Below are 70,077 nucleotides of genomic sequence, written 5' to 3'. Positions count from 1 at the left end.
TGGGAAACTCTTTGTCAAGCAAGCTCCTTTAAATCCAGTTATTTCCACTTTGTTCTTTTCTGTTCTTTCCAGATATTTTCTTCTCTTGGGGCATCTCATGGACGTCACATCCCTAGCTGCCAATACTAATTCTTGTGTCCATGCATGGGTTTCTTTCTCTTTTTCTCCTTTTCCCAGCTCCAACTTTAATAAGCCTCCCGGGCTTTCTTTGAGGATTTCATCCGTAACTGCAGATAAACCCTTGTGTACTCTGATGCTGATTAAAAAGCCAAATGACCTTGTTTTTAAGACTGAACAAAGAGCTCCTGAAGCTCTTTGGAGATGGGTACGTGACACACATCTGAACTCAAACCTGGAGTACCGAAAAAGTAAATAAATTTTTAACATTTTTTCTGCCTTCATTAACAAATTTTTCTGAGCCTGTTGTAATATTTATGTTCCTTCCTGTATTTACTGAGTTAAAAAGGTGTTCTGTAAATGTTTTCATTAAAGGTGGTATGTTTCTTTTCCATTTTCCTCCCAAAGCTCTGGTTGCTGTACATAGAAAACAAGTTCTCTCACATACTTGGAGAATATTTATAGTGTTTTCCTTTGTTTTCTCATTCTGTTTAAAAGCCTTGGCTGGAGCTCTGGAGACTTACTATGTTGAAAAAACTTGGGATCACCCAAAATGAAACTTGAAATGTCATGGTACAAACCTGGTCCTCCAATGTCAGAAAGCTTGCAAGCAAGAATATATGCCATGTTCTGAGGCAACCCTATGTAACACAAATGCTTCCCAAAATCATGTTACTGCATTCCAGCACAGCCCCTTGAGAGAGCTGGGCAATGGTGAGACCTTCCTGGAAACAGCTGGGTAAAAAAAAAAAAGTCAGGGAAAATGGGTGGTAACCATGCACAGATCTTAACTGCTCCTACACACATTCTCCAGGGATAGGGAATGTCTTTTTATTACATGGATTTACAGTGCTTAGCACAGCAAAGCTTTGAGCCCTGCTAAGGTTTTTTGGACATTTTGAGAATGCCAGTGAAAACTGTGCTATTTAACCAATGGTTATTGTAGTTCTTTTGAGGATTTGTTTTATTCCCAGAGGTTTTATTTTTATCCACATTCCTCAGCTACATATTAGTGTGACTGTCACTGTCATTGTCATGCCATGACTAGTACTCACTGCATTCTGAACTACTTTGTTTTTGGATTCTGAGTGTGGCACTCACCTCTAATCACATGCAAATGTCCGTATCTGAGCTAGGCACCGTAAGTTTTTTCCCTTGTCTGTGGAGGATTAACCAATGCAGCCGTGACCAGGGCATGATTCATATCATGCTGAAGCATATGCCTGTATTTGGTTAGATGAATGCATCCTTCAACTGTGGTGGTTTTATTGACTAGATTCCCCTTGGCAGCCGTGCTATGGGTATGTAAAGTTAGCAGAGATGAATCCCATCTTTAGAGACCTCTACTGTGCTGCCTGTATAACAATGTAGAAAGATGATGTATAGATGGTGCCTAACCCATTCTAATCAGAGGACTGGGTGCTTCAGGGGCTGTCCCTGGCCTAGTGAAGGGGCTCCTTTATGTTTTCCCTATCCTGTGAATCTGTTGTAACTGGGCCCACAGAGTCTGCCACATCTGGAGCAAAGCATGAACTCCAGATAATAATCTTTCTCCCTGTTCCCCTCTGCCACATCTTCCCTCCTCACCCTGCCCTGTCCTGCTCTTCCCTTTGGCTTATCTCTGCTGCTGTTCTCAGCACTGTGCTTGTGCCTATGCTGCTTCGTACCCAGTCTGATAGTTTTTCACTGGTTTCACGGTTATTTCACTCCATGTTTTTCACTAGTGTCTTTCTAACTACAAGGGCAATAGAAGAAAGAGATATTCCACCCTCATTTTTTAAAACAGCTTGGGATGTAAGATAGCTGCACTGGGCCAGCCCCAGGGCTCACACACCCTCTGCTATGTTTCTGATAGCTGCCTGTAGTGGATGTTGGGGAAAGACGAAGGGCAAGCAATGGTGGCACTTCCAGTCTGAAGATGTCTGGCTCAAAGGCCTTCTAAATCAGAGATATTATCTTTGGATTGAAATCCATGAACTCTCACATATAAAGGCAGTATCGTGGCAGCAGGTCTGAGGCTGACATGTCTAATCCTTCCTCTATCCCCCTCACTCTCAACTGGGCATTGCTGGCTTTGGTATTGTTTTGTAAACAGGGGTTTTACTTACAGGAACCACCTCAATTACTTCTGATTTTTTTAGATGAAATAATAATTAAATTCACCTTAGTTATGAACTCCAAAGACATTGGCTATAGTCAGAGAGTGAGAAACAGTTAATGAAAGCATTGTCATCAGGGGTGATAAGGGCCTTGTGGGAGACCTGTGGTAGGAGAGCTGGTGCATCTTAGTGACGGTACTGAGTCAGTGAGTTTGTTGCTTGCACTAAAGATTGCCTCTGATTTGATATTCAGTCATCTAGGACACAGACCTGCTGAGATAACTAGGCTCTGAAGATTCTTGTGGCTTAGGAAGACCACTGTAAGGTGCAGTCCAGCCAGAAGTCTTCTCTAGCTGACAGAGTACACCCTCTGGTATTGTAAAATACAGGATGATGGTAAGCAGTGATGTGACACCAGTGCTGGGAGGAGCAGTGACCAACTTTCCAAAATGGCACAGAAATAGGGGAGACAGTGAAAAAAGCTGATGGAGAAGATGTCCTGGAGAAGGAAAGGTGAGACACCTGTTTTACAAAAGGGATAGTGTATGCTTACTGATAGCAAGCTCTGACCCTACAGCACTGCAGTGATAGGTAAAAGCACTTAGAGAACAGCTATCCTGACTGAGTACCCTGTTAAGAAGAATAAACTTGAATTTAAATTTCAACAGCATTAGTGATAGCCTAAAGCCAAACCCCTCTGAAGCTAATCCAGGGGTCTGCTTTTCTGCCTAACTCAATCTGGGAATGACACTGAGTGGTCAGTCCCCTGGTGGAATGGGAAATAAATTATGTTGCTATGGCTTCTTGTACCCGCTGCGTTTCTAATGTACCACCCTTAATTTAGTCTCTTTTATGCTGTTATACAAGAACATGGCAAATACTTTGTTACTTGCTCATTTATTTCTTTATGGAAACATCTTGTCTAAAGGTGATGTGGTCTGTGTAAAATACTCATCGTCCCTGCAGTGATTTCTGGACTAGCACATAGGTGGCATGTCTGCACTTCATAGCTCAGATGTGCTGCAGCTAGCTCCAGTTAGAGCTGGAATATCTGAACAGTGCTGTGCTGAGGTAGCAGTCTGGATCTAGAGGACAGTACAGCGGTTTCACTAGTGATGACATTTCACTGGAGAGACAATCAGCTGGCCAGGCTTCTGTGCCGAGGTGTTAGGCTGTTTCCCAATCCAGAGCCATTTTTGGCGGCCATTAACTGCAACCTTTGCACCAGACTCTGTTGTAGGATGCAAGTATGCTCTGTTGCCTGTTTCTGTACCAAGGAGATCTGTGATATAACAGACAACATGACAAATATTAACCCAACAGAGGTTATTTTTGTCTGTCTGTTGCAAGATAGCTGCACCCAGATTAGGACAATCTGAGTAGCTCTCATGACGCTTAATAAGTCAAGAAGATCCAGGGCTGGTTGGGTTAATCAGCAAAGCAGATCTATAATGCAGAAAACAAACAGTTCAATAATGTTTCTGCTTCCAAGATGAAAGCAAAGCCTCTTGACTCAGAAATAACAACAGCTTAGCTCAAGTAGCAGTACAGAGGTGACAAAACCACTGCACTACCTGTAAGTTATCTGGCATGGATGCTGCTGAGAAAATTGGTGCAGCAGCAAAAATTCTGCATGGGCTGCAAAATGCTGCTGAGAAGCTACACGTAATCACCATAGTTTCATGTTTCAGTTAGTTGAAACACTTAGAGTCCAGAAAGTTGTATGTATGAAGCAGGTTCCTGCTCTTAAGGGTGGGTGCATGGACTTTTCTAGACCGCCTCCAACCTTGGATGATGTCTTTTATCTTTTTCCAGTATGCTTCAAAAATTTTTCTACTATAGTGTGTGTTTCTGCCCATCAAATTGAAGTGTAGTGGCAAATATCTTGTTTGCCTTGGTTGTTCTTCATGGACCCTTCAGAAGTAGTTCATGGATCCCTGGGGACTATAGACCACAGGCTGAAAATCATTTGATAGTTCTCTTTCCTGGTGCTTTACAAATTCCTGGGACACAATATCTCTTTCAGCAGAAAAAACAGGATGATGCATCCACAAATACATTCATAGCTTATTTGAGACAGAAGGCATGTTTTTTTTAGGTCAGGACAGTATGGTGTGCATGGCAAGAAGAACCTAATTGAGAACAAAAGCCCTAAGTGATGTTCAGTGTATGATAATGAATTATTTTCTTCATTTCTTTTTGCATTCATAACTGGGAAGTGAGGTGAGAATTATGTGAGCATGTAGGGTGGAAAACACTCCTTAGACTTACCCTGCTGTGGCTAGTTTTATTTTTTGTGTTGACTCGGTGTAAGGAACAGTCTGTGGCTGTTTCTTTTCTTCTTCAATTGCATTTTTAACTTTTGGCAAAGTGTCACAGACTTGAAGATGCTTATTTTTATAGATTTTAGGAAACAAAATAAATAAAACCAAGCTATTTCTATCTCTGTGCTTGTATCATTCAAAGTCATAACTATGCCTTTCACTGGTTAAAACAGGACCCACGAGCTGTTTTTCTGCAGCTGTGGGGAGCTTGCATAGTACTTGATAGTGCTGAAGGTACAATATATTTTCCCCCAGCCTGTCTTTGCTTCCAGTAAGAGAAAGTTCTTACTTATGGGACAGCTGCCAAAAGATAAAACTCATGTTATAAAGCTGCCTTTTTTTTTTCAAGAAAGTCTGTACTAGTGGCTGCTATTTCCGAGAACAGAAATCACTGCTTCCATGTAGGAAGAATTTACCCTGAGATACACACAAATCATTGTGTGTGTATCCTGGACCCCTCTGTGCTGTTCTTGGCCCCAGACACTATAATATTGCTCCTCTCTCACATGGTGGTGTGGGTTGTGGGAGGCAGCCAGCTCCCTACGCTCTGCATTCAGATGTCAGGTATTACCAATCCCATGGTCCCTCTTCTCTCAACTTCTGAAAACTCTTAATGTTTCTATGGATGAGGAATGTCCCAGTGTTTCAGTGCCAGTAACGAGAAGCTCTGTTTGAGGATGTAGCCTCCTACCACCTTGTAAGCCAACCGTTGCCCAGCTGCTGTTGGGTAGTTCTGGCAGTGCATTTTGGAAGGCAAAAGCTACTCCAGCTCTCCTTTCCCCACTTTCAGCTGGACTTACAGGGCAACAAGTAAGTGGATAATTTCTGGAATATGGCAAAGGGCAGTGGGATGGACAGTGGTGCTGTGTCAGGAGGGTCTTCCCTTGGCACAGCCTCATTCAGAGTGATTTTGCACAAAGACTTGAGAAGCATGGGCTGTTAGGGCAGAGGTTTTAGGGCGTTGTTTTTATAATCTTTTAGAGAATGCCATAGACATAAAAGGAACTTTTTGATATTTCTAGATCTAAAAAGTCCAATAAAAACTGAAGTTGGAAAACATACTGAAGTCACCCTTATTTTCTGTATTTATAGCTCCAGTTCTCACAATACACCACAGACGTTACTGTCTAACCATACAGGTCTGTGTCCTCAATAAGGACATCTCTGTATTAAGGAAATTACCCTTGAGTTTGGCATGGCCAGAAGCTGAGTGCCCAACACTGTGTTCAAAGGGGGAGCAGGGCACAGCGACCCTTGGATGAATAACAGGCAGAACCACTACAAGCACGTGAGGAGCCCCAAGAGAACAGGACATGTTTGCAGCCACTGTTGTCATTCTCTAAAAGGAGCTTATAGGAGGCAGTTATGTACAGGGGTTGGGGATCAAGAATTGATCCCCACACCTGCAACCTTGCAACTTCCAGCACTGGAACAAAAGCAATACCAGGTCAGTTCCACCCTGACAGCCTTGCTTCTGTAGCTGGACTTTGCCTGAGGCAATAGAGATGTCCTGGCTATCATCTTGTTAATTAAACTTGATCTGCTACAAATACTCTCATTTGCTACAAAAAAAAAAAAAAAATCTTTACTGTGAGAGTGGTGAGGCACTGGCACAAGCTGCTAAAGGAAGTTGTGAATGCTCTATCCCTGGTAGTGTTCAAAGCCAGATTGGACAGGGCTTTGGGTGACATGGTCTAGTATGAGGTGTCCCTGCCCATGACAGTGGGGTTGGAACTAGATGATCTTCAGGTCCTTTCCAACCCTAACTGTTCTATGATTCTATAACATAAATTGTTAACATACCCCTGTTTTGATCCCCATAGGCATCTGCAGTCCTCCCTCTGATTCTGCTTTGTTAAGTGTGTACCCTGCCTGCTGAATGCACTTACCCCCTTCAAACATCCATCACCCAGTTTCTGTTCTAGGTATGTCTTGTCAGCCTTTCTGAGGCAGTAGTTCTCCACCATAGCCTTGCTTTGAGTAACCCCCAAAATGTAATATCCTAGGTTAAGCTACCAGTGAGCACGAGGCAGCGTCTTCTGGTTTGCCATAGATGGCTAAAATGCTAAACCTAGAAAATCCCTTGTCTTAGCTAAAATGTTCCTTCTTTCTAGTTACTTCATGAAGGCTAAGAACTTTACATCCCTTTCCTTAGTATAGCCATTCCCACTGTTTCAACAAGCTTAACTACCAACTCTTGTAGAAGCCCAAGGCTGATACAGTGAACAGTGATGCCTCAAAAACCAAATGCGGAGAAAGACTGCTTGCTGGAAGAAAGCACAGTTCCTCAAAACATGGCACACAAGAGCACCTGAGCTTCTCCTAAGGAGCTGGAAAGCTGGTCTTTTGACTAGTTGCAGTAAGTGCATGATGAATTATGGGAGCAAGGTAAATTTTCAGCAGCAGATGTTCTAGTCTGTGTATAGGGGAAGGCTGTGAAGTGTTTTTTTCTGTCTTGAAACTACTGGGAGAATGCAATTTAAAGATCATTTTATCTGCCTACAGGAACTTTACTAACTCCAATAACTTCTACTAACCTCCACCATGTCCTATCTGAATTCCTGAAATGCTGCTCTTAAGTAACACTGACTTAAATGAAAAACCAGCCTCCCACTGTCACTTATTACAGTTTTGTAAGGATATTTAAAGGCTACCTGAAAACTTTTCAAGTGGTCCTGCACAAGAACTGCCTGAACTACAGATATTAGCCACAGCATATCTATCCTCTATCCTGTCACACAGTCTTGGTTTAAAGATCTACAGGGCACACATCATGTGCAATGTTGTTTCTGAGGTCCATTATTTCCTCTGTCAGAAATGAGCAATGTGGTTCTTATCTGAATTGTCAAACTGTTTCCAGCTACCAGATCTGACTTTGTTGCTTAGAAGAAAGATTCATCTTCTAACAAAAGTGCATTCACATGGAGACATTTCTCGGTCTCATCAAATGGCCTTTTCACTATCTCTTTAGCAAACCAAACAGGGATTATGGATCCCTCATGGAACTTAATGAAGTCATTTCAGGTTATGGAGTACTGCTCAGCAGCTGAGCAGCAACAATGAGTTGTGCTTGTGCCCTGAGCTTGCTACCAGCAGAAAGAATACATGCAAGCATAAGCCACTGTGGCTTGTATTTTAGTTGACCATTGGCATAGTCAAACATGTCATCTTCTCTAACCCAGTCAATGAGCAGTAGCATTTAAAGCTGTGGCAACCCCCTTGCTTTGGATGTGTCTGAAGCTTGAGCTAATTTACCCCCTCTGTGCACATTCAGTGTTTCACTGCAAAGCTCAAGGGGCTGAAGGGGCTATAGAGACAGATTTCTCTTCTTGGTTGTAGGTAATGTCAAAGTGAATACACATGAAGGACATTGAATGGCTTTTGCACTGCTGTGTAGCTCCCAGCCACAATTCCAGTCTGAAAGCAGGCCACCTGGGTCCACCTGGGACCTTTATCTGGGTCTTAGAGAGGAATTCCAGGTGTTCCCCACAGTGTGACTTTTCTCAGTCCTTCAAAAGAGGTGATGTGAAATTTTCTCTGTAATTAAATTATTATAACTAGCAGCAATTTCCCCTGCTTGCAATTTAGTTCATATTAAACTTATCTCTATCATTTTTGCTTGCATGAACTTGTGAATCTTGTTTTTAATTGACTAATTTAGATAGATTGAGAGATACGGTTCTTCTGAGAGTAGGCACCCGAGGGCTCCAAACTTCTCCTTTTGAATTACTGTATCAACCCAGGGCCAGGGCAGTGAGGGTAAGGAAATATTCTTTCCTGCAGGGTTCATCGAGAGCATCTTGGGATCAGAGTAGCTAATTATTCAGGTTAAACACTGCTTGAAGTGCTTGTGGTTGCAGATTTTAGATCAGATTTTTATATACATAGAAAAGCTACGTGTTAAAAGGATGTAAACAAAATAGCACTATGAGACTCCTGGCTTTAAGTCAAGGAATTAAGTTGTGTGCCTTAGTGCCATAGGATATTATTGTACTAAAGAGCTTATTAAGATTAAAAATGGGATTAGGCATTGCCATGAATGAATGCAAAGATTTTACACGGCTGGGATAAAGCTGCAAAGGTTTTTTTTGCCTTTCAGAGAAATGCTCCAAGACTGGAGCTAAGAAATAAAATTATATATCACAAGGTGCATCTTGTATCTTCCAAAGTGGAGAAATCTGGCACTAAAGGCAGGATGCAGAACTGAAATCTCACTGTTTTTTTTCCAAGAAGCAGATCTTGCTGATCAGTGAAATGAAAATGTCTTATGTGCTTCCACGCTCTTTATTTTGAGATTTAGATTTTTGCTGGGTTTTTTATATTTATTTTTCCAAATGAGCTTTTGGTTGCAGTTGCTCCCTTAGCTCCTAGAGAATCAGCAAAGGACACCCAGCACTGCAGTAAAAAAGCCAGGAGAGGACAGGAGAGGAGAGCAGAGGAGTCTCTATTTGGTTGGTTGGTTTTGTTTGTTTTCTGTTTCCACAGAAAAATATTAACTCCTAACAGGTAACACGGATCAGGGGTGAAAGCTCAGCTAAGATGCTTTTCTTCCATCATATGAAGGTGTTCCTATTTCTTCACTGGTTTGTTTGTGTCTTGTTATCAGAAGCTTACAGATGGCTGCTAAACAGCCATCTGTGTATTTGATATTTTAATGACTGAGCATAAATTTCATATGAAAAACAAACTTATTTTCTATACATCATTACTGCATAGCTTGAGAGAAAGGAGCGATGGCAATGGCCCAGCTCAACTGTCCTGCCTCCTACAGGAGCTATGCCTGATCCATACCAGATGTTCCCTTCAGGGGATTCTTTGATGTCTTTGCTTTCTACAGTCCAGTCACAAGCATCCTAAGTAATACAGACTTTCCATTTCCCATGGGACAAGAGGCCAGCTTTCCCAAGGAAGGCATTTGATAGGACTTCTTGATAACAACTACTTAAAATTTTGATGCATTGGTATGTTCAAATAGATTTTCTTTGCTCCATCTTAACCTAATACTTGTCCTCCTTTGTTATCTGTAATCTATAGACACCTCCAGATGGGAATCACACCACCACCTGGCTATTTCAGGGGGCTGTGTTTGCTGGAGTAAATTCCCTGCTGCCTGTGGAGTCCTTACTCCTCCTTTCTTGATTTTTCTATTGTATGTTTCTTTCCTCTTCTGCCCCCTTTTACACTAGCTCAAAATGTGTAACAATTTATCATCCCCTATCCTCAGAATGCCTAGAACTGAACACAGCTTTCTGAAGGGGGATGCAACAGTGTTAAGTTCCTCTCCAGTTTCGCATAATGTAGCTCATTGTGGTATGTCCTGGGTTCAGCAGTAGCAGTCATTTCTCTCCTTCTTAGTAGCTGATGCAGTGTTGTGTTTTTGACTTTCAGCCTGGGAACAGCACTGATAACATCGATGTTTTTAGTTGTTGCTCAGTAATGTTTAGTCTGGCCAAGGACTTTGTGAGTCTCATGCTCTGCCAGGGAGGAGGGGAAGCTGGGAGGAAGCAGAGACAGGACACCTGACCCAAACTAACCAAGGAGGTATCCCATATCACAGCACATCATGCCCACTATATAAACTGGGGGCAGTTACCCGGAAGGGGGAGATCACTGCTCAGGTCGGACGGGGTATCAGTCAGCTGGTGGTGAGCGGTTGTATTCTCTTCCCTTGTTATTTCCCTTATCATTATTATTACTGGTGGTAGCAGTAGTGATTTGTGTTATACCTTAGTTACTGGACTGATCTTATCTCAACCCATGGGAGTTACATTCTTTCGATTCTCCTCCCCATCCCTTCAGGAGCCGGGGGGGAGGGGGAAGGGGGGGAGTGAGAGAGAGACTGCTTGGTTCTGATTTACAGTTGGGCTTAAACCACAACATGGTACTATTTTTGTATACACAGCTTTAGTCTTAGTGCTTCATTTGCTGACCATATTTCATCCCAATTTTATTGCCCACTTGCTTTCCCCTTGTTCTTGGTGGTGCTTACCAGCTCTCCTCTCAGCTTCAGATTTGTATTTGAAAGGACTGTTTCCTGATGCCTCCATCTGTGCGTTCCTCATCCCAACTGTCTATATGTGACCTGGCCATGTACTGACATTTTCAAGACTCTGCTGCATCTCTGCTGTTCCCTGATTGTCAGTAAAGTTTAGAATCCACAGGCTGGAGTAACAAACTGGCTTGGAGATAGGGATTATTATAATTCATTAGCTCCCAGTGATGTACTTAAAAAGTGCCTAGTATGGAAAGACCTTGATCCAGTAAGAGTTTCTGTTAGCACTGCAGTTGCTGAAGCCAGACCTAGCACTACTTGTTGTTCCCTGCTGTTATTTTTCTTCCTTTACTTTCAGACCTGCAGCTAGCTTCCCTGATGTAGACAGATGCAAGCTTACTATGCCCATGCCAGCAGCTGCCTGGATGTTAAGGTGGCTGTCCTGTGTACAGGTTTGAGCTGACTTATATCTGGTTAGCTTGTAAGACAAAGCAGGTGAGCTCTGGCAGTCAGCTCACAGAGCAGGGGCTTCGTCACATTGCTGCTCTCCATGCTCCTGAAGGAATCTTTCCTTCCTATGCACTTTTTCTGTTCTCACCACTGTCTTGACCAAGCTCTCAGGGTACCAAAAACTTTCTTCACTGCCAGTGCCTCCCTGACCAAAGACATACTCTTCACAAGGTAACGATGTAGTTCATCTGTTTGTGTCCTATCTATGGTCTGCCCAGACACTGGGACAGCCTGGTGTATGTTATATATGTGCTGGTGTTCAGTATTCTCAGCGACTTCATTTATAGCCTCAGGATGTGAGAGGCCCTTAGAAAGATGCCAGAGTTGAGAAAGTGTTTGAAAATGCCTGGACAATAAGCCTTCATACTGAAAGTGTCTGTTTTACCCACCAGGAACAGAAAGGGCCAAAAATTTCACCACAGTTATGCTAAACTTCAAAAAGGGGAACCATGTAGAAAATGAGAGCACTTGAAGCTAGAAGTTGCAACTGACTCAGTTAAATCATTATGTGCTCCCAGCACAAAGGTTTCATCCTTCCCGCTCCCTACAGGTGGATTGCAGTCAGTGTGGGGAAGCCTGGGAGCCATAAGTGCTCACTGCCTTGGACAGTCAGGACAACCTCTGGAGGTGCAGGAGCCTGACATCAGGCTGAGCCCAGCTTTAACAACCCTGGCAGAACTATGGGGACTGGGAATAAGATTTCAAAGTTAAGCAGTCCAATATGAGGAAATTTCAGAACTGATCACATTTATAAGCGTGTGATACTATTTTTAATTTTAATTGCATAATCTTCTGTTCTTTATTTTTCCCAATCTGTCTAGATTTACACCACAGGGTGCTGTGGTGATGCTGAAACAGACTGCTGGATGGAATAACCTGTTCACCCTGAGTTGATGCTCAACACATCATTCCTATGAGGCATTGCATAAATACTCTCAAAATACATACTCATTGTTCCTCAGATCTCCAAGCGGAGGTCTTGGATCTTACTGTCTGAGTGAGATCAGACTCAGAGAGAGTGAGACTCACTAATAAGTGCTCATAACTGCAACCACAACCAACAACAGATGTATTTTAAACACCAAGACATAATGTTATGCACTCTGAAAAATCAGGTACTGGAGACTTAAAGGTGATGAATACTCTAGACATTAAGTTTTCTAACTCTCAAAATATCATTTATAAAATAGAAAAATGTTCCACAAAACACAGTGGTATTGTCAGAGTACTTTTGGTAGCCAATACCATATCAGACTGGAAAATACTGTAGTGGCGTGGTACTGAGTGATGTGTTGATTTGAAAACTGCTGGAGGATGGGAATCTTGCACTGAGCATCTTCAGATCTCCTGACGAATCCATCTTGCACTGACAATTTTTTTTTATCTTAATTGAGTTTTCTGAAGTGATTTAGATATACTAAGGGAGGAAAAGCAAGACAAATGCTTCCCACTTTTCCCAAGGTCCATTCTTCTTTTCTTGCCAAGATTCAGGTTTATTTAACTTTCTCAGTAGATCCAGAAACTGAGGTTGGTGAGAATGAGACTCATCTCTGAGGTCACTCTTGCTGTGATACAGAATTTTACAGGGATCAGCTAAACCCTTCCTTAAGGTTGGTGCTATTAGGTGGCAGTAACCATGTGAAAAGAAGTTTCTCGGGTTTTCAAAGTGCTGTTTGGATGGGATTTATAAAAAGGGCCCAGAAAGACACTTGCCTAACTCATATTTGTATCTCGTATCAGAAGGCAGTTAAACCTGACCAAATTGAAACCCCTATGTACATTTATAAAGAAACAAAAGGGGATGAGTCTTAGCAGCTCTAAGTGGTATTCACATCTCAGTCATTCTTTGCTATAGGGTAGAAAAATGCCAGCACTCAATTATCTAAAGAGTCCCAGAAGACATAACTGACCAAAAGTTTTCAGCCCTAAGGAAATCATGTGCACCATGCCTGGGAGAAAACACCAGTCATTACTCAGGAAAAAACTGCTTCTCAGGTGATATCACAGTCAGTCTTTATTGCCCATTGTTTGCAGATAGCTAGCTGATTTTCTTTCACGAGGATTGAGTGGTGAGTGGCTTTCCAAGCTTTCCTCAGGAAAAGATTTTAGAATGAAAAGCTAAGTCATCTGCCTTTCTCCGGATATATTTTGTAGGCAAGTCAAACTACATTCTTATGATTTTAAAAATATTTTTATTCATTTTTATGACTTTTGACTTATTTTTATAGTAAAAGAATAAAGAATAACATATTACAATGTATATAGACTGAAGTCCTTCAACAAGCTAGTTTAACACATTTACTTTCTTGCATCATAACTATCTCACAATGTTTGAGAATGGAAGTTTCAGGGGTTATAGCTAATTAGAAAAAAAATCAGAACCTCAGACAAAACAAGTATGAGGATGTATTAAGACTCTTCTTCCAAGCCTTGAAACTCCTTACAAGTAAAGGAAGGAATGTAATCCCTATTAATGTATAGAAATCAGTTTTAAAATAACTAACAAGCTGTGTTGACTCAAAACATCTTCTAATACAAGTCATCAGGCAGTCATGAGAACTGGGGTATGTGTATATTCTTATTATACTCCTCTAGGAAGGAGAATGGAGTAGTTCTCTGATGGGAGCTGGGGTTATGACAATCAGATGTGGAATTTCATCAGTACCCTCACATTTGCTGAAATGTTTCAGTCCCTGGACTAAGGAGAACTTTGCTTTTATCCCAGTGTTTTCTGACAGAGGATCTCACCACCTTTGAACTGCTTTCCCAAGGCCTGGGATGAAACGGAAGCAAAAGGGCTAATTCAAAGTTTGTCTTCTTGATCTCTTGCTTTAAAAAGCTTAAAAAAGAGGAAACTCAATAATAATAGAGGCAGCCAGCTTACAGGATCCAAAACTGGATCCAGTTGTGTCTTTCCGCAGATAAAAGAAGACAGACTGAAAGGTGGAATAAGGATCACATGCTACAGGATGATGTAATGTGAGGGAAAGCATACAAACATTGACATAGGAACATTCACATTTAAGCACAGAAGCAGAAGGCTAGCACAGGAACTTGTAAAAAAAGATGAAATTAGTCCTCTGCAGTAAAAGCTAAATAAACTGTCATTTACATAAAGAACACTTAGGGAAAGAAGAAAAGCCTTAAAAGGTGCGAAAGGTGGGAGAAATTAGGAGTAAGTGGGGAGGACACACTGCCTTTGCCCAAAGAAGTAGCTGTGGGCTGCAATTAGCTAAATGGTACATGACTCCTGCTCTGTGATTATGTTGCGGTTCTGAACCACTCATTGGTTTACTCCTGTTTCTAATGGCAGGAGTGCTGAATAATAAAAACTGTACTCTGGACTGCCAACAGGCATTTCCTTTAGCTTTTGGTGCTGAAGCTATACTTTAAACAAAAAACATTAGCTTTTATTTCTGGAATAACACTAATAGATAACTATAGCACAACCATGGGTTTATAGCAATGCTTTATGCATGGGGATCTATCTTTTAGGTAGGCTTTGCTCTCCTGTTTGCAGCCACTCCTTGCTCCCATAAACATCTTTGGCATAGGAAAGATAAGCTGGGGGAGGCATTTCTTATGCAATGAAGATCATCAAGTTCAAACCAATGATAAAAAATGCCACCTCCTCTTCTAAATATTATGTAGCTGCAACAGAGCTTGCTCCTTGCCTTCAAACAAAACAAAAGCCCTTCCTTAATGCCAGGGCAGCAGGAAATCTCGGTGCCTTCACTGAGCGTTTAAGTGCTTATGAGTGCCTCACCACTCACCAGCACTCAGGCTGTTGGAGACCAGGAGACACAAATCGATAGGGTTAAGTGGATTCGCTCTGTGCTTGCCTGCATATACACATCCTAATTTCCCCCTGCCTCCCCACCTGCTCTGCTGTTATCTCTCTCAAGGGAACTACTATTTGCCAGCTTGTCCAGACAAGTTCCAGAGCTTAAAGTTGCCAAGGGCTGAAAAGTGACTCATCAAAGTATGTATGGGCATCAGGCCACTGCAAGTGTCACACATGGGTGCCCCATCAAAGGACAGGAAACACAGTGTCATTTGGAGCACTGCTTCTTTGGAGTTGTGACTACAAAGGAATGAGGAATAGGATTAATTCATTTAGCTATTGATCTCAGACACACACATTTTCATTTAACATTATTAGGACAGAATGGCTCATAACTGCAGGCAGTACAGCAGAGACATCTACATTTCCCTTTGCTCATGAGGTAAATCTTAGCAGCCAATTCCTTATAATGAACCCCTGAGGAAGGTTTTCCTATGGAAAAATAGCCTAATGATTGGACTGGTGACTCTACTTCTGTTCTCTACAAGTATACTCTCAGCAAATAATTGGTGGCCCAGATAACATGGGGATATAGCCAGGTAAATTCTATATAGAAAACTCTCAGGGAGGGAAGGAAACAAACAGAACAGGCTTGATATAATTAGGTCTGGATATACATGCACACCCATGTACACAGTATCTCAGCTGATAGGGGAAAAGTTCAAATACAGCCTCCCTGTATCTCCATAAACATAAAGAGCTACAACACTGGGAGAAGACAGATTATGGTACAGGGAGGCATTAAGACATTTTTCAGTAGTTTCATCACATGGAGCATGAGGTCTGTTCAGGGACCTGAATAACTTCTCTGCCAAATTAATCTGCAAAGGACTTTCTCATAACTAGCTCTTACAAAATCCCTCTGCCCGTGAGTAAGTGAATGTAAGGGCCAAAAATAAGTTTCAAAGGTGATGAAGACCATGCTGGGATTGGTGGGGTCACCAGGTGACACCATTACAGATGCTGGCACCTTAGATGATCCCAAACTGGGCCAGCTCATGCAGTTCCAGATGGCTGAAAGCTTCCCATGGGCAAATCACTGTAATATCTGCAAAAGAGAGAGAATGAGAAATGGGTTCTGGTCACTGCATTTCTTGGATTTCTTTCTCATTAAGGGAAGGCTGACTTACTTGGGAAACATTAAGAAGAAGACAACTCCATTTGAAGCTTAAATGAGCAGATGAGCTCTCCAAGTTTTGTACTACCTACTAGACTGTATCTACATACAGGATACAGAACAACCGTATCTTCTCCTGCGTAAGTTTTCTCTGCGAGCAAAATCAAACCAGCATTTCCTATAGTCTCTTTAGTGACTGTGCAGACTGGTATAGAAATTCATTCTGATTATGTGGTTTCAACTGTTCTTACTAACTGTAGCAAAACTGTGATCTCCTTGAAGACACATGCAATCTTAAATCAGATGCTGAATAATTTGGTCTACAACATTCAGGATCTGCAGCTCTTTGGTAGTTGCAGTTGTTATTGATACCTAAGAAGTTCTGACTGGATACATCCCATCCTGTGCATGTTTCTCAATCCCATACAGGTGCATAAAATTCTTAAAATTAGAATTCTGGTGATAACACAAACACTTAACCAGCTGGAATTTAGTTCCTGTGATTTTTGGTATTAATAGCTTAGCATTTGTCATTTCTTTGAGAACCTCATTCTGCTGCAATTCTAAGCCAGAGTATTAGCAGAAAACAAACAAGCACATTTGCAGCCAAATGAAAGTATTCAGAAATTGAAGCATGCCTAAATAGCCTTTCTGTCTTGGAGTGTATCTAAACATAAGTATGACTGTGGCAGCTTGTGGTGGAAGTACCAGCCTTCTCTCCTGATCCTGAGAACTGCAGAGAGGCCAGGGAGACAGAGAGGCCATCCCAGAGAGTCCTCTCCTGTGTTGAAACATGACTGCACAGGCCTTCAAGCAAGGCATGACAACAACATACCACGGGGCTTACCTGTGCCAAGTCCCTCCATGCCTGGGATGTCATCTCCAAACCTAGAGAAGAAAAGAGAGGGTGAAGAGTTGAGTTTGGGCCAACAGCACCCAGGAAAGGGGAGCAGCCCTGCACATGCAGCCAGGGAAGGAGAATTGTGGGTGGGCAGCAGATGAAGAGAAGCAGCTTCAGGCAGGAGAGCTGATGGCACCAGGGGCAGGGGGAAGCCTCCTGGCTCCTTGCCCAAGGGAAGATGCTACAACAGAAACCTTAGCAATGGGGAGCCACCTACTAGCATGGCTTCTTTTCTTTTGAAAATGCTCTTACCCTTTTACTCCTTTTTTAGGCGGCTTACTCTTGAATTGCCTTGTCTGCCTCTGCTTGAACTTGGGAGGCCCCTTGCGTGGTGTGGTGGGACCAGTTGGAGCATCTCCAGTGTTGAGGTTGGTGGTTGGGTTCTCACTCATTTCTGGGATGCTGTGTGTGCCAGGCACGTGCCTCTCTCAGATGCCTCTGGCTGCAAGATAACAGCAAGGACTGATGCAACATTTTGCTTAGCATTTCTACATATCAGTAGTCAGGTCACAGACTTATGAAAAATACAATTGTGACAGGATTAAAGATAAAGATGTTAAACATAAAGAAATATTGTAATGCATTCAAAGTAAGTAGGATAGCACTGCCTTTCATTTGGCATACTAGAATTAATCTGCCAAACAAAAGACACTTGAGCTAAGGACAAAAAGACACTTTGACCCAAAGTGCAATAACTTGCAGAGTCATGGAGAGTCACACCTTCTTTTGTCTCAGACATAGCTGGACTTTTGGAGACGGGTCGCTGCAGTAGCTTTCCCCACAGTTTGGGTGAAATAGGAAGGTTAATGACAATGTAGATTGTTTTCTAATAAGTCTTGAAACAGCAGTGCTGATGTTTTTACTTATTGGTTAAGGACGTGACTACTAGGAGCTACAAAGACACACTTATTTCTGAGAGAAATATCCTATACTTAGGAATCATCATGATATACTTCACTTGTGCCTAAGCACAAGTACCTTTTACACACTGAATGCTAAGTTAGATGGGCCCTTAGTCTGGGTGGAACTTCAATTAAGGTCTCATATTTGTCAATACCAAACTTATGGGAAATAGCACAGGATCTTTGAAAGATGGTAAAGAAGGCTAAGGCAAAGTGTTGGAGATTGTCTTTTAGACAGAATGTAATTTCTCAGGATTTAGGAGAGTAAAGCCTGCAACCTTCCCCAGGGTATGTTCATTTTGGTATTTTTGAGCATTACATTACATGTGTTGACCTCTTCTGCACCACACTGCACATGAGCCAAACTCCACTTCACAAGGGCTAAGTAGTTATCAGGGAGCAATTCTTGTGCAGGAGACATCTCTCTGGCCTCAGAGAGCAGAACTGCTGCACTCAGAGCCCTTTGCTTCCTTCCCAGATTGCACAGCAATAACTCTCACCAGCCCTTCGTCAGATTTCATGCTTATTAGTATGCTAGAATGGTCTGAGCAAGTGCATTTATGGACAAAAATAAATGCCGTTTTTTTTCTCCTCTCCTTGAAGTCACATTCTTCTTCCCCATGACCATTACTTAACTCCTATCTCCAGGTGTTTGTCCCTGTGCAGCCAGGCTGATGGAATCACCGATGGAATTAACTTCAGGATCTGGTACTAAGGGCTAATCATATTATGTCACCATAGTGCTCTGGCCTAATCCCCAACATCACATGCAGTGACACTCCAGACTTTTAAACTCAGAACTATAAATGCCATCAAAGATGTTTTGGTTTGTGGGTAATTCTGGTTTTCTTCTTTCCTTAGTCTGAAGACAGTTTGTGTCTTTGACTGCCCTGAAATATCCAAAGTGCCCAAAAGCAAAGCCTGAGATGAGAGGAGAAAGACATCCAATCAATCCTGTGTCACTTCCACATCAGTGCAAGACAAAGAATTGTTTCTGTGTCTGTGGCAGTCTGGGAATACTTCACCCCTGACATCTTTCCATCTGTGCTGACAGTGGCATGGATCCTAATGAGAGCACCTAAAGGCATTTTAGTTCTCCTGTCACTTGCGGTCAGGCTCCTTTCTCAGCTGTAATACCCCTTAGCAGGAAACTGGATGGGTTCCAGCGGCCCCAAATGGAGCAGCAGATGGTTGTGTCTGCAGCTGAAGTACGCACAGATGCTATTCCCCCGCCTGTAACACAGCACTTCCTAAGCACATACTGTGCCCACAAACACAGATCAACTCAGATTGTAGAAGTTACTTATTTAGCTGCCATCTCTGCAGCCCTGTATTTACAGCTTTATCCTCACAACACAGTGGCAGGACAGGCAAACACTGTTACCTTCATCTTTTACAAAACAGAAATGAGGTGCAGTCATTGGCATGACCTGGACTGCACTGCTGGAAGGAGTGACATAATCTTTTGACTCACAGATTTAGGACCATACTGAGAGGTGAAGGCAGTTTGGCTCCAAAATGAAGAGAGAATTTGATGTTCACTTTTATTCAGGACCAGTGAGGGATTCAGATGTTACTGCTCTACAACAAAATGCTGCTCCATGATGTGTCTGCTAATGCCCCAAAGTATAACATTATGCTTCTGCCTCAGGTGCAGTTCTCATCAACGGGGTGTCTGTTGCAGGGCTAGACACCCCTCCTGAACTATGAGAAACACACATCCATTTCTAAGCCCCATGCTCATCTGACATTACAAGATACGTGGTACCCCTCTCAAGGGCTACTTGCAAAAGTACAACAGAAGAAGCAAACCAGCTAACAGATTTCCAACCCTTTAGTCTGGCATCCAAAACTTGTAAAATACATCTGAGTTCCATCTCCACGTGAGTTCCTGCCCTGCTTCACCAACCCTTGCTGTTTGCCAGCATGGTACCTTAACCACAAAAAGTCTTTCAGAATCAGCTCCTCTTAGTTCCTTGAGACCATGCTTTGTCTCTGGCCTTTATTTAATAGAGAAATAGCTAACAGAAAGACTCAGTCGTTGGAGTTTCCTTTTCCCCCAGTCTGAGGTAGCTGTATCCACCTACCAGCTACTCAATAACCCAGGATTTTGTAGGAAAAGGTAGGATTTGGTAGGAAAATCTGCCCAAATCACACTTCACCTTCTCTCTCACCTGTAGGAATTCAAGAAAGAGCACTCAAGGAAACTAAAAGGGACAATTCTAACTTTTTCCTTAACAAGCTCCCTCTACCTATTCTCTCCACACATCACCAAAAGAAATGGCAAAGGACGGAAAGCAGCCTTAATGCCACATAACAGCCTCTGTCAGAGGGCAGAAATCAAGCTGCCCTCCCACCATTGATCTGGTTGGATTCATACGCAAGCCATCACACACAAGTGTGTCTCCATTCATGCTGGAGAGGGCCTTGTCCCACAGCACAAGACCTGTCCCAGTTCCCACAACTCAGGAACTAGTAGCCCCTGCACACAGTCAGACATGGGGTGGCAGACACCCAAGATCACGGATGTGGAAGAAACAAAACAGCAGCTCCCCAGGGGAATTTACCAGCGTTTCACCGCCCCATACCTGGGTATTTGGATAGTCCTTGGTACCACACCAAGCAGATGGCTTGACAAAGGTCTGACGAGACTGAGCCTCCTTCTCTAGATCTCTGCAAGTGCTATGCTGCCTTCTCCCAGCGCTTCCTGGGCTGCCAGAGCCCTTCTGTTGCTGCAGGCACTGGGATGTAGCTCCCGGGTGAGAGCTGATGGCTGTGAAATCAAAGGCTGTTGAGGAGCAAGATGTTCTTCCACGCACTTCCTCTGCCCCCTCCTCTGACAAGGTATTACCAGATTTCCCCTGACAGCATTTCTGCTCATTCCAGGGTTTAATCCTGTGGTTATAAGCTTTGCTTGCGTCCAAATGCTAATTATACCTAATACATGGTAATAGGCTTATCTCAGTTGCGTCAGATATCCCACCTCTGGGTTGCTGGCCAGGTTAATCATCCTTCTTTTAGTTTTCTTTGAACTCAAAGGGGCTTGAATACTTACTGGCAAATGCTGACTCTTTAATCTGCCCTCTCCTTAGTCTCTGATTCTCTGTGGAAAATTTCTGTGACAGATAATGCAGATGCCTCACTTGATCTTCTTCAGACAGATTCAGTGTTGGAACTCATCTTCCCCTGTCTGAAACCTTCAAAAATATAGACTCCTTCATGTGTCTTTGTGGTGCCTTAGGGGTGTCCCACACAGAACCCCCATGGCCCTCCATGCAGAGATACACTGGGAGTAGACAGCAACCAGGAAGAAATACCCTTGTTTTCACATCCCTTTTGATGGGGTTCTTGCATTCTTAGCTCTTGACTTCATGAGAGCCACCAGCATCACCCTTGCAACCAGGCTTTCACCAGGGAGTATTGTATCTGGTGCAAGATGCCTGTGAGGAGTATCACAACTCCAGTTTCAGTTGCTTGAGTGGGGTAATCATAGCAATGCAAAAAGCCCATCAGTTCATCCTGCTCTGTTCTTGTATTTTACACAGGATCTCAGGCCCTTCATTCTAGCAGGCAGAGACCCATTTGAAGTAGAACTATATTCCCACAACTGTTTCCCAGATGGAGACCATTGGATAGACTATGCCAGTTTAAAGAAGACATTCAGTAACTCTGGAAGTACAGCATCACATGGTATAAACTCCTCACCAATGTACCCTGCACATACTGCTGGGCACTGGGGCAGGAGACGTCATCTGTCTGTCCTGACTGCTCCTCAGGAGCCTCACCAGCGCTGATCACACACAGGCTCATCTAGCCAAGGGCACAAGCCAAGGGGGTGCCAGGGAGCCCCAACTAAGGGATGCCTGGCATGAGAAAACAAGCAGCCCCATGGAGGGCAGAGGCTGCTCGCACAGCCAGGGAGCTTTGAGACAAACCACTGCTGCAGCACTTGTCCTAATGTTAGAGGAAACAGAAAACAAACACCCAACAACCACATCTCCTTCTCTTAGCTACTGGGTCCGTTCATACCCTCCAAGCACAGACAACCAAATTTCTCCCCCATGGGGTTTTATCAGGACTTTTCTCTCCTCTGGGTTTCGAAGTCAGTTCCTCCTTCATCCCCCTGCCACCCTCATTATTGCTTTGAGCTCCTGGGAAACACACTTACAGTGCCAAGGGCTCCTCTTGCAAATCATTCAACTCCAGTCCTCCAGCCTGTGTAGAAAGTGTCTCAAGATGTCCTGTCTCCTCTAGATATACCCTGCCACCAGGTGACACCCGGGTGTCAGTCGTAGGCGGGTGCCCACATGGCCGGGGGGGGACGACGGACACGTGTTGAGAGCACTCTGTGATCCTGGCACTCTGCAGGTACAGCCCCAAGGAGGTCTGGTGAAGCAGCAGAGCCTCAGTACTGTCCTGAGGGGCAAAGTGCTCCTTTCTGCCCAAAGAGGTTGTGGCTTCCCTGAAGCTCCTGATGGGAGATGTCTGGAGAAGCAAAGAGGAATAAGGAAATCACCTGCCCTTTAAGAGATGCTTCTGTTTGTGAAGATACACATGGCTGCACATGCAGGGGAGGAGGAGTTGGTCCTAATCACCTCAGATCCCTCCCCTGTGTTGGTGAATGCATGGAGAGGCTTTCAGCAAACTTCTCAGCAGTGTCGTGGGGTTCAAGATTCATCTTACAGAGTGGTGCATGCAGTCAGCCTAGTGCATGAGGGCTGAGTCCACTCAAGAGAATCATAGGGAACGCTGCTGAGATGCCGCGCAGGAACCTGGTGAATATTTAACTGCACCCAGCAGATGGGATGGCAGGGGAAAAAGTGGGAATGTTTGTCTTGCATGTGGGTGGCCAGCCAGCAGTGTGGCCTGTCACCTCTGAGAACAGAGGGACTGGATTTAGGGTAACAGATAGGTCACATCTGGGTGCTAGGAAGGGTAGAGCTGGTACCTCAGCCTAAACTGCAACCCAACAAATCTCCATGCATGGTAATGCACACTTCTTTACCAGCTTTTTTGTAATTCCAATGCATTTTACAAGCCTGTTATGACAGATCAGCCCAGGAGATTGGTGTCAGAGATGTGGAAAAAGTAGGCAGAATCCAAGGTGAAAAAAGAAGGTCCAGGGTCCTGCTAGAAGGTGCTGGAAGGCCATCTTCATCCTCAGCTGGGCCAGCACCTCAGTCATGGACTGTAGCTGTCTGGCTGGAGGCATAACCAGAGGGTTAACAATCCTCTGGGATCCATTGGCTGTGGTTAAGCACCAGTCACTAAACCTTGTTGAGCATCCAGCTCACAACATGAGATCAGGGCTGGCAGCACCAAAAATGGACCCAGAAAACAGAGCTGTGCTAGGAACAGTAGAGCAATGCAGGAGCAGAAGGAAACCAAGGTAGGGGTTTCTGTAGTGATGGACGGGCTTTGTCTTTGGGTAACGATGGAGGAGGGGATTTTGGAGAAGCCATGACAGCCAGGGGTGTGACTGCATGTGACCAAGAAGGGACAGTCTCTGACATGACAGACCCTGGCAGCAGGGACCAGCCCAGCAGTGCTCTGATGCTGAGCAAAAGCCCACAGCTAAGGCCTCTGGCTTTTCAGACTGCTGAAGTTAGACAAGATAAATCCTTCAGAAAGACTCTTAACTTACATTTAAAAAATCGATAAGGTCCTAGCTCTTGAGTGGACACAGAGAAGCTGGGATGTAAATCCTAGGTACAGCCAAAGGGCTTTCAATCTAGCAGAGAAGCAGCAAACACACTTAACGTTCCCACGTGTTTTGAGGACGATCACACAGCTTTCACAGGCTTGTGTGTTAATTTCTGGGCGCAGGAAGGAGGATGGGGGCAGCATCGTGTGGGCGTTGTCTCTTCCCTGTGATGACTGGAGCCTGTATACAAATACATGGAGATTGATGGCACTCGGCAGCTCCTGACAGCAGGAGTGATTACAGTGGGCAGGGACCTGCTTGTGTGGCTAAAAAGAGGTGCAGCCTGCTGGCAGCAGACTCCACTCCCATCCCGGCTGCTCATTCCCATGCCTCCATCTGCTGCAGACAGGTTTCCTGGGGCTCTCCCTCCTCTTCTGCCTTCTCCTCTATAGGTAAAGGAAATCAGCTCTACAGCCCCCTACTCCTCTTCTCTGAACCTTAAATACATATATACTGTTTGTTTTCAAAACACCCCGTTTATTTTCCTGTTTTCCAGATGAAATCTGGCTCATTTCTCTTTCACAAAAGTGGACATGTGGGAATAAAATTTCCATGGTGTCACATGAAACTATTTTTTGGCCACTGACAAAGCATGTCAGAAACTCCTAAAGGGCCATACTTATCATGGTTTTTCTTACCTCCTGTGATTATCAGGCCATTCTCTCCTCTCTTTCCCTTTCTCCCTTCCCCTGACAAAGCTTGTGGCATTTGCTGTGTGGGAATGTGTGTTCTTCTGTCCAAGGATAGACTACCTGATCCCTGTCCCTCCCTGCACCTCCCAGCTTCTTCCTCCCCTGGCCCCAGGAAAGCCAGCTCCAGACTTTTGGGTTGCATCAGTTGCCACCCGATCCAGACCAGAGCTGCAGCAGAAGCCATGGGTTCCAAGCGGTAGCAGGAGTGCAGTCCCTGTGGCTCCAAAAGAAAACCCATGAGCTTCATTACCTTTGTCCAGATTATTCTCTATTCCAAGGAATCACTTAAAAAACATTGCCAAGGTTTCTGACCCTATTTATGAGCTGCTGTAGCCATGGTAACTGCACGTAACCAGAAATAGCAGCTCACTTGAATGACAAAGAAAACATAAGTTTACAAGACAGTGACTTTTCCAGGGGCTGGCTGAGCTCATGCAACTGTGGGAGGAAATCCCAGCCGAGGCGTGGTCTCAGGGATGCAGCATATGAGAGCTGTGGCTAGCATGGGCCACAATAACTCTTTAGAAATATATCTCCACAAGCTTGTGCCAGGTGCTCGGAAGACTTTGTGCCTTATTGGTAGAGCTTTATCACTTGCCACACAGATATACCTGACCAGAAATGAGCAGGGACTTTCCAAGGCATCTGCAGTTAAACCTCAGTTTTCCTCCTCCAGGCAGGCAGCCTTATGAAGTGCCTCTGTATCCCTGACAAGAGAAGGACAGTGGTAGGACCTGGATTTGGAATGAGACTGTCTATTGGTCTTGTAGAAAGTCAGTGAGGTTGTCATGTCAACAGCATTTTGGTGAGAAACCCAGCATATCGAGGTGCCTGCAAAAGAAGATACGCATGCTGTAACTCTCTACCAATGCCCATCATTTTCCTAAGCTGTCTGTCATTTGTGTTAGTGGAAAAAAAAAATAGAGATGTAGAGGATTGGGCTTTGCCTGGTGCAGATATTTATCTATCTGAGTACATGCAAATCAGTCCATCAAAGATGCCACCAAAGCAGGCATCTTAGTGGAGAGTTTTATCATTCTTCCTCCAGGAAATCATGCATCACTGTTCTGGGGTTAGGATTAAGCATCTGTAGCAGCCTGCAATAAACTGGGTGTGCTGACTTCGGGAATCTGTGCCTGCTGCTGGCTAAAACAGTTATGTTGGGTGTCTCCAAGCCCAGCTTGCAAAAGAGCCTGGTCTCAATTCTCATTTTCACTCATGCCCTGGAGGCTACTTTGTCAATGATGCAGAGATTACAGAGGCTGAGGTCTGTTTTTCTGCTGCCAGGGTTCTACAGAAAGATTCCATGGTCATTCTGGAGAAAAGAGTCTTTTGAGGAAACACCAGTCAAACCATAAGGTTTAGCTGATCTATCAGCAATCACCCTGTCTGTGTTAGAAACTGGGGACATGACTAGGCAGCACTGGGGACATGACTAAGTCTGCAAGCCAAGGTCATTGTCAAGGCTCTTGAGGAAAAATCAAGATCCTGATTTTCTCATTCAGCCAAGGATACTTGATTTTGCATGTCAGATCATTACAGGCCCCAGGCTTTCAGGCACCAACACTTTATGACATGCTGGGGCTTTTTACAGCAATTGATAAAAAAAACCATGTAGCCTGTCATACACTTCATTAGTTACCAGAGAGTTACATTTTCTTCTGAGTAGTGAGTCTGGCCTTTCTTGGAACAGATAATCAAGTTTTACCATCTAAACACTCACAAGACTGCTACATTGGTATGATTTTGTTAACTTACATGAACTTTTCCCTTATTGGCATAAATAAAAGGAAAACCAGAATTATCTTTTCCATTTTTAGATGGCACTTTTCACCCACAGATCTCAAAACACAAAGCTAAATTTTCATCAACCCTATTTGTAAATATGGAAGCTGATGAACAGGAAGTTCATAGACCTGCAGATGAGACCCAGACATCTGCTGTGGGGACTGATGTGCTTGGCCATGCAGCGCAAAAAGCTCAGTACTTTGTAACTGCTTTGTGATTCATTGTTTAAGAGCATCCCCCTGCTCATTGCAGAGTTATCCCATGAGAAAGCAATAACATTAACAAACGTCCTTTCCATGCACTACTTTGCTGAATGTAAGCACCAGGGTGTTGGCAGGGCTGCAATGAGATTGAGTTGTTAGATCATTTTAAAAAACTCCCTTTCTTTCATGTTTTCACTCTGCCCAGAATAAAAATATCGGTTTGGATTTCTTTTTTTCTTTGTAAGGTTATTTCCCCCCCCTGAATGACATGAACAGAACAAGCTCAACATTAATATACTGAACCATACTTAACATTTTTCTCTTTTTTTATCAAACCCAAGTAGTTAATCTTGTTATCTATGTGACTGCCAGAAAGCAGAACATGTAGTTGCTCTTAAAAATGTACCTGAGTAACAGTTTGCACAGTATTGTCTCAAGGGTCTTCCTTAGATTTTTCTTTTTCCATAATTAATTCCTTCTCTATGAATTATATGCCACATACCTGTGAACAGTGATTAAATGACCCACTAGCACTCACTAAAATGATCACACATTGAACTAAACAGAGAAATAATAATGCTTTGTTAAAAAAAAATAAATAAAGAGACTGTGAGAATGTGTTTTTATTTGAATGGAAATCAGATAATTCCAGAGCTTTATTCCTTTTAAAATAGAGAAGCAAATGATTCAGTGTCACTGGGCTAAGAAGAAGAAACTGTACACAAGTCAGCTCCAGATGTCTTCTTTCCTGACAGCTCCTTTTCTCATCTCTTTTCTGAACGATCAATTTTTTCTCCTTAGCAACTAGCAGCTCAATAAAGAAAGGCTCTTCTAAAACAGTTTGGTAGAATGTTTCTTCTTAAGGGGACACATCTCTTCCTATGGCTTTCATACCATACTCTTCTTTCCTCCTCCTAGCAGATAAAAGCACTGCTGTACAATCTCATTCAGTTCAGCTCTTTGCCACCATTATTATGATTTTTTTCATGTGACATCTGAGGCTTTCAAACAGAAATGATTGCTTCTGGGGAGCATCATGCACTCTCCTTGGGAGCATTCAACTAATGGGTAGAGGAGGCAGCTCTTCCTGCTCCATTATCTTGTCTCTTGGGTGGCTGCTCACCTCTCACATACATGGATGCTAAATGCTCCAGCTGCCATGTGATAGTAGATCCCTGGTGGAAATAACTGTGGAAGGGGAAAAGCCAGGGGATGAAAATATGAATCATTTGCACCCCATCCCCCACCCCCCCTTTTCTCCTTATATTGATCAGGTGTATTGCTAGGTAATACACCTAGTTCTGCTCTCCCCTCAGATCTTGCTAATGTGTAGAGTTTTGTGTTTTAATGTGTGTAATTTTTTATGGCCTTTCACTGGCAGATCCCAACCTTTCTTTTAATTTAGATTCTCTACAGTCCTGCTTTCCAGAGAAGGTACACACGTCTATAAAGTGAATTAGAGTCTCTTACTGGGAGGCCCATAAGGATATTTCTATGCCAAGAATCTGGAACTGTAGGCTGCTTCTTGGTCCCAGTCAAGCATCATAAACACATCATAGAGTAAGTGAAGTGTTTAGTAGCTATCACTGCAGGCTGGTCATGCATGTATGGCACAGAGGATGTTCTGACAGTTTCATATATACAAAGATTCGTTTGTGGTGTCCATAGCTAATGGCATACTTTGCCTGTAGTGGTGAAAGTTATTTCTAGAGAAAAATTAATATAAAGGAAGAGGAGAGAGAGGAAAAAGAGGGGAAACTTTCTCCAGTGGACATCTGGGGAAGACAATGATGGGGTCCCATAGGAGCATACTCCTCTGTGGGCTCTCTCCAGTGCAGCATGGGATGACAATGAAAATGGTGAGGGTGATGATTTCTTGCTGTGCTTTTCTTTAGTATTACATATTTTCATCAGGGCACATTTAAACTCCCTATTGGTTACTCCTGGTTGTGATTCTATTAGCTCTGGGAAGAAAATGCTCATCGTGTGCAAATGTTGCACATTCATTACTTGTTAAGCTTCTGTGAATACATATTATTGGATAATATTTATTGAGAATTTAAATAGCTGTTAGCTGCTTTGTTGAACATGGCATTTGGTTTTCTCTTTTATATACGAAAGTCTACAAAACAAGAGATAAAGAAGCAGAGGGAGGAGAGGCAATTGTCACACTGGTGCTTTCCACTAGAATCCACTACAATAACACTGTGGGGGTTTGCAGAGGCAGGGCTGTGACAGCAATAATATGGGAACAGCACAAGTGCAATAAAGGAAAACTGTTGCCACAGAGACGCTGATAATTACTGCCTCATGGCTTCAGAGAGAGCTTTTGTAGCTGCAAGCAGCATGCCCTGAGCATTGCTAAGGCAAAAGCACCAGGGCACATAAGAGCTAGCAGGAGCCTGGACACAGCCTGGCAGGGAGTCATGAATTCCAGTATAAAATCAAGGTGTCTGTTAAGAGAGTGTTTAGCACAGGCAAGGCAGGGTGCAGCTGGCAAGAGAGATTTTCTAAGGCCAACAGGGGAGAAGAGGATTGCATAGCTCTCCTAATTTAGTCTCAGCTTCAGCTCTGGCTGTTTTGAAGAAAAGTCACAGCACCAGGAGGAGTGTTTGAATAAATACCTCCTAACACCCTGCCTGATGATCAGCTTAGAACTGAGATTTGATTACACTTGCTGAGATTTGACCTTACATAACCACCTGTTTTCTGAGAGGTCCTAAAATAATCCAGTCCTTTTTCAAATCCAGCTTCTGTGGGTGACTTCTCCAGGACCTGGAGATGTCAGCTCCCACCAAAATATCCACTGAGGGGTGGAGACCAAAAGCTGCTTTCTTCCTTGCTAGGCTTTGGTCTGCAGGGGTGAGGCAGAGAAGATACCACTGCTACCCAGTAGCAGGGACCTTCTTCCCCTCACCAAGCCAGGTCCCCTCACTCTCCCCCTTTTACCAGCTTAGTTCTCCTTCTCCCTTACTGGAATGCTCTGTCCACCCTCAGTCTCAGGCTAGTCTCTGGAGGAAAACGGCTCTGTTTTACCCCTACTCTCTCATCCCCAGCCAAATCAGGGTTTTTTTCCCTCTTCTTGCAGTTTCCCTTGCTCCCCCAGAGGAATCGAGTCATCCAGCAGTGACACGTGAAGTCTTTGCACACCTTCAGGCTGGGATGAGATTTATGAGATAAGCACGTTAACTGGTCTGAAAGCTGCTTAGGCAAGCATTAAATCTCCAATCTTCTCTCCATCTTTCAGGAAATCTCTTCTGGAGGAGATGGAGAGATGGAGCACACAGTCATGTTGACTGGAGTCAGCTATTTGTCCAGCTGAGAGCTCTCAAGTCCTGTGGCCAGGTGGTTTGAAGGGATTGCCATGGGATTGGGCAGTAGGAAACCCAGATAAACCCTTACCAGGGGCTCTGTGGCTGCACCCTGAAGTACTTTCCTCCCCCTTGCTCTCCATGCTGAATATTGGCCTCTTTGTCTGGCACTGTGTCTAGTGCCCATTCCTTTCCTCTATTCTTACCCTATCATCTGCACACTCCTTTGCAGCACTTTAGGAGGGGAGAGTAGCACGGAGTAGGAAGAAGACAAGCACAACATGTGTTAGGCACATCAGGATCAACCTTAGGACGCTTCCTTTAAAAAACAAATCCTGGGACACCTTCTGCCTGCATCTTATTTGTGTGGAATGAATTCATGCCTCATTGCCTGTAACCCCTGTTTATCCTGCTTAAGTGGGAGGGGGAGGAGGCAGTGCTGGGTTTATCAAGGAGTTGGGTGGCACTTGGTGGTGCAGTGAATACCCCCTCATGGCAGAGAAAGGCCTTGCATCTGACCTGTCACCTTCCACCATGCTCATCACCTTGTGACTGCCTCAGGCCTGGATTACCTCCTCCCATCTCTGGAGGAGAAAGGATCTCTTCAGGTAGCGAGGGACACCATCTGGGGACACCCACCTGGAGATGCTTATGACTGAAACTGATGCTTACCTTGCAGCAGCTGTTGACATGAATTTGCTGCATCATGATGTTTTCTTCCCAGCGTACCACTAGTCTTCCTGGAGACTGCAAAAAGCTTGAGGGACAGCGACAGGATTCAGCAGTGTTACCAAAGTTAGTAACACTGTGTACTGAGTTCAGCGCAAATTCAAATAGGGAGCTCCAAACCACTTTACAAGAGCAGTACTAAAAAAATATAACACTATTGGGCCTCTTACAATTACAAAAATGGATTCCCTGCCTGGACTGAAATCTCTTTTTATTTTTCCCCTCAGAACTTCCAGCCTGGGAAATTTCAGCTCCAAATTAGACAATTTTGGAAACTAAGAGTAGATGAAAGTAAAGGATTCTAATAGGTGAGGATTTCCTGAATTAGTCACTCCTGAAGGCCATAAAATAGCTCCTTTCCTGAAATGCAACCACCTTTTCTGCAGAAGATGGAGGTGACATTTAGCAGCACGCAGCAACAATGTACCACCAGTCTAAAAAATTCAAACCCAGAAACGCTGGACAGCTTATGGGAGCAATCCAAACTCAAACAGAGAAAAAAAATATTAAAAAATGACATGCCTAATTTTTTTTAAATCTTAAAATTTTTAAGAAAGCTCATGATTTGTTGGGTCTAATAAAGTGCTATAGAAAGTGTATGACTGTTGAGAATAAAGGCTGCATAGTTGAAGAATATATATTTAAAAATTTGCATAAGCTTTTGGCTATTTACTTGAAAGAAGTTTAGACACTTAACAGCTGATACATATTAATGTGATCAATTAATTGTACAACCAACTGTGATCAGTTAGGTCAAAGTAAGTAAGTCCTAATCATAATATTTTAAGTAGAAAATGTTTTTTTTTTTCCAACTAAGAACATATTTGAAATATTACAGTTTCATTTACAATAAAGTTGGTACGCTCTAGCTGTTGTCCTTGCCTCCTTCTGCTATAGACAGAAGAATTGGCTGGGGCTGGACAATGTTTGCCAAGAGATGATCTTCATTGCATGGCATCAGTTTGTCAGAGATTAAATACTCAGTGGCAGGGATTTGCTTTCAGTAATATTCTTCTCCAACATGGTTCAAAACCTGCCTTTCTTCCAGCAGATCAGTAATGTGGTTCCCCAGCAGGATGTTGGATATTCTGACCCAAAGGATGTTGCCTGGCTTCTAAGCTCTCATCTGCTTGACATGGTGCATACCCAATGTATGCAGCTCCTTCTCACCCCTCTTACAAATAGGAAGATGAAGTACAGAGCAATGACATGATTTGTCCAGGATTACATACCAGCTAATTTCTAATCTAGGAGTAAAATCTGTTTCTCCTGTGTGATCAGCAGACATGCTGATACAGGCTGAGTGTATGTACTCTATAGTGGCACATAGCTATACATCCCTATACCTTCATGCATATTTGTGGATATACTGGTCTTGATGTATGCTCACACACATTTAGAAATAGTATGCAAATAGCTACACAAAGGCACAGGCAGTCTGGTATTTATAGAATCATATAATCAACCAGGTTGGAAAAGACCTTTGAGATCATCAAGCCCAACTCTTCCCCCAGCACTGCCAAGGGCACCACCAAACCATGTCACTGAGGGCCTCACCTACACAGTTTGTGAACACTTCCAGAGATGGTGATTCCACCACTGCCCTGGGCAGCCTGTTCCAATGCCTGACTATCCTTTGGGGAATAAATTGTTCCTAATATCTAGTCTAACCGAAAAAAAAAAAAAGAGACAAAGCTAAACCCAACCACCCCCCAGCAAAAATGATTGTAATGATGCTGGAGTTACGACTGCCTTGCTCTCTCTGTACACAGCCACCAAAACCAAGGGAATTTCAAACCAAGCCATGACTGAACCGTAACCTTAACCCACACACCCTCCTAAAGGGTATTATGGTTTCCCAGTACAAATTGGGAAATCTACTGAAATCAGAGTGTTAGTACAGACAGCACAGGAAACAAGAAGTTGATGTACCAGACACAGAGGCTGTTTAACAAGACCATTTCCTCAAAGCTCCCCATAGTTTACACATCCAGCTTTTCACACCTTTTTCAGGCCAGGGCTATCCACATGAACATTTTGAGCCACCATAATGTGGCACTGTCATTGGTACAATTTGCTCTGTCCTTTCCCCATCCCTATCCCATACAGCCCCTTCCCTTGTGTTGGCAAAAGGGTTTAGCCACATTGGGCCACTTGAATAAGAACCGGGAAACCTATCTGGGTTTAAAATTATATATTTAGGCATTTGTTTACATATTCATGTGAAGCACATTTTAAACTCAGCTCAGTGCTGTGTTCAGACCAGCTCTCTTGTGCTGGCCAATGGGCAGGGTTAGCGTAGGAGTGAAACAGAGCAGCAGAGAATAAAATAATTTCTCATGGCGGTGAAGCTAATTCATGGAAGCTTAAAATGTTTCTGAGGCTACAGCCCCTGCTAAATGGAAATTCATTGCCAGACAGACATATGTTCTCTTGGTCCCTTGAAAAACATGAGGTCAGAATCAAAGTGCCACCTATAGCCTAAATGAAAGCAATTGTAGGTTGAGAATATCAGTTGCTGTCCTCCGAGATCTCCTGGTCGTTTAGGAGAGCCCTTTTACTCAGTTGTTTGCAGCTTAAAAAGTTTGCGTGGGATACATGTTTTTTAATAGACATGTGGCTCCAGGGCAGTGAATTTAAGCCCACTGATAATAGATTTGCTTTGCTTATTTTGCTTCTGGAAACGCATAAAGAGCAGTCTATCAGTCGTTGCAGATCCATATTTGCTGTTTGCAAACCAATGATCTAATTTGTTGTGCATTGGGGATTGTGTGTGTGTGAAGGATTTTTCTGACTGAAGATATTTCTCAAGGAAGTGGTGTAAAATCTTTCTGATAATTTCTGATCATTTCTAATCTGGGGAAAGAGATCCTGTTCTTCCTGAGGTAGCTGCTCTATGAAACTGCTTGTGTGAAAATGGCTGAGAGTTGGGAACAATTAGCTGATTAATTGCAGCAGGTAGCATATGTTAACCAGGAAAAAATGAGGTTCATCAGTAATGAACCCCAATTGCACCCCTCCGTATCCCTTCATCTATGCAATACACTCAACGTGATTCTCCGCTTTTTTTAATCGGTATAAATCAGGGCCAGCTTTTGAAATCGACCGCAATTACACCAGGAAAGTAAACAAAATAAAAGCCAGGACTGCAAAACAAAGACACCCCCCCGCCCCCTTTCCCAGGCACAAGGATCCGGGAGCGGGGAACATTCCCGCGTCTCTAGCCGGGCTCAGCTCCGTAAACAAAGTCCTGCGCACCTCTGCGCAAAAAGAACGCAGCGGGCGCGCAGACAAAGCGGGGCCGGGGAACGCTGGTGAGCGCTGCAGCATGCGGGACTGTGCAGGGCTTCCTCTGAGAGTGGGCTCTGGCGGTGGCTGCGGCTGCCCTTTTTTTTTTTTTTTTCCCCATTCGTGTGAGCGTTATTTTTTTTTTTCTCCTCTCTTCACCAACTTCCTTCCTGCTCCAACTGCCAAAGCTCAAAGCTGAGCGCTGAGTGGAGGACCCTGGTCGCAGGCGCCGCTGAGCCGGTGAGTACGAACCCCGGCGGAGAGAGTCCGGGGAGAAGCCGGGTGGGGGGACAGGAGAGGGCTCACCCCCGGCTCCATGTCCCCGGAGGGGGCTCAACTTTGCGCCTTTGTTCCCGGCTGCTGGCTCCGTTGCCCAGCCTTGCCCGGGGAGACGGGCAGGGCCCCCACTACATCCGAGGGGGAAGTTGGGCTCCACGCTGTGGTGGGCTGGAGGGACAGGGGAAGGAGAGGCAGTCCCCGGGGTGGTGGGACGGCCCCCGTGGGGTGTCGGTGGGTGTACCTCAGTGGGATGGTACCCGGCGGTCTCCGAGCTCCCTTTCTGCTCTCCCCCCCCCCCCCCCCCCCCGGGGTGGGAGGGGGAGTCATGGCCGAGGGTGCTGGAGGGGTCGTTGTGTTTTGCCCCTGCTGTGGAAAATTACTTCCTCCCTGCTAAACCCACTTCCTGGAGATAAGCCCTCGATCAGAGAGTGTTTTGGGGGAGTGATGCACAGAGGGAGGGCAAATAAAATGCTGTCCCTGGGTCACCGCTCTTTGCACCCATGGAGGCGTGTGGGGGCTGAGGAGGTGCCCACCATCTGCCCCATCTGCTGCAAGCCAATTCGTACTGCAGTTGTGAGGGCAGTCACTTCCCTGCACAGGCAGAGCCCAGCCAAGAGATGCTCACACCACTCAGCAGGGCATGATTCCTCCTTCATCTCCTGCAGCCATCTCCCTCTCTGGCAAGGACCTCTAACGCTACCCTTGCCCCTCTCCCCACTGCTTTGTGGGTGCTGCCAGGCCTCAGAAGCACAGGTGATGCATGACTGTCAGTTGGGGCTGCAGGAACGCAAGAAAAATGTAGTGGTGCAAGGCACAAATCGTCCAGATTTCTCCTTGTGTGGAGCATTTATAGGGTTAATTTTCTCATTTGTACTGTGGCTTGTGGCGTGAAGGGGGGTCTCCATCTTAGCCCAGCCCTTGGCTTGGGCAGTGGCACAGGATCCTAGGGACCCCAATAATTGGGTACCACACTCACTTTGGGGAAGTGCTCGTGCCAAAGCCCAGTAGCATGTCTCAGCTTGTAGAGTTGGAGCGCGTAGAGGCAGGGGCAGCTGAGGTGTGAGCTGTCCTCTTTCCTGCCTGAGAGTTTGGCAGGAAGGCAGGGTCAGGTCCACAGCCTGGGTAGAAATGCCAGAATGGGCTCTCATCAGTGCCATACTAAGATTCATGTGAGCCAGGGGTTGTTCAGTGAGCCACCCACATGGGCTGTCAGGGAATGTCTATATGGCTTATGTGATGCAAAGGGAAGATCTGAGGGATGGAGAGCAACCAGCTGGTGCAACCCTGACTGCTTTTTCTCTGAGTGTGGCCATTGCTCTCTCTGGTGTTAAATCACCCTCGCTCCCCTCCCAGAGGACAGGGGCAGACAGGCAGTTCTGCGCTGTGGTTGTAGTGGTGGCAGATGCAGCCTGGTATCATGGGAGAACTCAGGAGAGAGAAAATTATTGGGTGTGCAGCTGGAGCCCAAGTGAAAGGCAAGACCTGGTGCTGGCTGCTGCAGCTCATTACATCCCTTTCCTGTGCTGCATGTGGGACGACACTGAGAGGATCGCGAGGCTTTGTGAAGTGACTAATGCTGGGGCCGCAGAGCAATGGGGCATGAGCAGTTGTTGCTGTCCTGAGGGAACTTCTGGTTTCCCTCCTCATGAGGACAAGCTCAAGGGCCTTCCCTATGGTGTGTAAGTCCTTCACACTTCTAAGGCTGGGCATGAACTCAGCCACAGTTATTCCGCTGCTGGGACGTGTTTTCTTCCCTGTTCATGTGAGCTGGGATTCCCATTTATTTCCCAGCTGCCTGCTCTGCACTAATTCCTGACTCACTACAAAATTGCAAATAGTCTTGTGATGGCCATTAGCATTCTCGACTGTGACACCACTCTTCTTATTCTTCTGCTGCTTGGTCCTTCTCTGTCCTGTTGTAACATGTAAATATATCCCTCCCTGTTTTGTGGGGTTTTTGTTTTGTTTTGGGGATTTTTTCATCATTTTTTCCCCACTGGAATTGCACTGGGAAGTCTGGATATTACTCATTGCTGCTTGATTCTACTTGCTGATTCATCCTGAACTGTTGCGTGTATAGCTTTTTTTTTTTGCATTCCCTTTCTAGTTTAATGAATGAGAGAACTATCCCACTAGCTCCCAGTTTAACTTAAGGGAGCAGGGGTGAATATTAAGGCCAGCTGCAGAGAAGGATAAAGGGCTTGCTGGGGAAACTGCAAATAATCAGGCAAATGGGGAATTTTTTAGTTGAGACGGTCTTGAAAAAGGGGCTAATACAAGGATAAGTGGAAGTGAACTGAATGAACTGTGTAGCTTGACCAAATTCTTTTGCTGCCAAACAGCAAGGAATGGCTTGGCCATTTGTGACAACTGCTGCTGCGCTAAAGCACTGCTGTTTTCCGCCTTTCTCTGAAGAATGGGAAAGTGTCTGGAACCATGCATCTGGCTCCGCAAGGCAGGCAGCTGACTAAGGGGGACCTGGCGCAGCACTGCTCACCTCTCCTGCCTGTCTCCTGTTCTGTCATTCCATGCCCTGGCTGCTCATCAGTTGATCTCTCCCCGCTCTGGCTCCCATTTGGGATGCCACCCAAGCAGCTTTGCTGCATGCCTGCATTCAGCAGTGCGTGTCCTGGCTGTGCTGGCTGCGGGCTCCAGCCATCCTGCCTCTCTTTTCGGAGAAACGCTGCTGATGCAGCACAGGTACACATGGCTGCTCTGCAGCTGGGCTGGATGCAGTCACCATCATGCTTCCTTCCTCAGCGGGAAGGAGACAAGATTGGGTTCCTGAAGTGAGCTGTTCCTGGAGCAAGCACTGGGAACACCAGCAGATAAGACTGTAGTGGATGCATTTCCTTGAGGGCTACTTGCTAATATAAGGGAGCTGCTGCCAGGTATTTGAGCTTTCTATGAAACGTGGCTTTTAGCCTATTGTGAAAGGGTAAATGAAACCCCTGGCCTTGGATTTATTCATGTCTCTCTGTGCCCCAGTGCGTGGTAGTGGCTCTTTGTGTGAGATAGCTGGCGAGCACTGAAGCCTTACACGGTGGCTTGTAATTGCAGGGCTGCCGGCCACAACTGTGCTGCAGAGTGGCTGTAAATCACTCTGCTTTCAGCCTCCGCTCTTGCACCTCCTCCCCAGGAGGGAAGAATGGTGTAGGTCTGTAGGTCTGCGTGTGCGCGTGGTGCCTGCAGGGAGAGGAGCGGGGGCAGAGGGGGATTGTGTTCGAGCCAGAATATCGGCTCGGCAGTGCCGGGATTGCGGCTGATCACCAGCGCCATTTGTCTTTAACGATCCCGCTCCGTGCTGGGTGTGTGCCTGCCTATCCAGGGGTCGAGCCGCGCTGCGCCCAGAGCAATTGCCCCTGGGGATTGCCTTCCAAACCAATCTCATTGACTACCCCCTCCTCTGTTACCCAGACCAAGTGACCATGACTGAGAAGACCCAAGAACCTCATGTGGAGGATGATGATGATGAGCTGGATGGGAAACTCAACTACAAACCTCCTCCCCAGAAGACACTGCAGGAGCTGCAAGAGTTGGACAAGGATGATGAAAGCCTTGCTAAATACAAGAAGTCCCTCCTGGGAGATGGACCTGTGGTAGTAGGTAGGCTGGGGCATTCTGATAGGAAGGGACTGGGGAGATGCATCACAACAGTGTGCTGTGGGGATGGTGCAAAGTGGCCTTAAGGAAGAGGGAGCTTGTTTGACCAGGCATATGAGCTGCTTCTGTTGGAGGACTGGGGATGGACAGGTGGAAAGATGCATGTGAAAGAAACAGGGAAGATGCTCTGACCATTAGGTGTAAGATTACTAGGGCATGCTGACATCAGAAAGAGACTTGTGGTGGGAGGTCTGTGGGCCTTGGAGGACCCTTGAAGGGTTAAAAACCCCCGAGGGGACCAGTATATGCTGAAAGAGAGACTTGTTGCTCAGAATGATCTTATGGGGGGATTGCCTTGCAGTGGAAAGACCTCCTCTAGGTATTGGGATGGAGGCTGGAGGGATCCATGTTGGCAGACTGGGGTAGATGCATGGTCCTGTTGTACTAACAGTCTGTTGTTACTAGGTGTTCCGTGAAGTGCAGTTTCTGTGTTTCTTCAGTGTTCAGACACAGTGTTCAGTCTCCCCCCTCCACCCCCCTCCTCCCCCCTTTAATATTGCAAGCTAACAGCTTCCCCCAAGCTAACAGCTTTCCTTCCTGCAGACCCAACAGCTCCCAATGTGGTGGTCACCCGCCTCACCCTGGTATGTGACTCTGCTCCAGGACCAATCACCATGGACCTTACAGGTAGGTACAGACTGCCACTGTGCACAAAGGGGGAAAAGCAAAGGCCCTGGCATGCTTCACATTGAAAGGCAGCTTGTCTTTGGGATGCTACAGTGGATTTTAGAGGAACTCTAAGGCCATCTTAGCCTTGTTTCTTATGTGTATGAAAAAGGAGATGTACAGAGAAAATTGTTGAGGGTCTTTTTCTCTGGCTAGACTAATCTAGGAGCTCCTGAGTGTTTCCTGCATTCTCTTCTTCCTTCCTTTCAATGAGACCTCACGAGTACATGGGATGTGCATGCATTTGGGTAACCGACTGTTTTGAAACTTCAGAACCAAGCAATGCTGCAGTTCCGGCTCCTGAGGACATGGGGAGAGAACCAGGCTTCACCTTATATGGGCTTTTCTGTAGAGAGAGGAAGCTGGGTCCAGAGGAGCAGAGAGGCTTCCTGTTCAACCAAAACCACTCAGAACCCTGCAGGGTCCAGGCAGCCTCACAAGCTGGGCAGCAGCTGTAAAACATGCTCAGTCACCCAAGCCAGGGCTGGGCATGGGTGAAGCATGCACATGCTTCTGCTGATTCCCATCAGTGGGTCTGTGCATAAACATCTTTGTGTATATGTGCCCAGACCTGTGTTTGTTTAGGCGTTATCTTCATAGATGTGGACACAGACACATAGAATAGAATAATCTAGAGTTTCACTTCCAAAGACAGCCCTGACCTCAACTACACAGCTAAGGCAGGTGTAACCTCAATATCCCACTGATTAGAGGGGCTGGGTTTGAGAGGCTCATGCTGTGTTTCAGGTGAGCATTAAATAAAAATTCCAACATTCCATTCAGAATCCATTTTCTAGCTTGTTCATTCATTGGAATTAAATTAACATGCAGATTTTCCAGTTTCTTTTTCCAGTTCACCAGAATCCTATTTCCCAAGTGTTTCTATGCAGCTGGCATTTGGTTAACAAATGAGCCTTTGTCCCCCATAAGCGTATGATTCCCTTTTGATAGAAATAAGACATGCTGCTCTGAAGTTCAGCTGAGGTCCAAGATGGTCCTTGTTGATAGTCATGTCTCGGAATTATATGTACATAGTTTTTGCAGGTAGAACTTTTCCATTTCATGATTCTTCAGTTTTCATTGCATAAGGCTGTGCCAGAGATTGCTACCTTGTGCACATTCATAGAGTCAATACATATGTACACCTAGGCGTTTCTGTGTATGTGCGCTCAACAGGGCAACTGCTTACACAGACCTCTGAGTACTCATTTTGCAAGTGTGCTGTGCTTGAAGGGACACTTGGTTTTGACACCAATCCCATCCCCATCCTCCTTGCATGTGGTTTCTTCCCACTGTGACATGTCTAGCTAATGGCTTGATCCTCTCCTTACAGGTGATCTTGAAACACTCAAGAAAGAGACCTTCGTATTAAAGGAAGGAGTGGAATATAGAGTTAAGATCCACTTCAGAGTGAGTTGTTTTCCTTCCTGTTGCTTCTCATCACTTGCTGAGTCTGGTCAGTGGCAGCCTACCAGATAAGTAGAGCCAGGCAGCATGCCTGCCTAAAAGTTGGGCCTTTGTAAAGCTTCCATAGCTTCATGTGTCATTCTGCCCAACAAGGGATTGGGTATTTCCAGGGAATTGCTTGTGCTTGATTGCCCCTTGGAAGAAGTTGCTTTCTGTCCACTCACAGTGGTGAATAACAGGTGGTTTGGAAGCCAGATGGCTAGTTTTGGCTGAGTTTGGCTTTGCATTTTAGCCACCAGAAAACCTTTACTTCACACGAAGTGGAAATGGACAGGGAGGAGAAGAGAAAATTGCTTTCCATGAAGTACTGGTTCAGTTGGCGTTGCTGAGCATCATGTATAGAATCATAGAATGGTTGGGGTTGGAAGGGACCTTAAAGCTCAGCTGGTTCCAACCCCCTGCCATGGGCAGGGACACCTTCCACTAGAGCAGGTTGCTCCAAGTCCTGTCCAACCTGGCCTTGGACACTGCCAGGGATGGGGCAGCCACAGCTTCTCTGGGCAACCTCTGTCAGGGCTTCACTACCCTTCTAGTAAAGAATTTCTTCCTTATATCTTATCTAAACCTACCCTCTTTAAGATGAAAGCCATTTTCCCTCATCCTGTCACTATATGCCCATGTAGGAAGTCCCTCTCCAGATTTCTTGTAGCCCTCCTTTAGGAACTGGAAGGCTGAATACATAAAAAAAGATTTAATACCATAGCATTTGGCTGAAGTTGCCTGAGTTCTTGTGGGTCACGATATATCCAAATGGGCTCATTTCTTCCCCTCTCCCGCTAACCAGTGTGTCAGCCATTTCTTCTGCTTCCAGCTGAAAATGAAACTTGGCCACACTCCAGCATGGCATCCAGTGCTGAAGTGGTCATCCCCAACAATGAAGTGGTCATCCCCAACAAATGTTTGCTGCAGACAAAGCTGAGCTTGGCAGAGAAGGCAAAAAGGGAAGGAAGATAGCTCTCCTGAAATGGACAAGGGAAAGTGTTAATGTGTTTCATTCTGTAGGAAAGATTTCCCTTCTTCTCTGAAGCTTGCTTTTTCAGAGATTAATTTGTGTCCAGAGACACCTCCAGCTCTCCTTTGTGCTATGAAATATTTCCATCTGTATCTGAAGGCTGTTGACAGGAGATGCCTGGAGCCAGACAAGTTATTCTAACTCCCTCCCTCAGTCCTAAGGCTGGTAAGAGCTGGCACCATGTGAATTATCTCCTGGGATTTAAAAGGATCTGCCCATCTTGTTTCCAGATTGAGTAGTGCTGTGGGGAGCTGATGTATGCTGGAGGTGGACAGCAAGGGGTACATTCAAGCTATCCATAGGAGGTCTGAGGAAAAACTATGAAGAAAACTGTGCCCCTCTGTCTTTTGAGGAGAAACTTGCCAGCTCTCCACAGAGCTTAGAGAGTAGCTGGGAGTGTTCAGTTAACCTTGCCCCCCAATTTGTGCTACATGGATAACCCTAGTCATACCTGTCTGGTTTTCAACACGGAAATTGTTAACCAGGAATTCCCTGCTTCGCTTTTCTTTGTCCTCATCAGCCCGTCTTGTGAAGCTGGCTGATGTGCTTCAGTCAGCTTCAAAGTCAGGGGAAAGGATGGAGAAGTGCAGGAAATGCACAGAGGATGCTGCAGGTCTCCAGGTGCCTATGGAGAAGTCCTCACAATGTGCCTTGTGCTGAACCTTTGAGAGCAGTGGTGTAGGAAGCCAAGATGGGTATGTCTCCAAGGAGAGGGAAAACCAGCAGCTATTAAATCAACCCCCCTCCCCTGACACTTCTTTCTGGTCACTTCTTGCAGGTAAACAGGGACATTGTGTCGGGACTGAAATACGTGCAGCACACCTACCGGACAGGGGTGAAGGGTAAGGGCTCTTTGCCTTGCACATCAGTGCTTCTACCTCTGTGTTCCCTCTGCTTAAAGAAGTGTGCCAGCATCTCTGGATGAGGACAGGGTCTCCCCTGGTCCCAAGGCCCACCCTGTGCCACCATGTAGGAGGCAAGGCTTCTCAGCAGAGTGCCTTAGCCTGCACCCTGAATCACCCAGGCCAACTGCTTCCTGTTCCTGTGCGAACTCAGTATGAGTGAGCTCTGGTATCTATATGCTACGCCACCGTCTGCAGCAGCAGTCCTCAGAGACACTGGTTAGACAGTGCTTGCCACAGATTTCCTCTCTATACAGAGCTCTTCACCTCCACTCCTCCCCTTTAGAGTGGCTCAGCATATGTGGAGCTTGTCACCCCCTGAAAGCTCTTCCAAATGCACTTGGTAAAATTCAGAACTGCTCTATGGAACTTCCTGCTGTGTACAGAGCCCTGTGTTTGCCCCAAAAAGCACTCCTCTTTGTGCAGTGCTGCCCTGCCTGGATGAGGCAGAGGAGAGCCCCATTTTGCATACACACATCCCCCATGTGCATTTCTGCATGCAACCACCTCTAAGGCTCCTGCACACTCAAGTGGTGTCTTCTCACAAGAAAATAGAGTAGCAGGGGATCAAGAGAGATCTTGAGCCATACACTGGGTGTACCCACTCCCTTCCAGCAGAACATACATATGAGACGGTACTGACTGAGTTGCTTGTCCTTCTGCCCATCCGTTTATCTTTCCAGCTGTCCTTATGCTTCACTAACTTCTCCCACTGATTCTGTTCCCCTTGCTGACATGGACTGTCCCTTTTTCTCCCCACTATCCCCTTTCTGTCTGTGATTTGTGCCCATGCTCCTTGATCATTCTCCACCTATGGGACTCATACCCTGTGGATTATTTTCTCCTAGTGGACAAAGCCACATTCATGGTTGGCAGCTACGGGCCACGGCCAGAGGAGTACGAGTTCCTGACACCTGTTGAGGAGGCTCCTAAGGGTATGCTGGCTCGAGGCACCTATCACAACAAATCCTTCTTCACGGATGATGACAAGCATGACCATCTCACCTGGGAGTGGAACCTGTCCATCAAGAAGGAATGGACAGAATGAGTTCACTCAGTTTGCCTTCCCCCTTCCAATCCCCTTGCCTCCTGCACCAGTCTCCAGGTGGGCCATGCCCACCACGCTGCTCCTTCCTGCCACTGTGGCCAGCCACAACCCTGGCAGCCCTTCCCATGGGTGCTGGGGCTCTGTGCCAGCCTCGGTCGATGCACAGGCCTGCAGGCGGCCTTTGCTGCTGCTTCTGATACACTGAAAATAACCCGCCCTTTTTCACCACCACCCCATCATTACCCCTAATGGGTTAAATTGGAAAGCATCTCCCTCCCTTTCTCCCAGTACTTCCTCCTGCTGCCTCCATCTCTCCTGTACCAACTCTGGTCCCAGAAGTGCCTTTTCTAGGAAACAAGATCACCTGGCAGGGTGGACTGGTCCCTGGAAAATCCCTATCTGAGTTATACTTGCCATGTGTTCTGACTCACCGTAAATGGTTACTTACCTTCCATGATGGTCTCCTGGTCTGTATCTGGTGCCCCACCCTGTTAAAATCCATCCTTGTGCAGGCAAAACCAGTCGGGGGAATGCAGCTAGATGCTGTAACAAGACTTCAGTGTCCCAAGAATAAAACCAGTTTCTTTCTTCTTTTCTGTATAAGCGTCACATTCTTTTCTAGAGTGTGTTTTTCAGTTACGTGTATGTGGAGAATGCATTATAGGAGGGTTTAAGAGCATGTTTCAGGAGGAAAATAGCCCACCTCCTTCAAAACATGTCCCAGTGACTGCCCTGTTGGCCAAGCACAAGGGAGCATCACCCTCTGTGCCCCAGCACTTGGAGAAGTGCAGTGGCTCCTTCTGTGAGGGGAAATGTTCTTACCCAGCTGGGGCATCTGGTCACACAGGCACAGGGTAGCCAAAGCATCCAGCACTGTCTGTGAGGATGCACCGGTGGTGGTGTTGGTGAGGCTCTCCAAGGCTGCTGCCTCTGCAGCAGCGAGGGGCTCTCTCCCAGCCAGGAGGTTCTCTCTGGAGCTGAAGGCACCACCCTGGGCCAGCTGCTCTCTTCCCACCACGCAGGGAGGGGCTGTGGGCCCCTGCAGCAGCTGACGTGTCTCTTGCTGGAGAGGAGTGGAGCAGAGTGCCATGGCGAGGACAGGGCAAGCTGGCACCATGAATACCTCCATCTTCCTGTGCCTCTTGATCATCCTGCTCACCAGGGGCTCTCCAGCAGCGTGTGTTGGAGACAACAGCTCTGCATCCCACAGTAAGCGAGAATTTCTCCTGGCTTGGGGAAAGGCTGGGTCTGCTGTGGGGAGTCTTTCTTACCCAGAAGGGTTCTGTTGAGCTTGCAGGAGAGGTGTGTGGGTGAGACTGTAAGGGGTGGGATGTTTTCATGCATGTTGGGGAGCTGTTTGTGTACCCTCTGTCCAATCATGACCTCTCCTTTCCAGGCACAGCCAGCACTGCAGAGAAACCTGTCCTGTTGGACAATGTTGAGGATGCTGAAGCCTTCATCAGTGGGGCAGAGGTAGCAGTCATTGGATTCTTCCAGGTGTGTTCACAGTATCTCCCCTCCACCAACTATGAGCTCAGTCCCACCCTGATGAGAGCATGGAGCTGGAAGTGTCATATACACCTTCCAAAGGCAGCTCCTGTCCCAAAAGGTGCTGGGGCTGTGACACGCCACAGAGGGAATGCAGGGAATTTGTTCTATGTGTGGGAAGGGAGATGAAGCAAAGGAGGAAGGTGAAGGAGGTCATAGGAACCCTGGAGCTAGAGAAAGAGAAACACTGCAGGGGAAGCAAAATGGGAATGTGGGTGGCAGAGAAGCAGTGTTGGCGAGGCATGTGTGGGAATGTCAGTTGTTTGCTTTAGGCAGCAATGACAAAACAAGGCAATGCCTGTGTCATGGGGCTAAGGAAGCTGGGTATTGGGGAGCAGCACTGGTGCAGGCCCTCTGAAGTCCAGCAGTGAGCTCAAGCTTCAGCCTCCTCCCAGGGGCAGTGTAGGCATGGTCTCTCTGCCTTGCTGCTTTGTTCCCCAGTTGATACCCTTGAGGCCTCTGCCTCTTCGTGCATGAGTTCAATTGAATTCAAAGGTGAGTGATGGCCTGCGTCCCTTGCTCCCAAAATGACGTGAATGTTTTTCCTCAGAAAACAAGACAAAAATATTTATGTAGAGCGCAAAACAGGGACCTCTTTGTCAGGATCCTTATTACTTTTAAGGTGCCCAAATTGCACCTTTTTGCACCTTTTCCTTGAGCTCTGCTCTGGGCTTCTGCTGCCCAGACACTGCCTCATCGCTTCTGTCAGAAAAGACCTCAGCTTTTCAAAACCAGCTCCTTCTGAAAGCACCTTCCTTCTTCTGCCCCATGCCAGGGGCTGGAGGGCAGCCTAGGGAGGGCATCGTGGCCTTGGTATAGGGCAATGGCATCTTACAGCCTGCCATAGAGTGAGGACTGATGGTATGAAGCAAGAAGCATGTGAGTGCTGGAGGCTAGTGCCCCAGGGGCCTTGCTAAGCACTGATCAGAGAGCACCAGCTGCCTCACCTGCAGTGCCTGCAGGCATTTGGAGCTCCTCGCTCTTACAGTGCTGCAGTGCTGCAAACCAGCAAGGGAATCTCACTGTATGGAGATGCCTCCTTCCCCTTGGACAGCTGACTGGGCTTGTGGCAAGGCTGTACCTGGGGCACAGAGCCTGCTGCTAAGCAGCAGCAGGGACTGTGGGTTCTTGCTGGGCAAAGCTATGCAAGGGCATAACCACTGGTGTTTCGTGCCACTGTGGCCTCTCTGTTGGTGCAGGATTTCATTCCACAGAGTAAGACAGGAGGCTGGTGCCATGCAGCCCAGGCTGCCAGGAGCACGAGGCAGCAGGCAGCAACGTGTCGGTCATCCAGTGCCTGAAGCATGACAGGGCTGCGTTTAAACAGTGGATAAAGACCTATGTGTGCCATGAGGGCTTGTCTTGGCCCTCTGCCTAAGAGTATATTCATCCACATAATGCCCATGTTCTCTGTTCTCCATAAATTATTTTTCTACTGCAGCCTTTTAATTCACTGCAGTACGTGGCTCGGCAAGCTTCCTGTATAATGAGCACAGCCTCTCTGACTGGGAACAGAATGCCATGATGGAAAAACAGCACACTGCTCCAGAAACCCTGCGTGTCTGCAAGAAAGGGCAATACTTGGCCTGATTAAACCCCAACTTTCCCAGGAATGCTCCAAAATTCAGTGCAGTTATTCACACCCCAGGCTTTAGTGCTCTCACCAGAGCCATGTCGATGTGCTGGCATTTCTAAATAGGTCACGAGACATGTTTTTCTTTTGAATAAGAAAGAATTTTGTTTTCCATCCTCTCTGGGCTCACAAACAGCTGAACTGATGGTTCAAACTAAAAAGAAAAACCAGTTATTTTCTAGCAGAGACTATGTCTTGAGAATTTAAATCCAATAAAAGTTATCAAAAATACATTACTCAAAAGGTTGGAATGGGAATAGCAAGGGATGCTTCAATACGGGTTAAGGCTGTAGCCAATGCTCTTGCTCAAGAAAGAAAATGGACCTTAAATTACTGAGAAATTGCACGTTTTTATCCCTTGATGTGTTTGCATTGGCTACTTTTTAAAGTATGTGTCTAAGACAGCTTTTTGAAAGGAGCCAGGATACTACTAATGCATGGTGTTTTTACAAAAGTTGTAAACCACTGACTCTAAATCCAAGGTTATCTTAAAAATTGCATTTTTATATATTTATTTTATACACACATGTATGTGCATAATTATACATTTGTATCTGATACCTAAAGGGTGCCTACAAGAAAGATGAAGAGGGATTTTTTTACAAGGACGTGTGGGGACAGGATAAGAGCAATGGCTTTAAGCTGAAAGAGAGTAAATTTAGATTAGCTGTTACGAAGAAATTCTTCATTGTAGGGTAGGTGAGACACTGGAACCTGTTGTGCAGAGAAGCTGTGGCTGCCTCATCCATGACAGTGTTCAAGGCCAGGCTGGACAGGGATTGGAGCAACCTGGTCTAGTGGTAGGTGTCCCTGCCTATGACAGGAGGGTTAGAACTGAATGAGATTTAAGGTCGCTTCCAACCCAAACCGTTCTGTGATTCTCTGATTCCATGATTTCATGACAAACATGTATATATATTTAAGCATGCTACATCCAGATTCTGGCTTTCTCCCCTCCCTTTTGAGACCTCTGGGGCTTCTCACGATCACAGTGTCACCTGCAAGTGTGTGGGTAAGACGTGTGGGTTCACAGAAAGGCAAGGCCAGGCTTACACAGCGCTGTGGCACCTGCCAGCTGTGTTTGTGACACCCACAGCGCGTCGGGCATCGCCGCCTGTAACATCCCTGATTCTGGGGAGGAGCGATGGTTGGCGGGGCAAGGGGAGGAGGGCGATCTCTGCAGGATCCCTGCAGCGCAGGCAGGGTGATAACTGGAGCGGAAGATGCTGTTCCTCCCTTCGGCTGCCCGGTTTTCTCCTCTCTCTCCCGGCAAGTGGGCTGAACCGGGCGGTTCTCCCTGACGGCCGCTAGGTGTCACCCTCGCGCTACCTCATGGAGGGCGGCGGGCACCGCTCCCCAGCTCCGCCTTCCACACGTCCCCTCCTCCCTCCGCAGGAACCGGAGAGCCCCGAAGCATCCCAGTTTCTCCTGACGGCCGGCCGGATCCCGGAGGTGCCCTTCGGCCTCAGCACCAGCCCCGCGGTCCTGTCCCACTACGGCGTCGAGGCGAACACCGTCACGTTATTCCGCATGGTGCGTGAGCCCGCGATGTAGCGTGGAGGGACGTGGAGCGGCGTTGTCAGGGGACAGCACTCACCGTACCGCCGCCGCCGTGGCCAGATGACCCAGGGGAGCCAGACGGGGCTAGCCGCGGCTGCCCCCGAGCTGCTCCCGCCTCGGGAAACAGGGTGCTGTGCAACAAGCTGTATCCCCTAGCATCACCTCCCCGGTTTAGGAGTTCCCCTGCCAGCTAGGTTTGATGAGAGGGGCTCTAGGACAAGCGCTAAAGACCTGCCTGCGGTCACGGTAGAGAAGTGAAATCCCCAGGCAGTAGTGACAGAGAAGTTTAAAGCTGCTCATCTCTTAGACATTAGGAAGGAATTCTTCACTATGGTGGCACACTGGCAATAAGGTGCCCAGAGAAGCTGTGACTGCCACATCCCTGGCAGTCTTCAAGGCCAGGCTGGACAAGGCTTGGAGCAACCTGGTGTAGTGGAAGGTGTCCCTGCCCATGGCAGTCACCTTAGAGGAAGCCAAAAGCCAAGGCTTGTCATTGACAGTCACTGCTTGCCCACCTAAAAACACATCTGTAGAGCTTCCTGCCCCAAAGAGGCCTTTTGCTTTTCACTTGCAGAGTACCCATCACCAAAATATGCAACATTTATTACACCTGATAAGGTTCTCCATTTTAAGTGTTTGCCCTATGGATCTGGTCCAGCACCCAGAGTAAAGAATGACATCTCTGTTTCTGAGTGACCTGCCTGGAACTTAGTTTTACTTGAATGGGTTCCCATGGTTTTGGTAAGGCTCCTGAGGCACACAAAGAGCATCTAGAGGCCATGTTACAATGGATCAACACAGTAGGCATGACATCAGATCTTACCAAGCATCACTTCAGACAGGCAAGGCTGTCTCAATCAGTGCACAACTTTTCCATCATGACTGAAAACAGATCCAGACCAGGTCTCTGCAGTTATAAATGGTCTGCCACCAAAAGAAGTCCCAAACACTTTTTCTGTCTGCTACACTATGATTTGCAGTTATTCCCTAAACGGGCTCTGGGCATGGGCCCATTAAAAATGTTACTTTGCAGTTTCTTAGGGATGGATACAGTTGTATTCAGTAAGTGCTGGTGCCTCACTGAATTTGAAGCTACTGAAGTTTGAAGTTTGCTGAAATTCAAGGAGATAGTATTGAGAAGGGCTATATACTTGCTTCGAGAGTACCAAAAAAAGCTAAGAGCGAGTATTCTGCCGATTATATCCATGTCCTAGTGTGGCCCCTTCTCACACAAGTGTGGTACTAGAATACTGGAAAGAGAGATGTATCTTAGAAGAGCAGCTCTAGGCAGCACAAGATGTCCTGAAAGCCAGTGAAGTCTGTTGTGTCAGCAGAGCTCTAAGCACAACCTGGGAAGGGGAGTGCAATGAAGACACACTATGTGTAACAGGGAAACTAAATGTGACAGCTTGGCCAAGTCCTAGATGCAGGCTGGTCAAAGATTGGACAAAGCCAGTTTGTTCCCCTTCCTTTCTCATAGTTTCCTGCACTATGTTTACCACTGTCATTATCCAAATAATTCAGAAAGGATGATCCAAGAGTGAGCAATAGGTAGGCAGGTCCTTTTATTTAACCTTTTATTTGCTATGTGCAGGCGTTGCAATTTGAAGCGACACCCATCTCCGTTTTGTTTCTTAGTCATGCTGATTTTCTTCCAAAAATACTGAAAAGTTCCTTTGTTTTTCACTGTGGCAGATAGTGAGGATGACTGCATTGGGAGGGTGTTTGATAAAAGAAAATGTCTGGATTGTTAGAATTTGGATTATATTGAATATTCTTTGCTCATGGTCCAGTTTTTGCAGCTGAAATCTTGTTTAATAAGGAAAAAAAAATCCCAACAAAACAAAACAAAAACCAAGCAGGAAGCTAATGCACTAGTCAGGTTTAAATGTGGTTGACAACTCACTTATCTAATTGTCAGTTTTTTTTAAATTAAGGTATTCAGATATTTTTCCTTTTATTCTGTGCTGAATACCATGTAGGAGTAAAGGATCAAAGAGAAAAAGGAAAAGAAAAAAAGAGCTGAGACAGGAACTTTGAATCAAATACTGATTTGAAGATGTGTGACCAGGACAGCAGTGAATCAGAAGCATAAACTCATTTTTTCTTTGCTTTTGCTTCAAGTTTAAACTGTAATTACAGTAGTAGGATGGGCTAGTGTCAACTGGTGACACTTTTTTGTATATGGTGAAGGGAAATTGATTTGTTCTAGTGAGGAATCTGGCTTGGTAGACCTATAAAGAACATAATTAACAGATGCGAGCAAGCTAGTTATATGGAGTGATAAAGACATTTTGACTGATCTTCAACTATTAGATGCAGGCTATTTCCCAGCCTTATTTCCTTAAGATCATGAATGTTGACTGCAGATTTAAGAAGTTATTATCCCTAAATGGAAATCAGATGTTTTAAGAAGCCCATGAAAGTCAAGAGAAGACTTTCCGTGGAGTCTGGAGTCTTTAGATTGGTTCCCAAGGCCTGTCTGTTCTCACCCACCAAGGTGTCACATTGGCCTGATCTCATTTACTTGAGTAGAGCTGCCCTTTCATTTTATGGAGGAGGAAAATCTACAAGAGGAATGAGGCTGTGCAGTCTGAAAAGCACTAGTTTGAGTTGCCAGACAGGGTGCTGTGGCTCCCTACTAGATCAAAGACCTTTTGAATGACCACAGAACACCAAAAAAGGCTTTAAATGCACACTGCTGGAAAAACTAACACAAGCACTTTGAGAGGTTGTTACAGATGCAGAGAGTAAACTATGGGCTATGCATGTGGACTTTTCCTCAGCCCCGAGAACCTCATTCAACACGTGTATTGAAGGCCTTCAAATACCAAACTTTGATCCTGTTACATGTTACAGCCCAGCATCCCCATGGCTCAACTCAGTCGTGTCCTGCATATGCTGCAAGGCAGCTCTGCCCCTTCAGGTGGTTTAGCTATCATTCAGTGGTTGACTGCTTTTTTTTTTTCTTCCGTTTACAGGGTCACCAAGACCTCAATAAAATCACATCATCTGGGGGGAGGGAGGGAGTGTGGGGAGATATGTGGCAGTGTGGATTTTCATCTAAAACCAAAATGTGCGGGGCTGGATATTTTTCTTTTCTTTTTTTTTTTTTTTCTGCTGTACTGGAAAAAAAAAATCCTCTTTTTATTGGAGAGATTTCCTGCTTTCACAATGTTTCCAGGAAATCCATACAGGCCCATGCTAATGTTTATTACTTGCAGAAGAAATAGAATAAGCAGATGAAGATTTTGAAAAGGGATGTAAAGCCAAAATTGATGCTAGGAGTTAGGCTATTTTGTGATCTCGCCCCACAACACCTTGAATAGTGTATCAGCTAATCCTCCCTGTCTCCAGTGCATCAGGAGAGGATACTGTAGGGATGTCTAGAGTCATTGGTGATCTCTGTAATGCCATGAGTTTGCCTTGTCTTTGGGAAACTGAAAGAGGGTGGAAGACCCTTATCTAGAGGTGCAGGCTGGTCTCTGCAGGTGCTGGACTTTCAGAAGTGGGGATTATGTGGTGGCAGAGAGAGGACAGTGGTGTCCCAGGGAGTGGATGCCTCCGTGAGTGAGTGCCAACAGTGTCTCTGGAGGGGGCGATAGGAGCAGAGGACAGCTGTGACTGTTGGTGTCTTTGTGTGTCTTCAGGTAGACAATCAGAGGAGGGATCTGGATATGAACAACAATGATATTGATGCTGAGAAGATGACTCGTTTCATTCGGATCAATGAGCTTCGCCTGGTGACAGAGTACACCCCTATGGTAATTACAAGCTCCCCGCAGCCCTCACCTTGTCACTTGGCCTCCTCCTCAGGGACATCCTCTGGTCCAAGGGTTTGCATACCCAGACATGTGTGAGGGTTGTGGCAGTGGTGTGGATGGAGGAACACACAGTTCTGCTGCAACTCCGTATAGGGTCAGTAAGCAAATGCTGTACTGGGGCATGCAAGTGGGATGGGGAGAGGAAGGGAGACATGGTGGTTCATTTCGCTTTCCAGTAATTTGGTAATTACAGCTGCATGGTTTGGTTGATACGCTGGAGGGAAGGAATGCCATCCAGAGGGACCTCGAGATGCTTGTGAGGTGGGCTGATGCCAACTTCATGAAGTTTAACCATGCCAAGTGCAAGGTCCTACACCTGGGTCGGAGCAATCCCAGGCACAGCTACAGGTTGGGCAGAGAAGAGATTCAGAGCAGCCCTGCGGAGAAAGACTTGGGGGTGTTGGTTGATGAGGAAATGAATGTGAGCAGGAAGTGTGCGCTTGCAGCCCAGAAAGCCAACCATATCCTGGGCTGCATCAAAAGGAGTGTGACCAGCAGGTCGAAGGAGGTGATCCTGCCCCTTTACTCTGCTCTTGTGAGACCTCACTTTTTGTGTTGTGTGCAGTTCTGGTGTCTTCAACATAAAAAGGACATGGAACTGTTGGAACAAGTCCAGAGAAGGGCCACGAGGATGACCAGGGGACTGGAGCACCTCCTGTATGAAGACAGGCTGAGGAAGTTGGGTCTGTTCAGCCTGGAGAAGAGAAGGCTGCGTGGAGACCTCATAGCAGCCTTCCAGTATCTGAAGGGGGCCTATAGGGATGCTGGGGAGGGACTCTTCATTAGGGACTGTAGTGATAGGACAAGGGGTAACGCGTTAAAACTTAAACAGGGGAAGTTTAGGTTGGACATAAGAAGGAAGTTCTTTCCTGTTAGGGTGGTGAAGCACTGGAATAGATGGCCCAGGGAGGTTGTGAATGCTTCATCCATGGCAGTGTTCAAGGCCAGGTTGGACGAGGCCTTGGGTGATATGGTTTAGTGTGAGGTGTCCCTGCCCATGGCAGGGGGGTTGGAACTTGATGATCTTAAGGTCCTTTCCAACCCTAACTATTCTATGATTCTATGAATTTTGGGGTGTTGGTGGGCTGAGAGCTCCATTTCTTACCACTCCTTAACAGTGCTGCTCCTCCCAAACATATTTGCCATGTTGTGCCATGCCTGAAGAGTCTTCTCAGCCAGATCCCCTCTCTTTGACTGAGAAGCCTAGAGAAACATGGAAACTTGACTGACCTACTGCCAGAAGGCAGAATTCTTCATGGCCCAGCAGCGCACATGGCTTGATGTAAACCTGGCTATTTGAAGGCATATTCAAGAGTTGGTTGGAAACATCCCAAGCAAAATTTTTCCCATTCCCTCCATCCCTTACTTCAGAATTCATCAATTCAACAACAAAAAAGTCAGACATAGGATGTTTTCATGTTGGATATCTTCATTAGCTCACCCATCTGACTGGCAGTGGCAGGATGCCAGTGCTCTTATCTGCTATAGAGAGTGACAAAGGATTTAGGCTTCTCTGAAATCTCAGCAGTTCACTGGTTGCACTGCTGTGAATTCAATAGGTTTTAGAAGTCCCAGTGGCCGCAAGGCAGAGACTTTGTCATCACTGATGGGTTCTGTTGCAGACTTCTGGATAGCTGCAACAGTGTTGATCTGGCTCAATTTACAGAAAGGAGAATGGGCCAGCCTGTTTCAAAGTCAATCTTTTCAAGTTGAAGTCAAGGTTCAGCTAAGAGGCTGACAAATTCCCTAGTTCAGGTGCAGCCTGCCAGTAGAGAGAACATTTTATTTTGGAAATGCAACAGTTTGTTTCCACATTGAAATACTTGAGAAGTTCTATTGTTTTCTCAAGAAAAAAAAAAAAAGTGGCTGTTTTTTCATCTTGATGAATAACGTGAAAAGTTAATTTTAAAAGTACAGAGTATTTTGGAGGACAGAAAAGCCTTATCGTGTCCCACTGTCCTTGCAGTGAACACTCAAGATAAGTCAGAAGTGATGGTCTTGTTACTTGTTATCTTTATAATTACCCAGGCCTTTTGAACCCTGGGACCTTTCCTGCATCTCTTAGCAATTAATTAGATCATGACTCTTTCTTCATGCGTCTCTGCTGATGCTATGGGGTCTTGCTCTGTGGCATCCTATTCAGCACCCAGGCTGTCTCCCTTGACAGAGAAGAGCTGGGCTGTTCAGCTGGTCCCCTCCACCCTGACTGGCAGTACACATGTTCCATTTTTTTTCCAGATGCTCTGGAGTCCTATCAAGGTGCTGGAGTTGACAGTGCCTCCTGCAGTCTCCAGTCCAAAGCCCTCCCAGCTCTGCTAATGTAGCTTGTTTTTTGGTAAATATTTATTCCCAGTGCATATGCTGTTTACATCTATGAATGCTGCTGGGCAGCAGAGGCTGGGGTCATGTGGATCACACTGAGTCCTGCCAAGAGTTTCTCTCCCATCCTGGGGCCCTTACTGTTTCCCCCACATACTTCAAGCATTTTCAGGCAACGCTTACCCTGTGGGCTTTCCAGGAGAGTCAGATGTGACCCAGCTATGTTGATGAGCTCTGCTGATCGCTACTGCACAAGGTTCTGTGGACAGCTGCTCCCGCGTGTGGAGCTGCAGGAGGAACTGCTGCTTCAGCCCTGCCCTCTCTCAGCCCAGACTTGTCATGACCCTTGGTGCTGGGTGGCTTCACCCTCACCTTCAGCCCCATACTCTCCCATGAGGTCTAATGCCCTCCAGCCTTCTTTTGCATCCCCTCTACTCTCCCCTTCCCCATCTGCACACCACCAGAGAAGTGAAGGGATACAAAATGCCTCATAAATATGAGACTAATGGCAGAGTCCTGGCTCTCAACAACCAGATACTTTGTGATTCATGGCCCTTGCCTGTGTGCACTCCCTGACCTCTTCCTTATTACTCCTGGACTTGTGGAAATTCTTTTCTCCTGCTGGCAGGGAGCTGCACAGTCTGCACTTCTGTGGTTTCAGTGGCACGGGGGAGGCAGCAGCTCTGGTCTGGCTGCTGTTTAGTTTGAGGGAGAGGCTGCAGGGCTGCAGGAAGCGGGCAGAAGGAGGAGCAAAAGAGTGAGTGAGTGCCTGAAGATGGTGCAGCTCCATGTTGGGCAGTGCCAGCCCTGTCTCCTTCACAGAGGGCCACTGTATTCTGCCCACTTGGCCCTTACCCAGGGGTTGAAGAACAGCTGGCTCCAGGTCTCCCACTATGAGACTGCAGAGACAATTTTAACCCTGAACACTCTGGAATACCCTGGAGTTGCTGAAACTCTGGACTCATCCCCATCCTACACACAGCTTAATGCTAAAGAAATAAGGAAAGGCACCAACCCTGACGCTACAAATCCTTCCCACTTTCTTGCTCCCATTTTGTCCAGGTGCTGCATCTCAGTCATTCAGGGCACTCTTATGTTCAGTGTTTGCTGGCCTTCCCTCTCATCTTCCTTGCCCCTCTAGTTTTCAGCTTGCTGTACCCAGGATGTCCCCTTTCCTAGTCACTGACTATCCTGAGGCCAGTGATGAATTCCAGTGGTCTTTAGACTCTCATCTTGGGAATAAGCAAAGTCATGAGGTTAAGTGCTTCCACAGAGCACCCAGATTGGATCCCTCCTGCTTCAAGAGGTCTCTTTTTTGGGAGGCTGATTTGCAAAGAAATCTAAGCTGAGACATAAGGACCAATGTCCCTTCAGTCCTGCAACCAATGCAGATTGAATGTGCTCAGTCTCATTGTGTGTTTCTCTCTCTGTCTGTGGTGGCAGACAGCAATAGGTGTGATGCAGAGTTCGTTCCAGCTTCACCTTCTCCTGGTCACAGACAAAACGTCCCCGAAGTTCCCTGAGCAAATGCGCAGATATCGGGAGGCAGCAGAGCTCTTCAAGGGAAAGGTAAGTCCAAACAGAGATTTGGGGAGCAGTGATTTCTTCAGTGGATGGGGATGGCATTACTTCCTTCTCTGTGGATTAGGGGGGCAAATCCAAGTGGCAGTAAAAAAGGATTGGTTGGATAATTAAGTGGAGGGGTTGGATCTGTTCACCTTTTGCCAGTTTTCCTCCTTGTAGGGAAAATATCCTCTGTATCTTGCTCCTCTGCTCCCTCAGTGGGACATTATGTACTTCCTTGCTTCTGGTCCAGTTTTATTCCCTTGTGTTAGGAGATGACAAACAGCTGCTGCACTTCAGTCTGATGATGATTGCATTCCACTGGTATGAGAGATGATTTTGTATATACAGCCTGCAAGATGCCAAGGAGCATTATATAAGTAACCAGTGATAGCCACTAATGTCACAGTGATTCTTAACCCTTAGCCTTCTGGTTGTATCCTGGGGAAACAACTATTTTTAAAAGAGTTGCAAATAGGTTTGTCAGATTTCCCACACTAGGGTGATGGAATAGATGGTGTCTTTCAGTGAAATTCTGCCTGGTTCCCACCCCACTGTGGACAAAACTCTCCAAATAGTAAACATCCCATGTCTGATTCTCTTCCAGCAGCTGGATTACATGGAAATTTGTGTTCATGGTACAGAGGAAGGAGCTGGCAAGCAAAGGAATGCATCTGGGGCAAGGGAGAAGATTAGAAGGGAGCGGGCAGAAGATCACAGCAGGGGGAGGGCTGAGCTGAGAGGCAGTGGAAGAAATCTTCCTGGGTGATGTGTGGAGCTGGAAAGAGAAGGTTTGAGAACATAAACATCTGCATGCATCTGTTTGTGTACTGAAGGCGCAGATTAAATATTAAGTATATAATCATCCTCAGATGGAGGGGCCACCTTGGAGCTGTGCGCCCTCTGAAGTCTTGAGACTTGTTTACGGCAAGACTACTTTGGACCTTGCCATCTGTCCCACCCACTGGAAACTATGCATCAAAGTAAAAAGGTCTCTTCAGAAGTGTTTTGCTTTGATGAATACTTAGTGATAAAAGAAAACTTGCTTATCTGAAAAATTACAGCTGTCTCATGTGAGATGTGTGTTACAGTAACACTACTAGCACTGTCCTCCATGAGCAGCAGAGTTTGATATAGGTCTCCCCCCTCCAAGCAGCTAACTCTTCCAACATAACACATTACTGTTCAGCATCACTATCCTTTGCTGGTGCAGCTGCAGCTAGCTTTCTCTTCATGTGACATGCTTAGATCTGAGAAAATGTGAATAATTTTCCTAGAAATACTTCACAAAACATTGGATAAAATGTTGTACTGAAGTCCAAATAAATTATGGATTTCCGGCAAGCCAAATCTAACTTTTTTTTTTTTTTTTTAATTCATCCAGGCACGTTTCCCAGTCTAGAAGTTTCCCACAGTAAAAATAGAGATTAAAAATGTGGGGATTTGAGTTATTATTTCTACTGCAGTGGTACTGAAGAACATGTAGAAGAAAAGACTTAGAGTCTAATACAGTGTTTTTCGCAAAGGACTGCCACTCTGAAGAGAAAATTGTGATTTGTGCTGCCCACTTACAAAGCAGTGAGAGAGAACTAAGACCCCTCTGTTTGGGTCTTAGATCTGGATAGTAAGGAGTAAGCAGAGCAATATGCCCACTGAGGTTTGTCTTTTGCTCTGACATGTAGAAAGACATGAATTAGTTTGGGTATCAGAAGCAGCCACTGAACAATACCTCAGAAATCTCTGCTAGCTAATTTTCCTAAATGAAATGTCCTGGGTTTAGCAGTAGCAGTCATTTTTTTTTCTCCTTCTTAGTAGCTGGTGCAGCACTGTGTTTTTGACTTTTGGCCTCAGAACAGTACTGATAATACTGATGTTTAGTCTGACCAATTACTTTGTGAGCCTCATGCTCTGCCAGGGAGGAGGGAAAGCCAAGAGGAAGCAGAGACAGAACACCTAACCCAAACTGACCAAAGAGGTATTCCATACCACAGCACGTCATGCCCAGGATGTAACTGAGAATTACCCGGAAGGGCTAGCTGACTGCAGGGTTGGAGGAGGTATCGGTCAGTGCTCAGTCGGTGGGGTGGGATGAGTTATCGGTTGGCGGGTGGTGAGGTGTTGTATTCTCTTCCCTTGTTATTTCCTTTATCATTGTTATCATTGGTGGTAGCAGTAGTGATCTGTGTTATACCTTAGTTACTAAACTGTTCTTATCTCAACCTGTGGGAGTTGCATTCTTTTGATTCTCCTCCCCATCCCTCTGGGATCAGGAGGAGGGCAAGGGGGGGGGGGGGGGAAGGTGGGGAGAGGGGGCAGTGTGAGAGAGAGACTGCGTGGCTGGCTGTGTTTATACCACAACATGGAGTTATCTGTTGTCAGGATCACAAAGTTAACTCAGGTTTACTTCAAAACAAGTAAAGTATTGAGTAGGTTTTGCCTTTTTGCAGCTCACAGATTATGTGCAAATAAATGGAAGATTCTTGACTTGAATTTTATTCAGAATTACCAGTGAATAATTCACAGCCTGGTGTGGGCTGGTGGTGAAAGGCTTGTTTGTGCTGCAAGGTTAGTGCTGTCAGTAGTTCAAGCAAGGAATCATTGTGCAGTGGAGTGGTGTTCAAGCTCCCTCTGAATATGTACCACTGCATCAATCAGTGCTTTATAGTGATTGCAGAGTGCCAGAACAGAGTGGGGAGACTTGGTGTGTGTTGCAACTTCTTTACAAGCCAGTGCAGAACACAAACAGAGCCTCGAGATGGTTCCCAAGCAGGAGAAGGGGTACGGATCCTTTCACACATCTCTACTTTGCTCTAAGGGAAAAGGCATCCTTGTCATTGTCATCACTAGCTGGAGGCAGAGGAGAAATTTCTTGCTTGCATTGATGGATAGATGAAGTGGAACTGCTCCTGCGAGTGGCTGGCTCCAAAGAATGAGGAAAACTAAAGAAAATAGAATCATTTGGGTTGGAAAAGACCCTTAAGATCATGAAGTCCAACTGTTAATAGAGCATGAGGAAATGATTAATCTGCCAGTTCCTGGATTATTGTCACTTCATCTCTGGTTTATGATCTTTTCATTTTTGCCTGAGAGGAAGCTGAGATTTTCAGCTGGAGGATCCATGAGGCTCTATGGTGAGGACTGTTACTTGAAAACAGCCTGAACTTCACCCTGAGCAGCAGTGTCTGAAAGCAGTTTAGGTTTTATCATGGAACCTGGGGTCTGTAAAATGCTGGAGAGGAAAATGCAAAGGTTATATGATGCTAAGACATCAAGAGCTGACAAGATTAAGAATATAATATTTTCTAGCAGACATTGAGAAACAATTATGGGTGGGTAACAGTGAACAGACAGAGCTCAGGGTGCTACAGCTGCAGAAGTGAATCCACCAGCCTTCTTGGAAGGACCCCACTGCAATCAAGCATGTGTGTATTTGGGAAAGTACTGCCAAGAGTCCACGCTTTCTGCTGGAAAGAAAATGTCAGAGTTTGCATTGCTGAGCGAAATTAGCATAAGCATCTTCAGTTTTCTTTCCACAATATCAGAGCATAACATGTCAATTACAGATGGCATACCTCATGGATGTTTGCAGAAGTTTTAATAAGGTGATGCTGGGAATAATAAAGGCAACTTTTGCTGCAACTAATGTAACTGGTTTACAATATCAAAATTATTTGGATAGAGATGTTTGCGAAGTCCCTTTTACTTTACATGTAAGCCTATTTAGAAATGGGTTCTGAGAAACTCCCAAGAGCCCTTCAGGAGTACTTTCATGGAAATGAAAGGATGCTGCCCCTTCTTTTGCAGGCAGTCATTCATACACTTTTGATTTTTCTTGTCATTGATACCTCCAGAACTGAGAGGGTTAATATTTAGAACTGTCTTGTCTAGCCATAACCAGGGGAGCCTGTAAATTCAGATTGTCTATGTCATTTAAAGATATCTGCAATAAACTTGTTTTTATAGCTTTCTTTTTTTTTGGATTCATGACTGATATTTTCATTTTGCTCTGATGTACTATGCAAGCTATGTAAGAAGTTACTCAATCTACAGAACTTAATCTTTTTGCTTATACAGTCTCCTCAAAGAATGAAGGTTACAGCTTCATGAAGCTCAAAGACAAACACTGGACATGAGGTTGGATCATCCTTCCTGTTTATCTTTGTTAGAGATGAAACTAAGCAACACCAAATTGGTTTCTACCACTACAGAGCTATTTGCAATTAACTTTAATTCCTTGGTTAACAACGTCATTCTGTATCTTAATATTTACCAGGAACTTGATGTTCTAAAAGCACTCAACCAGGAATCAAACTGTCAAGACACCAAGATGGCACCACTGTACAAAATTTTCTGGAAGAGAAATTTGCAGGTGACAGTGCACAGGTAATATCATGTTGGAGGGAAGAATTTGTGTCAGGAATTCCCCATCCATGCAGGTGATCCTTCACTGCCTGCAGCAGCAGACTTCTGAACACAGGCAAGAAAATTTCTACAAAATGAAACAATTTCATAGAAATCATTTCAGAATGAAAAAAAAACCCACAAACAACCAACAAACTGAAACAAACAAACACAGATATTGTACAGGAGGATGAAATGGAAAATGAACTTTCTGTCTGGGATGGAACAACCTGGTTTCTAGCAGTGATGTGACAGTTGGCATTGTGAGATATGTTTTTGTGAATTATAGATTTGGTAAGTTGTCTGAGCAAAGGCTTTAGGCTCCTTTCAGCACTGATAGAGAAGGACATGTCCTTCTTTTCTTCTAAAATAAGTGGGATAATGTGCCTGCCACCATTCGTTGCAGAGGTTATGTAATGTCTGCAGAGGTATGACTGTCTGATACAAGACTAAGATCTGGATGTAAGATGTTAGGCAAGGTAACTCTTGTCTCATGCCAGTGCAATTTGCCATGGTCACTGCATTCATTCTTTGTGATTGGAGCTGGCTGGGAATCTCTGAACAAAATAAATTCCTCATGAGAAAATGCCAGGTGGCTTCTATCATGTAAATGACCCCACTGAGAAACTTGCTTGGTTTCCAGCTGCTGAGGAGACCAGCCTTGCAATGCTTGTGGCCTCAGTACCAGCACATCTTACAGAGTGCCTCACAGGTGTGACTCTGAGGCTACACAGGTCTTGGCAGGACCTGTGGAGCACATCCAGTGCAGGGTGCACGTGTTTTTGCTGAAGGAGGATTCATCCCACATCACAACACCTACCTAGAATTTGTCATTCTAAAATGCATTTAGGATAAGCATTAAGGTGTCTTCTTTCAAGTGACAGTGGACAAATGCAACTGCTGTCTCTCCTGTATTTTTGGAATATGAGGGGAAGGAAACTTTGGCTATACTTTGGCATCCTGTAACTCTGTGAGCCAAGTGTGAGTCATTAGAGAGATCCAAGTCAGGAACTGCGAATGATGACATCTCAGCCTTTCTAGCCGAGGGGCCAGTGGGTTTTGTGGTTTTGTTTTCTTTTGTAGGGAAGAAGATGTTTGGAGATCTAAACACCAACCTTTTTATTCTTTTATTCTTACTCTATTCTCTGTATTCATAGATAAAGTATGTACAGCTTTTTAGTTTGGGGATTTTTAACAAAGGCTGGACGCTTGATAAAGTGAAGAATATTGACTGATATTTATTTATATTACCATCTTTTTAAAGGTGCAGGATATTTTGCATAGGAAGTGACATTTAACAACCTAAATATTCTAAATGTGGGGTTTTTTTAGCTTCTTGCTTAGCATTTGTTTTAAAAGATATTGCTGTCTAGTGACTCTTTCATACAGAAAGCTAAAAGCTTCTGAATGAACTGGTGAAAATGTGATACCGTATCCTGTACCAACCTTCTGAAAATGCTTCTGTCCAACACTGGCTTCTGTTTCCAACTTGCTAGTTGGAAGGAGAGCCCTAAAATATAAATACTGATGCTCCAGCTGAGCGTTTCCTATATTGGGTGCTTAGACCTGTGACCTTCAGATTTGTGGCCCTTCTCTAGTTAATCTATTTAGTGTTTTATCCTGCAAAAGGATGAATTTAGCACTTAGGGAGAAGTTTCCACAGCCTGTCTGCTCACTAGCTTGTTTTCCTTGGGGCACAGTTGACTTTTGGAATAGAAATTGCAAGTGATAAATACCATGTATCCAGTGAAAAATGTTCCTGTTTCTGTATTGCAGTGATTAACTGGAGTTAAACCTTACACTAGCCTAACTATCCATCCTTCCCATAGGCTGTTTCCTAGGAAAGTTTCCAGATATATTTGTCTTTTTTATAGAGCACAAATTTAATAAAGAATTTGAGATTTACCAAGTTTTTTTTTTTTAGAGAAGAAAAAAGTTTTGAACTAACTTGCTTGTTCTTGATCTAAAAGAAAGAAAAACATGAGTCACAGCCTGGGAACCAGACACATTGTCTTCACATTGCATTACTTTCCTTTTTTTTTAAACTCTTTTTAGCTTTTGTGTAAGTTAAGTCATATCCATGTCCATAGGTATATTGAATATGCTAGGCCCAGTAGATTGCACAGGATAAAGATAAGATAAAATGGTGTACGATAGCTGGATGTTCGTTTCATTGACTTCGATGTCAGCAGCCAAGGGAATCTATTTAATCAGGTCACTGATTAAATTTTTCAATTGCTGTATTTTTTATTTTTAAATTTGTACGTAATATTTGCACGTAGCCTTAACAGATAATTTAACAAAGATCTTTAAGATAGCTGTATATTTTATTGTTACTCTTTCAGATTTAAACCATTTAAGTTTATACCAATTCCTACTGCACTTGTAAGATCTCAGATGAAAGTTATTCTTAAAATAAAACCATGGAGCTGCTCACCATTTCTGCTAAATCTATACTATTGAATCATAGAATCATGAATTGTTTGGGTTGGAAGGGACCTTAAAGCTCATCCAGTTCCAACCCCCCTGCCATGGGAAGGAATACCTTCCACTAGACCAGGTTTCTCCAAGCCTTGTTCAGTCTGTCCATGTACACTGCCAGGGATGGGGCAGCCACAGCTTCTCTGGGAAACCTGTTCCAGTGAATCATATGTCAGAATCCTAACAATTAGCTTGATCTTGCTCTCCAGGACTATTCATGAGCCCAGAAAACTGTATGTTGTTCTTATCTTGGCTTAGTCATTGTTGGGCTCCTCTCCTCAGGTCTGAACAACCCTCCACTGAGCTGGGCTGTATGGACATTGGTGTCTTGCCACCAACTCGTTTCCTAGATGATTGCATCTTCATTTCTATTCACTGCAGCTCACTTAAATGTTTGTGTTTGGCTCTCTCATGTTCTTATCCTTGCAGGCTCCTGCTGTCCTATACTTCACTCCCACATTCTTGCAATTGAGTTTGATTTTTACACACCAAAACACCTTTTTACTCTGACACTGTGGGTCTTCCATGGATGTGATCTTATCCAAATATCATGCAAGGAGAGGAGTCAGCTTCCTTTGCATGTGCCACTAAGATAAAAGACATTTGTTTCCTCAGCTACTAAGAGAATCGAAGTGGAAATTGCCTTCTTGCCATAGTGTAGATATATTTTTAAAGAAGGTGAAAGAAGACATTTTATTTGGTAATGTAAGACTGGACTGGATAAAATACAGAAAAATGCACTGTGTGGAGCAGTTATATAGTGGCAGAAGAAAGCGGTGCCCTAAGAGAGTATAGTAGGCTTTCTCTAACTCTAAAAACATTGCTGTTAATCTTCGTATGATCACTGTCTGGGGAGCTGTTGTCTCTCTCTCAGTTTCCTTTTTGCTTACCTTTCCTCTCCTGTTTCCATCACAGATTCTCTTTATCCTGGTAGACATTAATTTGAAAAGCAATGAACGAACAGTGTCATTCTTCAAACTGAAGAAGTCCCAGCTGCCAGCTCTGGCTATATTCAACGCACCAGATGAAGAGCAGGATGTCTTAACTCTGGATGAAGTCTCCATTGAGCGTGTACAGGACTTCTGTAATGGTTTCATAGAAAGAATGGAGAAGGTAAAGGGGAACTTCAGTACAGTCTACAGAAATCTGGGATCTTGTAGGACAATGCTGTTGCTCGCAAGGCTCTCTTCAGTTCCTTGAACTCCTCCCCAGCCCTGCCTTCCTCCTCTTTCATTTTCATTTCACCTGGATATCAGAAAAACGTTCAATTTAGAGGAAAGCAGAAACGGATGTTTTTGCAGAGCTTCTTTATTCATTGATTTCTGCCTTCTAGTCTGCAGCAAGAGGACTTCACTGACCTCTGCAACTGTATGAAGGTGTGAGTGAAGCATCTATTTTCTGGGGACAGCAGCTGGGAGACAGAATGAAGGGTGCTTTGGACACTAGGAAGGCAGCACATGAGAGGGTCAGAGAGAGTGGCATGGAGAGGTAGGATATCTATCAAGAAGGCCACAGAACAGAGTATGCAGACGAAGGCTCAGAACTCTAACAGAGGTCTCTGCTGGTAAAAGGACAATTTAATCTCCATGTTCATTCAGTGTTAAGAGCTCTCTCTCTGTCAAGGCTCATCTTCCTATAGCACAGAGGCTTTGTGTGTCAGTACCTTGTGTTCTGCAATTGAAATGGGATATTCAGGGCAGTGGCATAGACAGGAGAGGCATTTAAGATGGTTTGTTTCCTTTTATCATTATTCTGAAGAAATGAGCAACATCAAAACTCATTTCATGCCTCTAATGTGTTTTAGGGTGAAGATGAACCTGAGGAGAAGGCTCCCAATGAGGAACTATGATTCTTTCTCAGCCATCAGGATGACTGTTCCCAGAGTCTGTTTCTGGCTTATGAAGAGTTCACTGAGCCCCACAGTTTAGGAATTCCTGGGATGGCAGGATTATGGGACCACGTCAGTCATGGATTCCCATCTCCATGCCATGTACATATATGCTGTCTGTCCTTTCTAGGAATCTCTTCTCCCTTCTCATTTGCTGTCTCCAGCTCTCATTTTCTCAGTACTCCAGTAGTTCTGGTATTACCCTACACTGTATCCTTCCATGACAGCTCTGTGACACAGCAAAGTGGCAATATCAGAAATGAAGAATATAGTTCCCAGAGATGTTTCCCTCATTCTCTTTTCTTTTGGTGCCATGCTGAGTTCCACTGTCAGCCTCTCCTGACACTGGGAATAGATTGGTTGCTTGATGTCAGATGAACTTTTCCATTTATTTTACTAAATAAACCAGAAAGTGAATAGCCTGATTTTTTATGCAAGTATGTGACTTTCTACTCCGCATGTCTTTCACCTGAGGACAAAGCCTGTGCATTTCTGAGTGAGTAAGCTCAAAAATCTCCTTTCTCTGAATTTCACCAGGCTTGCAATGCCTAACCAGTCAGATTGGTTGCTAAGAATCATTCCCCATGGAACTGTACCCATCATCAACAGTATTTTCAGCAAGATGAGAGATTTCTGTGAAGGTTTGGGATCAGAACAGCACTGGGTACAGCAGGTCTGAGCTGGTGCAGCAAAAATGAATGAGACTAAGATGCAGATTGAGGCTAAGAGGGCGAGCTGTGGCAGAAGGGCAGTAGGAAGTTGCATTGCAAGATAGGGGATATCTCCACATCACATTAGAGAGGAAGTCTAATGTCTGTGTATTGACCTCAGACATCCCTCAGAGGTCCCAGTGCTGGCATACAAGGTATGGGGACTTTGCAGACGAGGTGTATCAGCCATCCATGTGCTGCTGTACTAGATTCATGCAGTAGACTTGCCTCATACTTGGCTGAGCATCCTTTGGCATGAAGTATGGATGCTTCTGTCAAACAGTGACTGCATTGTCTCTTAGGGCTTGAGAGACTTGGCTTGGAACAGGGAGCCTAAGAGGAGTAAAGCTGAGAAACCTCACTTGGCGCTTTCTCAGGGATTGGCCCAAGGGGAATAATTGGGAATAGAAAGTTGTTCTTGTGAATGAGACAAACAGCTCCCTAACACAGAGGGAGAAGTCAGGAGCTGGAAAGGACGCAAAGTAAGTGGCAGCCACCATGATGAGGGCCATAGCAGGAAGGCTCTCAGTACAATAGAGAGGCAGGTGCCAGCCCTGCGTTAGCTCTTGCTTCATCCATGAGAGTCAAGCCGATGCCTTCCATCAGCCTAAGGCTCTGTCTTCCTTGCAGCTGGAGTCAGCTCCTTCAGTGCTCTACTGTCCCTTCTACTCTGCTTACCTAAAGCAAATCCAATGCTGCAACAGTTGGTATGGGGAATCAAAATTGTTGCACATTTCCAAGAGTGGTGTGACCAAAACAGTATACAGGATTGCACCTTTTGTTGGCAAGGCTGGGCAACTGTTTCCCTGCCCAGGGAGCTATCCCCTAAGAGGCAAGGTGGTGGGCAATAGGGGGTCTTAGAAGCTCCATGGTCAACAAATAGGCAAGAATTGTTTCCTAAATGAGGCAGTTCAGAAAAGAGCAGAACAGCGAGGAGATGAGAGAGGCAAACCACCTCTATTCAATTTTCCTGTTGTCACAGCTGGGTGCTCCCTAACCTCTGGTTTGTATGTGGCCTCTGAGAACATGGCCACAGCTGGATAGTAACACTGAAGATGTCAAGAGAGACATGAGTTTGAGGCATCATGCTCTGCATATTTATTTCTTTGGGCTGGTAAAAGTGGAGGCACCAGTCCTCAGCCCATAAAATTGTTTTGCTTTGGTGTCCTTTCTTCTGAACAATCATTCCATAGTGACTTTGTGCCACTAGCATGTAGTCCCAGAAGAGGATGTGTCACCATCATCAGCTGGAGCCTACAAGGCCATAAGGTTTGGTCCATGGGTGTAGTGTTCATGTGACAGCTGGAGTGAGCCATTTCTGCAGGCCTTTTAAGTGTCTTTTTCTTTGAAGCACAAGGCTATGCAGGGTGGTCACATACCTGCTGCTGTGTTTGGTGCCCTGGATTTGCATGCTAGTCTTGGAGTGGCAAGTGAAGACTGCTGCTCAGTGGCACTCCTTGGCATGTGGGGCCTTGCCTGGTAGCATCATGTGGCTGCACTGCAGCTTCTCTACTGCTTGATGAGTTTCCTCAGGAGATGCTGTTGTTGAGCATACCAAAGTAGGCCCTCACCATCAGTAGGGCCAGGGAAGAGAACTGTCCGCACCAGATGACCTCTTGGGTGGGTGTGTGTCTTGTGGTAATATATATGCCTCTAACTTGCTGGATGCTCCTGTGGCTTTTGTGCATTGAAGAAAGTCTGCAGAAGTACAGGAAAGATGCTGAGGATAGGAGGGCAAAGTCTGAAGTGTCAGAATGTCTTGCTGCTTTTGGCTGGTGTCTGAGCCCCAGGGCATGGGCTGAAGTTGTAGTGCTGGACTAGAAGAGCATGAATGAAGTCTAAACTTTGGCAGTGGAGTTCCCTGTGTAATGCATGAGGCTTCCCAGGCCTGTGTGTGCCTGTGCAAAGGGCATTGTGGTGGGAAGATCTGTTGTCTCTGACCATATGGCTGTGTAAAAGTGTGAGCACAGGGCTCAGCCACTCTGAAACACTGGGGAGCCACAGGGTCTCATCCCAGACTCTGTCACACACTACAGCATTGAGGATCAGACATGGCTCATCTCATACTGGCCCAGAACTCAGGCAGAGCAAACTCCTTCCAACATCCCATGTCAGTGGTACGTGATGGTTTTGAACTCCTGGGTTTATACCAGTCCTAGAACACACAGGGCAGTGTCTGCTAGCAAATGCTCTGCTTTCCCTAAATGGGAAAATTGCTCTTTTTTTATGGCTGTAGCTTGTTTCTTGCTAGGAAGGGTTGTACTGCTTTCTCTGTAGTAAGGTGAAGTGGGAAGGTCTTCTGCAGAGACATCTGTGAGAAGCCTTGACATTGTAAATGTTTCCAGTATCACGTACCTTCAGTGGTCCAGACCAAACTGTGGGGGAACCGGCGTGGTCCATGGGCATCTGAGGTTCTTGTCTTGGTCCTCTGTGAACACAATAGCTGCAGGAATTGGGCACAGCGACGTGACTCTTCCTCAGTGCTAGAGGGAAAAAAACAGGACATGAATGAAGCTCTGGTTATGCAAACAAGCTTGGGACCAAGAGCAATGTCCCCGTTGACCGTATTTGCTGTGTACACAGCTAATTATAGGGACAGCTTTTCAGGAGCTTCATTATGTACATTGGGGAGTTTCATTCCCTCTGTGCCTTCCAGAGCTCTGCACCTAACCAACAACCTTGGGAGCCACAAAGCAGCCACAGGAAAAGCCTCCTCCTTCGTCAGCTGCTCTGCCATACTCTCTGGGACTTGCATAGCACAGGCAGCCCTGGAGTGCTATGCTCAGGATGCCCTGGGCACAGACAACAGTGGTGGTAGAGCCAGGGGGTCTGCATGAATTCCTGTGCTCCAGGGCTTCTGCAATGCAGCTTTGGTGGGCTTAGCCACTGTGGGGGAGCATCCAAGGTAGAAACCAGAGGCATAATGTTATGAAGGGCAACCTCTTGTTTGTTGTTCTGGTTTGGGTTTTGTCCCTCTTGTGTTATCCCTCTGACTTGAATTTGTGATGTACTTGGCCCAGATGTTTTGGGCTGGCCAGAGAGGCTGGGTTGGTTTTCTGGGAGGAAGTGCTGGAGACTGACTGACAGAGGGAAGCATGAGGGGTTCCTATTCCCTTCAGTATTACATAGGTACCATGGTGTGAGAGCCCCTGCTTTGCAGCAGTGCCTGAACTCAAGGGACATCCAAAATAGCCAAGAGAGCAGCTGAGCCTGCCTGACAGCAAAGCAAGGCTGCAGATGCTTGTGAGAGCTGCCATCTTTACCACAGGGAAGAGGGAACTGGGTTGTGCTGTGGAAGATGCAACTTTATATTGTTCCTTGGTGAGAAAGGATTTGAATGCCTTCAAAAGCAGAATATTACAAAGACCTGGAGGTTCAGCAAGGGGCTAATATTTTTGTGGTTTATCCTCCTGAACTGTTGTGGTGGCATAAAGTATATTTTCCTTAGATGTGAGGGCTGGGTCCTAGGTGGGGGAGGAAATGGTGAAAATTTAGTGTAAGATACGGTAGGAAATGTCCTCCTTATAATATCCTCCTTATAATAAAAGGATGAAGGGCACAGCTGCCTAACACCTCTGTTCATCTGGAAGGAAGCTGAGCCAATAAATCAGGCAGCAATAGTAGAAGCAAACCCTTTCTTACAGGTGGGGAGACAACAGGGCTTAGTCACTCTGCACCTCTGCTCAGGATGGCTTTCCCTCAGTACCGCTAACAGCAGCCCATGGGCTGGCAAAAAGGTGGGGAGATTGACATAGGAGGAGGAAATATTGTCTGAAGGATGCAACTGGGGAAGTGGTTTGCAGGACCGTGAAAGAGGAGGGCAGGCAAGAGCCAGAGGCTGGTTGGGGAGAAGGAAAGAACTTGTCCAAGGGATGATGTGGCAAGGGACAGGCAAGGGTCAATGAGGGAAGGTTCTGGGTGGGTACCACAGGGAACTGATAATGATGGAGAGAAAAACATAACAGTGTTTTTTTTTTCTGGGGCTGTGAATCAAGTACCTCTTTGGCCACTTTTGTCTTAGTCACTAAGGAAACATCAGAGGAATATTTTCAGTGGAAAAACCTGCAAAGCCACAAGATGCACATTGAAGAAGAAAGTATTTTTCTTCCCCTTTGAATTTCTTCCTTCTCTGCTAATGTACCTACAGATCCAGATAGGCAGGCCAGTCCCATGAGCTGCCATGCAGCATATTTCTCCAGGTTAGAGGAGTCCATGTACAGGGTGAGAAGCCAGACAAATCCACTTTCCAGTCTAAACACATGGGCTGTGTGTGCACTCCAGGTTTCTCCCTATCCCTAAGTATTTTATACCCTTCATGTCTCCTACCTACCTCTCTTCCTAGGCCAGAGTGCACATAGAATCATAGAATCGCTAGGGTTGGAAAGGACTTTAAGATCATCTAGTTCCAACCCCCCTGCCATGGGCAGGGACAACTTACTCTAAATCATATCACCCAAGGCCTCGTCCAACCTGGCCTTGAACACTGCCACGGATGAAGCATTCACAACCTCCCTGGGCAACCTATTCCAGTGCCTCACCGCCCTAACAGGAAAGAATTTCCTTCTTATATCCAATCTAAACTTCCCCTGTTTAAATTTTAACCCATTACCCCTTGTCCTGTCACTACAGTCTCTAATGAAGAGTCCCTCCCCAGCATCCCTATAGGCCCCCTTCAGATACTGGAAGGCTGCTATGAGGTCTCCACGCAGCCTTCTCTTCTCCAGGCTGAACAGCCCCAACTTCCTCAGCCTGTCTTCATACAGGAGGTGCTCCAGTCCCCTGATCATCCTCGTGGCCCTCCTCTGGACTTGTTCCAACAGTTCCATGTCCTTTTTATGTTGAGGACACCAGAACTGCACACAATACAAAAAGTGAGGTCTCACAAGAGCAGAGTAAAGGATCACCTCCTTCGACCTGTTGGTCACACTCCTTTTGATGCAGCCCAGGATCTTGCCTTTTATCTATCGCTGAGGTGTTGGTAGTATTGCTATTTGTAACTTTCTGAGACAGGTCGGAGACAGTCGTTACTTCTATAGGCACCAGAAGACATAATTAGAATTGGTGCAGTCTACTTCTGGTTCCTTGATCTGTGTGGGGACCTGCAGAGAAATGCCAAGTCCTCAGCTATCAGGAGAGCAGGATGGGGTCTTCTTGCAGTTTCCCTGGCTTTTGATTTGTTGCTATTCATCACTGAAATCAATAGAATAATAACCTCAAAAAAAATAAAAAAAGGTAGTCTATCTATTTTCTTACCCACTGAATAATACAGGGCTGTATGCCTAAAAAATTGTGGTTTAAAATACAGGTATTAAACTTTCAGTAGAAATCTGTTGTGCTCTAGTATTTTTTGGTATGTTGGAATTCAACTTCGGAGTTGACCCTAGGCTATTTCATGCTTCCCATTGTAATCAAGACTTTATTTTCCCGGGCTAATGATTTCAGTTCTTTGGATGAGAAACAGAAGAGACAGACAGTAACTAACCCCAGATTGTTTGAGGAAGCCTGTGGGCAGAGCTGGAGAGAGATCTCCTGCATCCAGATCTCCTGAGCCTTAGGAACACTGGCATAGTTTCTCTTCACCTTCCATCTCCC

At 45.4% G+C, this 70,077-nt stretch overlaps 3 protein-coding genes across 5 annotated transcripts; 2 read left to right on the top strand and 1 right to left on the bottom strand.

Annotated features, from left to right (window-relative positions):
* Positions 1-15,015: 15,015 nt before the first annotated feature.
* On the bottom strand, positions 15,016-22,120 carry PDE6H (phosphodiesterase 6H). 2 transcript variants are annotated; one of them, XM_062613977.1, is made up of 4 exons: positions 21,975-22,120; positions 17,157-17,346; positions 16,851-16,891; positions 15,016-15,934 (listed from the first exon to the last, which is right to left on the bottom strand). In XM_062613977.1, the coding sequence occupies exons 2-4, from the start codon at positions 17,294-17,296 to the stop codon at positions 15,858-15,860; spliced, it is 258 nt and encodes an 85-aa protein (XP_062469961.1). In that variant the 5' UTR covers positions 17,297-17,346; positions 21,975-22,120; the 3' UTR covers positions 15,016-15,857. The 2 variants fall into 2 exon arrangements, with proteins under 2 accessions (XP_062469961.1, XP_062469960.1); XM_062613976.1 differs by lacking the exon at positions 21,975-22,120 and adding an exon at positions 20,395-20,650.
* Positions 22,121-33,618: 11,498 nt separating this feature from the next.
* Positions 33,619-43,149, top strand: ARHGDIB (Rho GDP dissociation inhibitor beta). Its single transcript, XM_062613996.1, has 6 exons — positions 33,619-33,761; positions 37,218-37,406; positions 38,007-38,090; positions 39,463-39,539; positions 41,387-41,450; positions 42,359-43,149. Exons 2-6 carry the CDS (start codon positions 37,229-37,231, stop codon positions 42,556-42,558), a joined length of 603 nt encoding a protein of 200 aa, XP_062469980.1. The 5' UTR covers positions 33,619-33,761; positions 37,218-37,228; the 3' UTR covers positions 42,559-43,149.
* Positions 43,150-43,527: 378 nt separating this feature from the next.
* ERP27 (endoplasmic reticulum protein 27) lies at positions 43,528-64,200 on the top strand. Of its 2 annotated transcripts, XM_062613994.1 has the most exons (8): positions 43,528-43,767; positions 43,955-44,055; positions 47,135-47,272; positions 50,950-51,063; positions 54,886-55,011; positions 60,564-60,623; positions 62,803-63,000; positions 63,692-64,200. In XM_062613994.1, the coding sequence occupies exons 1-8, from the start codon at positions 43,647-43,649 to the stop codon at positions 63,734-63,736; spliced, it is 903 nt and encodes a 300-aa protein (XP_062469978.1). In that variant the 5' UTR covers positions 43,528-43,646; the 3' UTR covers positions 63,737-64,200. The 2 variants fall into 2 exon arrangements, with proteins under 2 accessions (XP_062469978.1, XP_062469979.1); XM_062613995.1 differs by lacking the exon at positions 60,564-60,623 and having other exon boundaries at positions 43,544-43,767.
* Positions 64,201-70,077: the final 5,877 nt, after the last annotated feature.

Source organism: Pezoporus occidentalis, unplaced genomic scaffold (assembly GCF_034315485.1).
Source record: "Pezoporus occidentalis ecotype Australia unplaced genomic scaffold, CSIRO_AGI_Poc_V1 ctg172, whole genome shotgun sequence".
Taxonomy (NCBI): domain Eukaryota; kingdom Metazoa; phylum Chordata; class Aves; order Psittaciformes; family Psittacidae; genus Pezoporus; species Pezoporus occidentalis.
Note: the sequence above shows the minus strand (reverse complement) of the source record. Positions and strands in the feature narration are given on the sequence as shown.

Excerpts from the sequence above, each read along its gene's own strand:
- ARHGDIB (XM_062613996.1), top strand. The coding sequence starts at position 37,229 with ATGACTGAGAAGACCCAAGAACCTCATGTGGAGGATGATGATGATGAG. Across the intron at positions 37,407-38,006 it reads AGATGGACCTGTGGTAGTAG|ACCCAACAGCTCCCAATGTG; the intron begins GTAGGCTGGGGC and ends TCCTTCCTGCAG. Across the intron at positions 38,091-39,462 it reads AATCACCATGGACCTTACAG|GTGATCTTGAAACACTCAAG; the intron begins GTAGGTACAGAC and ends CTCTCCTTACAG.
- PDE6H (XM_062613977.1), bottom strand. The coding sequence starts at position 17,296 with ATGAGTGAGAACCCAACCACCAACCTCAACACTGGAGATGCTCCAACT. Across the intron at positions 16,892-17,156 it reads CCTAAAAAAGGAGTAAAAGG|GTTTGGAGATGACATCCCAG; the intron begins GTAAGAGCATTT and ends TTTCTTCTCTAG. Across the intron at positions 15,935-16,850 it reads CATGGAGGGACTTGGCACAG|ATATTACAGTGATTTGCCCA; the intron begins GTAAGCCCCGTG and ends TCTCTTTTGCAG.
- ERP27 (XM_062613994.1), top strand. The coding sequence starts at position 43,647 with ATGGCGAGGACAGGGCAAGCTGGCACCATGAATACCTCCATCTTCCTG. Across the intron at positions 44,056-47,134 it reads CAGTCATTGGATTCTTCCAG|GAACCGGAGAGCCCCGAAGC; the intron begins GTGTGTTCACAG and ends CTCCCTCCGCAG. Across the intron at positions 47,273-50,949 it reads CCGTCACGTTATTCCGCATG|GTAGACAATCAGAGGAGGGA; the intron begins GTGCGTGAGCCC and ends GTGTGTCTTCAG.